The sequence below is a fragment of the Sus scrofa genome, chromosome 7, assembly GCF_000003025.6.
Source record: "Sus scrofa isolate TJ Tabasco breed Duroc chromosome 7, Sscrofa11.1, whole genome shotgun sequence".
NCBI lineage: Eukaryota > Metazoa > Chordata > Mammalia > Artiodactyla > Suidae > Sus > Sus scrofa.
Genome location: NC_010449.5, coordinates 36,256,797 through 36,318,328, shown reverse-complemented (window position 1 = coordinate 36,318,328; position 61,532 = coordinate 36,256,797). Strand labels below are relative to the sequence as shown.

At 46.9% G+C, this 61,532-nt stretch overlaps 1 long non-coding RNA gene across 1 annotated transcript; it reads left to right on the top strand.

Moving 5' to 3' along the window:
* On the top strand, positions 6,222-50,757 carry LOC106504407. Its single transcript, XR_001297853.2, has 3 exons — positions 6,222-6,406; positions 17,465-17,648; positions 50,089-50,757. It is a non-coding gene; the product is annotated as an uncharacterized LOC106504407 (long non-coding RNA).

Below are 61,532 nucleotides of genomic sequence, written 5' to 3'. Positions count from 1 at the left end.
ATTTGTTAACCACTGCGCCACGATGGGAACTCCAAGAAGGGTCACTCTTTGTGGGGTGGGGTTTATCAAGCCAAACTCACAGGAGAATGGGGGATGCACTGAGCTGAGCTAAGATGCTGTCAGCACAGGTACAGCATTTGGTCCGGCACAGAACATGAGCACCGTAAGCAGTTGTTGTTGCTGGAATTTTGTTCAGTGATTTCAATTCTTTCCTCCATTTTAACCAAGTCCTTCCACTGCTCCTGACCACTGATTTCTTCTTCCCTTCTCTTGGTTAGCTGCCATCCAGGAATGCTCACAGGACCCTCCTGTTGTGTGAGGTCATCCGAAGCCTCCCTGGGCACCTGTGTTGACCAGTGCTGACCTTCCTGAGAGAGAAGGACTCTTGGGAGGATGGTGGGCTCATCATCCCTGGAGCCTGGAGTGAGGGCTTGAGAAGGAGGCACATCCCCAGCCCTTGCCCTACCACAAGCAGAAGGACTCTATTCTCCCAGCTTTATTGAGAAATAACTGACGTACGTCCCTGTGCAAGTTTAAGGCATACAGCGTGATGGTTCCATTTACATATATTATGAAATCATGACCACAATAGATATAGCTAACACCTACCATTTCGAATAGATATGAGAAACAGAAAAGGAAAAAGGGAAAAAAACAAAAATTCTCCTTGTGATATGAGTTCTTAGGAACCTTTTAACAACTTTCCTGTCTACCATGCAGCAGTGCTAATTCTAGTCGTCATGTTGTATGTTATGGCCCTAGTACTTATTTATGTTTTAACAAGTTTGTACCTTTTGGTTACCTTTCTTCAGTTCCCTCTCCTCCCATACTCTGCCTCTGGCAACCACAAGTCTGATCTCTTTTTCTATGAGTGTTTTTTGTTTTGTTTTTAGATTCCACATATACGTGAAATCTTACATATTTATCTTTCTCTCTCTGACTTATTTCACTTAGCACAATGCCTTTTTGTCACATATGGTAGGATTTCCTCATTCTTCATGGCTGAATAATATTCCATTGTATATATACATAACACAACTTCTCAACCTCTTCAACCATTGATAGACACTTGGGTTGTTTCCACGTCATTGTTATTGTAAATAACACTGCTATGAACATGGGGGCATGCTTATCTTTCTGAGTTAGTGTTTTTTCCCCTTTCAATATATTCTCAGAAGCAGAATTGCTGGATCACATGTTAGTTCTATCTTTCATTTTTTTGAGGGTCCTCCATTCTGTTTTCCATAGTGGCTGTACCAGTTTACAGTCCCACCAACCGTGCACAAGAGATCCCCTGTCTCCACATCCTCACCAGCTTGTGTATGTCTTTTTGATAATAGCCATGCTAACTGATACCTCATTATGCTTTTAAATTGCCTCTCTCTCATGACTAGTGGCATTGAGCATCTTTTTGTATACCTATTGGTTTTTCCTATCACAGGAAGGACATTTTACCTGATTTCAGTTCAGTAGATTTTGATAAAGAGCCCATTAAGTGTTGGGGAGACCCGGAGACAAAAGAAATACAGACAGGCCATTTGGGCTTCTTATTGCAGTTGAGACACTTTACTGAGGTAGAAAATGCTGACCCTGGGAGCTGTCTATATTCACTTTCTCCAATCCTCTCTTCCCAGCGCAGCCAGTACTGACGAAGAATCAACTCATCCATTTGCCAGACTGAGGGCTTCTAGGGATGCAGGACTTTCAGAGCTAAAACTGGGCAAATCCCGGGAAAACTGGATGAGTTGCTCACTTTCGTCATATGTATCACTACTCCAAGTGAGCTGAGCTGGGGCAGGTGTGTCTTAGACTTTTCTGCCTCTCGTTTCTCAACCCCCTTCCCACATACCTCCTCACCCACAGGAAGGCAAAATTCTCACCTTTATTTAGTTTTTTCTTCTTCTTCTTTTTTTTTTCTTTTGAGGGTCACGTCTGGGGCCTATGGAGGTTCCCAGGCTAGGGGTTGAATTGGTGCTGGCCTACACCACAGCCACAGGGACGTGGGATCCGAGCCACATCTGTAATCTACACCAAAGCTTGCGGCAATGCCAGATCCTTAACCCAATGATCGAGGCCAGGGATTGAACCCACATCCTCATGTTGAGTTCTTAACCTGATGAGCCACATTGGGAATTCCTCACACTTTTAATAGCTGAGATCGGTGGAGAAGGGCTCGTGCCTCTGACACCACCTTGTGGGGCACACACGGTTCTCCTCACACAAAGGGAGGATCTGATCTTTGCAGGGAGATGTCTGGCCTCCTTGGAGGCTGAGGGGGAGCAGGGATTTTCCCAGTGCAGGGGAAAAGGGCTCCAGTCTGAGAGGCTCTGGTTTTGAATCCTGGGGCCATCATGTCCTGGCAGGGTAACCCTGAGCACGTTGCTTCAGGGCCTGCATTGTACAACTCCAGGGGGTGGGGAAGCAGTGTCTGGGCCTCAACAGACTCCAGGTACCACACACACAAGACACAATGCTTGTGGGGTTGTTTTTTAGCCTTGGGTAAGGTGATGGAACAGAATCACTTTATCGCAGAGTCCATTTCCTGACCTTCTATCAAGAGAAGATAAGGAGTTCCCGTTGTGACTCAGTGGCTAACGAATCCGACCAGGAACCGTGAAGTTTTGGGTTCGATCCCTGGCCTTGCTCAGTGGGTTAAGGATCCAGTGTTGCTGTGAGCTGTGGTGTAGGTTGCAGACATGACTCGCATCCCACATTGCTGTGGCTCTGGGGTAGGCCGGCGGCTACAGCTCCGATTAGGCCTGGGAACCTCCATATGCCACAGGTGTGGCCATAAAAGGACAAAAGACAAAAAAAAAAAAAAAAAAAGAAAGAAAAGAAACCTACCAGAATCCATGAAGATGTCAGTTCAATTCCTGGCCTCTCCCACTGGGTTAAGGATCTGGCATTGCCACAAGCTGCCGTGTAGGTTGCAGATGCAGCTCTGATCTGGCGTTGCTGTGGCTGTGGTGTCGGCCTCAGCTGTAGCTCCGATTCCAGGAACTTCCATATGCCACAGGTGGGGCTGTAAAAAGAAAAAGAAGAGAGATGATAAGGCCCAGTTCATGGGGTTGCAGAGAGAATTTGAAAAGATAATGTCTTTGTAGGTGTTTGATAAATATTACCTCTTGCTTCCCTTCCCTTCAGGCCCCATGTGAGCAGTATGGTGCAGGACAGTGGTGAAGACTGTGGGCTTTGGTCCCAGATTGCTAGGGTTCGAGCTGTGTGATGCTGCACATGTTAATCAACATTTCTGGGCCCCCTATTTTGTGGCATAAAATGAAGACAACAGTAGTACCTGCCTCATGAGGCTGGGCCACTGGTTGGATTTCATAAGATACGGCAGGTACAGCACATCGGCAGCGTCTGCTCCTAGAAAGGCCAGGGCGATCGAGCATGACCCTGCTCTCCGCAAAAGCCGGTCTTCCGTCTTTCTCTCTTGGCTTTGGTCTTCTGCCTCAGGGCTCTCAGATCAAGCCTCTCCCACCGAGGCGCCCACCTGGCAGGATTTTACTGAAGGTTTAAAAGGAGACCAGGCCCTCGCAGGAGGCCACGGGAGCACAGGCCAGGAGGACCCGCCCTGGCCTCAGGGTTCTCAAAGCTGAGCTGAAGGGCAGCATGGGGGAGCTCCTCAGAGCACGGGGGTGCCGGGAGGGGGTTCCTTGAAGGGAGATGCCCTTCTGCTAGAGGGAGGCAGGGGGACCTCAACGTGGTCAGAGCTCCTGTGCTAAGCAGAAACTCCACAAAGCCTTGCTCACTCCCTCCTCCTCCAATGGAGTTTCTGAGCCAGAGCAGCCCAGGCCAGCTGGAGACTCAGATGCCCTATGACTTTTAAGGAATTATATGTCTAGAGTCCTGGGAGGCTGAGGCCAGATGGTGGGGGTGAAAGCTGCAGTTCTGAATAATATAGGTCAGTGGGTTCTCAGCCGTGGCCGCACGGTAAAGGCTTTTGGCAGAACCAGAGGGGTTTTTTTTGGTCTTTTTAGGGCTGCACCCGAGGCAGATGGAGGTTCCCAGGCTAGGGGTTGAATCAGAACCCATGGCTGCTGGCCTACACCACAGCCACAGCAACGCCAGATCCGAGCCTCGTCTGAGACCTACACCACAGCTCACAGCAACGCTGATCCCGGGATCGAACCTGCGTCCTCATGGATACTAGTTGGATTCATTCCTGCGGAGCCGCAATGGGAACTCCAGCATTGATTTTTTTTTTTTTTTTTTGAGGAATCCATGCCATTTCTATTGTGGGGGTGAGGAGTGTCCCACAGTCTGATCTCTGATTGTTTCATCTGATGGAATTCAGGTGAAACCCTTGGGTGAGAACACTGCATGGGTGGGTGGGCTTCCCACTGTAGCGTGAGTTGGTCCTGCTCTTAGTCATGCTTAGTTGAGCCTTTGGTCGAGTGGTGTCCACCACCGTTCTCCCTTGTGCCTTTCTAATTAGTAAGTAATCCTAGAGGATTACACTTTGATTGTATGCCTTCCCCACCAACCTCTTACCCACCTGGAAGCCTACACTGATGACCCTGGGTGGAGCATATGAGCGCACTGTAATAGAGTAAATGGTAATTTTCCTAATTCTCTCATTCCTTTTACTTCATTCACAGACTTTCTTTCTTCTATAGAGTTTCTCCCCTCTTTTGAATATTACTATGAACTCGACCTAACAAAAAAAAAATCCAATATCTCATAATTCATTACAAATATTAAAGCTCAAATTGTCCCAAATTTGGCCAGTGGGAGCCCCTTCAGGTTGGTTCTTCTGTTCCTTTGACATGTCTTAAATTAGAATTTAAGCACTTTCTTGATTTTTAGTATAACCTGATATTCTAGTCTCACCCTGTACTTTCTCTGCTGCAGAATTGAATTAGTCATTTCTCCAAGGAGTCCTGCCTGGTTCCTTTTAATGGGGAATGGTATTTAAAAACCAAGATCTGGGGACTTGCTATGCTCATTATTGTTGGCGCATTGTTATTTCTTGGCCTTTTCAGAGGACAGAGCTAGAAATGCTCTTTTATTTTATTTTTTAAACAAATCTTGAATTCACTTTGATATTTCCAATCAAATCCAACACCACGGGCTCTTTCTCCTGTTCCCACATTCTGTATTGATGTTTCCTCTCTCTCACAGTGAGAACCTGCTTCTCAGCAGTGTCAATAATTTACACTAATATTTACTAATTTTCTTTATCCTAAAATGCACATAAAGTCATTTTAGAATTACTGCCGCAGAAATACTACCAACAACAAACCTACTAAATCAGGTTTGAAGATTCTGTGCAGATCTTTTTCTCTTTGGAATATATAAGAAAACACATACACTAAGGGTGTATAGTCAACATTACCTGAATTATGGGTTTTTTTTTCTATATGACTTAATCCAGAGTTAGTTGATTGAATTTTATTTTTGGAACATATAAAACAGTTGAATGACTGAAAAATCAAAAATACATAAAAAGGAATAAATGCAGAGAAATGTCATCCTTACCACTTCCACCACACTTCTACCCATTTCCGGCAGATAACTATTTCCATTAGATTTTCATTTACTCTTCCTGGCATTGTTGTTTTTAAATAGCATTGATCCAGCTGAAGAAGAAAAGGAAGCTTTAGCTAAAGCACTAAGTGAATCTCTATGGTCTAGATTAAAAGAGAATAGTACAAAAGTGGGAGGAAAATAGTAGTTGGAAATGGGGGGACACATAAGGGAGAAGCTGAGAACTAGGGGCATCACTGAGGCTAGAGTCTCAAGCATTCAGAGCTAAAGATAACTGCCTGGGGGCTGTGAGAATTAACAAATGTCTTTTCTATCAAAGGAAGCCTGGGTTACCCCATTTCGTTTCAGCTTTGTCTGAGACACCCTCCTCTGCCCCCCCCTTCCCCTCTTCTCCCAGTAACAATTTGTTTCAAATTAGCCAACCGAGAAGAACGTGCGCCCTGACCTGACCAGTGGGAAGGGGACAGATGTCCCGCCTGCGTTAGGGATGCATGGGAGGGGGGTCCCTTCTTTGCGGGCGCCTTTTGAGGACTTGCCCCCTCCTGTAGCCGTAAAGAGCCTTGGCGGGATCTCCCCGTGTTTGTGTGTCTCACTCTCCCACACTGATGATCCGAGCTGAGGTCGCTTTCCCCCAACAGGGCCAACCTTGCAGGAAGAACGTGCTTCCTGAGGTCCGGTCACGTGGGCCTCCTCGCGAAGGGATGGAGGAGGGCGATTTCATGAGCCCGCCCTTAAAAATAAAATCAAGGAAGACGGGAAGGCTGAGCCAAGGCTGGGTGACAGAGGACGTTTTAGTCAGGCTCTTACGGAGGGAGATGGCAAGGAATACAGGAGGAGGAACAGCTGGCGGCAAAAGAAGCAGCAGGCTGGGTCCCCAAAACCGCTGTCCTGGGATTCAGCAGTGGCCATGGAGGTAAGGTTTGTGTGAAAGAGTCCTCGGGGCCCCCTGAATGACACAGGGGGAGGCTGAATCCAGCAGCATGTCCCCATCTCTAAGAACCCCGAGTCTGATGCCTTGAATGAGCTACGAGCTATGAACTCCATAAAGAATCTTATTTATCTCTGTTGAGCATGCAACGAGCAAGGGCCAGTGTTGCTTAGAGAAAATGATTTACTGTTTAGGGCTGAAGACAAAGTGAGGGCAGTGCCGCTTAATTACTTTTACCTCCTTCTTCGCCAGGGAGGAAAGTGGTCTTCCAGCTGGAAAGGGTGAGGAAAGCATTGCAAAGAGGGGGCTGAAGTCAAGGACAGGGGCAGAGGCCGGACAGCCAGGCCCAGCAACGGTAATGAACTCGGGGCTCTGAGCCTGGTGAATTATGTCCTGTGGTCCTGGAGGGACTTGACAAGTGATTTCAGAGGCACTGTCGTTAATCTTTGATAAATTATAGAGGAGGAGATTTGTGATCAAAGACAAGGGATGGGCATATGTGCTCTTGACATTCAGAAGATGGAAAAGAGTAGATTTTGGAAGTTACAGCGTGGGGGCTGAGATGGTCTCACCAGCAGGATTATGAGGTATGTGTGTGTTTGCCTTCAGGAGAGCTTTTTTTTTTTTTTTTTCAATTAAAAAAATTAAAAGCAGTTGATTTACAATGTTGTGCCAATTTCTGCTGTACAGCAAAGGGACCCAGTCATATACACACACACACACACACATATATATATTCTTTTTTATATTATCTTCCATCATGGTTTATCCTAGGAGATTGGATTATAGTTCCCTGTGCTATACAGTAGGACTTTGTTTGTCCATTCGAAATATAATAATTTTCATTTACTAACCCCTAACTCCCAGTCCATCCCTCTCCCTCCCCCCTCCCTCTTGGCAACCATAAGTCTGTTCTCTCTGTCTATCCGTCTGTTTCTGTTTTGTAGATAGGTTCATTTGTACCAGATTTTAGATTCCACATATAAGGGATATCATGAGATATTTGTCTTTCTCTTTCTGGCTTACTTCACTTAGTATAAGAATCTCTGGTTGCATCCATGTTGCTGTGAATGGCATTATTTCGTTCTTTTTCACGGCTGAGTAGTATTCCATTTTACAGGACAGTTGGTTTTGAGTCCTAGCTCTGGTCCTGGATTAAGGCAGGCCTGGGGCAGAAATTTGGAAGTTATGTTTTCACTTTTAGGTGGTCTGGAGAGGGTCAAGCCAAGGGGAAGGTGGACACTTTAGGGTTTTTCTCACTGGGCTCCTTTTCGGTGATACCTGACTCACCTCTGTGGACCTCCAGAGGCCATATTTGTCTCAGTTTGGTTCTACAGAAGTAGACTCTGAGATGAGGGTTTGTGTGAAAGTGTTAGGAAGTGTTGCCAGGAAAAAAATCAGTAAGTAGGTGAGGAAGTGGCTGGGGAGAAGGCCATACAAGACCAAGTCTAAAGGGTACCTTAAATGGGGTAGGTGTCACTTTGGAGTTGTCTTTATTGGGGAGGAGGCATCAGTATGTTTATTCCTCAAACTGTCACTCAGTGATTAAGGGGTGCCCAGGAGGATGTGAATTCTTGTCCTCTGATAGGTTGGCTGGCTGACTCAGGTGGCTGCACCCTGGGGGCTGGTCAAAGCCTCTGAGGGGATGTGGGTGGGGCACTGACAGCCTTCACACACTGCCCTGGCCACAGCCCTGGCCCAACTGGCTGAGCCTGAGGAGAGTACCCTATTCAAGGTCGACCAAGTCCAGCCAATGAGGTTCCTGCTCCTGGGAAATTGGAACAGAGGCTGAGATCCACGGAGTGGAGACTGGGCTCTGTGTGGCAGCCACGCTGCACTGCGTGGGCTCCAGGGACATGTATCATGTTGTGTGACTGCTTGGCGCCTGTTGGATCCTGTTCTAACTCTTTTTTTTTTTTTTTTTTTGTCTTTTGTCTTTTTTTTGTTGTTGTTGTTGTTGTTGCTATTTCTTAGGCCGCTCCCGCGGCATATGGAGGTTCCCAGGCTAGGGGTTGAATCGGAGCTGTAGCCACCGGCCTATGCCAGAGCCACAGCAACGCAGGATCCGAGCCGCGTCTGCAACCTACACCACAGCTCACGGCAACGCCGGATCGTTAACCCACTGAGCAAGGGCAGGGACCGAACCCACAACCTCATGGTTCCTAGTCGGATTCGTTAACCACTGCGCCACGACAGGAACTCCGCTGTTCTAATTCTTGCTGGAGTTCCCAAGGCAGAACTGGGAGAACTGGCATTTTTAGCATCCCTTGTGGTGGCGACCAGGCTGGTGCAGTCAGGAGAACCTACATGAGACTTGCATTTGGAAGCAAAGCTCTGGATGAGGTATCATTTTTCTGGTGCTGCTGACAGCCTAGGCATCTCGATTTGGGGCTGCAAGGTCACATTCCTAAGGAGGAGGTGGCAACAGGACTGTTCAGTAGTTGAGTTCCTGGCATGCCGTGTCCAACTGCCTCCTTTTTGAGAGAGCCATTAAGAGGGACAGATCTGGGGAATGTTGTGGGAAGAGGGTCTTTGGAGTCCAGAGAGGTGTTTGAGCAGGTCTCCTGGCCATTGCAGTGAACAGATGTCTGGAATGTGAGGGACTAACCACTGTCTCCACCACATCAAAGGAAAAGGTAACTGATGTGTCGGTGCTGGCTGGAAAGAGGTCTCTAGTGGCAAATCACAGGGATCTGCCTTAGCTATGGCCACTCAACATTGTTATCAATGATTTGGATGAAAATATCGATGGTGCACTTCTGTCTGCTGTGGATGACACGGAGCCGAGAGGGCTGGAAAATGCATCAGGTCACAGAATCAGCTTTCAGGGTGATCTTGATATCCTGGAAAACTAGTATGAAAATAAAACTTAAGGAGTTCCCACGGTGGCTCAGTGGTAACAAACCTGACTAGTGTCCATGATGATGTGGGTTTGATCCCTGGCCTCGCTCAGTGGGTTAAGGACCCTGTGTTCTGTGGCTGTAGCATAGGCTTATAGCTGTAGCTGCAATTCAACCCCTAGCCTGGCAACTTCCATATGCTGAGGGTGTGGCACTAAAAAAAAAAAACAAAAAACAAACACAACTTAATAGAATATGTATCAGTTCTACCTTGAGTTAAGAAAAAAAAAAAAACATGCCAGTGGATAGAGAAAAACACTTTGGAAGGAGAGGGTAGAAGTGTTCTTCTTTCTATATTTATACCCCACTTATTCCACAAAGGTTGTTAAGGGGCTTAGAAAAACAGGTGAAATGGAGAAGAGTTAAAACAGTGGATAGAATTGAGGCAGAATTAAAAGTAGAAAAATACTAACAGCACAGTTAAGGCAAAGTCCCAGACATGCAGAAACCCAGTTCTGCAGATGTTGCAAAGGGTGCCCCGAGCTCCCCTGTGGCTGAAGCAAAGAGGGAAAGTTGACCTAATTTGAGATTTTTCTGGTATACATAAAAGACAAATTAATCATTTCTCCAGTAGAATCACTGCTTTACTTTACTGTGAGACTTGAAAGAAAGTTCTTCTCTGGGTTCTTATGAAAAGATCACCTTGTGAGGCAGGGGATGAAGTCCTCAAAAGGCAGGATATCGAAGCAAATTCCGTGAAAGTAGTTCTACTTGGAGCCAGAAAAATGTGGTCTAAACACTAACGCTGAATTGGGGTGGAATGTGGTCTATCTTGAACTCAGTGTTTAAAAAATTTTCCTTGTTGTTGCTCCCTTAAAGAAACGATTTCACCCCATTTCATTTCTGGCTCTCCTACATATTTTTTTTTTTTTTTCTCTTTAAGGCCACACCTGTGCACATGCAAGTTCCCAGGCTAGGGATGGAATCAGAGCTGCAGCTGCCAGTCTACGCCAGAGCCACAGCAATGCAGGATCCAAGCAGCATCTGTGATGTACACCACAGCTCATGGCAACACCGGATCCTTAAACCACTAAGCAAGGCCAAGGGAACAAACCTGAATCCTCATGGATATTAGTCGGTTCTTAACCCATTGCCTCACAAGGCAATTACTATCCTACACAAATTAAATACTAAGTGATAGTGCACTACTGGGGAGAGCTGAACTTTAGAGAATCACAAAACTTTGAAATATCTAAGTGTTTTGGTCTCCCCATTCTAAGGACCAATTTTCACCCCTTTGGGGGGCCCTACTCTCCCCAAGAATGCATGGGATGGAGGAAGGCATGTTCTCTGGAAGTTCTTAATAATAATTGCTCAAGGGACATGTTTCTCTGTTTGGTGAATTTCTCCTCTTGGTGTAATTTTTTTTTTTTAACCAACCTGATTTAATGTGGTATAATTAGAAAGTGGCTTTATTTATTTATTTTATCCACTTTTTTTTTTTTAAAGAAATGTTTATTAGAGACAATTTCTTTCTTTATTTCTGTTTTCTTTTCTTTTTTTCTTTTCTTTTCTTTTTTTTTTTGTCTTTTTAGGGCCAAACCCACAGCATATGGAATTTCCCAGGCTAGAGGTCAAATTGGAGCTGTAGATGCTGGTCTACACCACAGCCAGAGTGACACCAGATCCAAGCTGGGTCTGCAACCTACACTACAGCTAATGGCATCGACGGATCCTTAACCCACTGAGTGAGGCCAGGGATCAAACTTGTGTCCTCATGGATACTAGTCAGGTTTGTTACCTCTGAGCCATGGTAAGAACTCCTCTCTGCCTCTTGTTTTCAAACTTTCTCTTGCAGTTTCCGTCTTCATCTTTTGATGTCATCTCAGGCAGAGCCTACAGCTTTGGGGCCACTTTCAGTTATAACAGCTAGTCTTATGTTTCGACTCTCTTTCAAGCATTGAAAGGTCCAGCCAAGGCTAAATCAAAACTTCAGTCTCATGCTCAACTCAAGACTTCTCTCCTCCCCAATCCTCAGCTCATGCCTAAGCTGGGGACCTGCTTGGGGAGGGGACGATAGTCTGCTTTTTATCACTCTCTCTGCCACCTTCTGGGCTTCTCCTCTGCCACCTGAGGTTTGGTTTTTTTTTCTTTTTTTTTGGTTTTGGCCATGGCAATTTCCAGGGTTGGGGATTGAACCCACACCAAAGCAGTGACAACACAGGAGCTTTAATCTGCTGAGCCACCAGGAAACTCCTGAGCTTCCCCTCTGGGTGGAGGACTCGTCATAGTCCTGGGGGAGAAATACATTCTGCAGAGCCCACGTGGCCGGTTGTGATGACAAATGATCAGAGGAGAGCTGCCCCCGTCCTCTCTGCACCTGTGCCCCGCAGGCCATGCCAGCCAGCCTCCCACTTGCGAGCATCCTCATCCTTGCCCTCCAGGCTCTGGAACAGGGAAGCTGGCAGCTGCTTCTTGCTCCCAAGTCCTATCTAGTGGGAGCACTGTGTCAGCCTGCTGGTTTCTGGGGCTCAGCCAGCTCCCAGCTGGCCATTGGACTGACTTACTCTCTCTGCTTTGAAGACCTCCCAGCCTCCAAGCTGTTCTGGATCTCTTGCTGCTCCCTCCCTTCCTTCATGGGGCGTGGGGAACATGCCAGCCTTGTTCGCTACTAGGATGACAGCTCCCTGCTCTTAGAAATGCCCCTAGTTCAGGGAATTCTTTCTGAACACCTCGTCTCCTTTTGGGGTGCTGGAGGTGAGGGTGGCAGGACTGCATGGAGACCCTTTGAATAAGTCCTGCAGGTGTGTTCAGATCACTTCCTCTTTAGGATGTGGGTGCACATATGCCTACTGTCCTCCACTTCGGGGTGTTAGCATTAGTTCCAAGTGCAGGACATGTCCCGTTCAATACTCCATTAAGTGGTCAGCTTCCTCTTTGGCTGTGCTCGCTCCCTGGGTGGGACATGCTTGCCAAGGCACATGCATCCCTGGCTCAGGACAGCCCCCTCCCAGGGGCCCCCAGATAAAGAGCAGCAGCCACTACTGAGGGATTGCTCCCAACCCTGTCTTCCCAGTTTCCCAGGAAGAGTTTCTCATCACTCCCTTTCTGCTGCTATCAAGGTTAATTTCCTACCTGGGTTTTCCCGAGTTGCTGTGCATACCAAGTTAGTTAGGAACAAAATACTGGAGGAATTCAGAGGCTTTTACTCTCCAGTGCCCTCTAAGGGGGGGATGGATATTGGACCAGCCCAGCTCTTGCCCACCTCACCTGCCCACATGGTGATGGGTGAGGAGGACCGGAGGAAGGTAAAACTGGTAACGCCTAAAAGAGAATGAGAGAGGGAGTTCCCGTTGTGGCTCAGCAGAAACGCACCCTACTAGTATCCATGAGGATGTAGGTTCGATCCCTGGCCTTGCTCAGTGGGTTAAGGATACAGCATTGCCCCAAGCTGTGGTGTAGGTCTCAGATGCCACTAGGATCTGGTATTGCAGTGACTGTGGTATAGACTGGCGGCTGTAGCTCCGATTTGATCCCCTAACCTGGGAACTTCCATATGCCACACCCTTGGCCCTAAAAAGCAAAATAAATAAATAAATAAATAATTTTTTTTAAAAAATCAAAGAATGAGAGAGGCCTGGGGAAAGAATCCCAATTTCTTCAATAAAGTCTTACATTATTGCTCAGGGCCTTGAGAGCCAGACTCCTCCTCCTCCTTGTCTTTCTTTTCTTCTTCTTTTTTAGATCAGGAACCTCTAAAGTTCTAAAGATGGATGAACAAGAAGGTCTCATTTGGTTACTGTGCTGTTTAGTTTGGAGTTAAGCTAGAACTAGCCAGCCTGCTCCAATCTGGCATTTCTGAAGCATGAAGTGTCATGTTCTGCCCACTTGGCTGCAGACGCTGTGCCCTTTTCTAGGCACTGGGTGGTTTCTGAACCACACTAAGCAGCAGGGCCTTAGAACCTCCAGCCTTGATTTCCTAGAAAAGAGCCTCAGCCGGGTGCCATGTCTGAATTCTACGTGGGCCATCGGGAGCGTAAGGACCTTCCCTCCCGGGGAGACTGCGGCTGTGTAGCGGGAAAGCCTAGGTAAGGAGGACTCCACCACACATTAGCCCTGTGGGAGGCGCCTTAGTCAGGTCAGCTAAATTTTGCCGGAATCACCCTACACATCTCAGCGGTTTACAGCAGAACCTTCTTTCTCACCCATGCTACAAGCCTATTGGCATCCCGCTGGCACCCCGCTGGCACTCCATCATGTGTCCTCTCAAGGACCACGGCTCTTGGATACAGTGCTTTCTAGAATACCAATGGTCATCACGACAGCGGGGGAAAGAGAAGCCAAAAAGCCACGTCCTAGCTCTTAAAACTTTACCTCAAGTGACATGCGTGACTTCTGCTCACCTTTCAAGGGCCACAAGTCATAGCATCACATCCATGTACCACAGAGTAGAGGTGTGTATTTCTCCCACAGAGAGGGGCCCTGACTATTTGGGACAATAATACAGTCTTTGATGGAAAGCAACCAATTCTGCCTAAAACAGCAGTCGTATGCTGTTTGAAGTCTGACAAAAAATGACGGTCAGAAAAGATCTGAAGGAAGCTGCCATGTGGGGAATTGTATTTTCTCCCCTGAAATGATTTCATGCTTGTTGGAGCCATCATATTCGGAAATCCTTTTGCTGTCCTCAAATATTGATAAGTAGGACCTGTTTAGTCACATAGCTATTAGCCGCATCACTCCAGAACGCCCTGGCATACGCCTAGTGGTGGGCTGAATTTTCTCCCAATTCCTATCTCTGATCCCCCACCTTTTTTCCCACTTCCTTTCTTCTCTGAGCTCCAAAACCCTGTGACTCCTCCGTGGTCACCTAAGATTTTCATACTCCTTTCTCAAGAGACTGGTAATTTCTACTTATGGGATTTTCGTGCTATTGGTCCAGTAGAGCAAGGGGGTCTTAGGAAGTCTTTCCGTCTGAGGAGCTGAATTTCCACCACAGATGTGATTCACTGAGAGAGATTAGCATTTTTTCTGTTCTTCATCATTACTGAAACATTTTTGATATTCAATCATCCGGCCAGAAAAGCAATGACTAAAAATCACAGCTATTAAAGCAGGTTAGGGGAGTTCCCATTGTGGCTCAGTGGGTTAAGACCCTATATAATAGTGTCCATGAGGATGCAGGTTCAATCCCTGGACTCAATCATTGGGTTTAGGATCTGGTGTTGCTGCAAGCTGTCGAGCAGGTTGCAACTGCAGCTCTGATTGGACTCCTAGCCCAGGAACTTCTATATGCTGTAGGTGTGGTTGTAAAAAGAAAAAAAGAAGAAAAAAAAAGTGCTTTGAAGAAAGAAATACCTGAGGTCTATTTGGTACTTTATTACTGTTCTTTGGGCCAGTCCCGGCTCACTCTTACTCTGTATGCCTAGATCATATCCCCAAGTGTCTGTCCTACTCCTGGAGGGGGAGGCAGTACCCTCTCTTGTGGCTCTGGGATGTGTCACCAGCAGCCATCAGAAACCTTTCCTTGAGGGAGGTTTTTCTGTTTCCTTGAAGGGATGTTTCTGGGCCACAGCCACAGGCAGCCTGTCACCCACCTGGCAGGGAGAGCGCATGAAAAAGGCAGCCTTATTCACTTTTTTTTTTTTTTTTTTCTTTTTGCCTCCTTATCAACTGGGACAGTTTGTTTTTCCCTCTGACTCCTGGATACAGAATTTCAGGACTGAAAAGGGGCCCCCCTGCTGTTTCCTTCAAGAGACAAAATACAAAGAGTGTAGCTACTGACAGAGCATCATTACATTTCAGTGCGAAGAATATTTATAATTGTGTTTTCCAATCAGACGTTTTCCCAGCCAGTTTATTTACCCTGTTTTTGATTTTGAGGCCCATTTCCTACTTTGTTTTGTTTTGTTTTACTGGCCTTAGCGGTGTCTTTTGTGAGCGGGTAATTTGCTCTCTGGTCTCTTAGCAACCAGGAACTTTTCCAGCTGAATCAGACCTTGGAGTTGCAAAGTTTATAATGAACCTGCTGAAGGACAGTATCTCTCCCAGAGCCAACAATTTTAAACCAATGTTTGAACAAGAAAATTAACCGGGGTTTCCGGATACCTACGCTCTTAAAGGCAACGTCAGACGAAACACGCGTCCCTGGGTCCTGGGCCCAGCTGGCCCAGTTTTTGTCCTCTGCTGTGGCACCAGCCACTTCCGCTTCTCTGCTCCTGGGCTGCTGTGAAGCAGAGGGAGCCTGCCCGGAGAGGGAAGGACCGTGCCCTCCCTGGAGGAGGTTGAGTTGGAGGTCCAGGAGTGGCGGGATCACGTGTCTCCATCAGTTTCACTCCCTGCAGGTTGATTTCGTGCCCACAGTGGGGTGAGGGCGCTGGCTGGGAAATGCAGGGAGAGCTCTCAGGCTAGTGAAAGACATCAATAAATCACTTCCTATCCAGAGCTTAGTCTGACGTGTGAGATCTAAACAAGGACGACTGGAGGACGGAGGAGAACTTGGCCAGGGGAGTGGGGTGAAAGCTTGTGCCAGTGACCGCCCTGGAGGCAGGATGGAGAGTGGGTGAGGAGGCGGGGCCACCTCCCTCCACCTTCAGCAAGGATGCGGGGTGTCACACCCTCCTGGCATAGCTCACTCGGGGGCAGGGAGCCCCAAGCTCAGTTATTAGCCAGTGTGAGTGTTGACTAATGCTTGGAGTTACCTACGGCTGTGTGAAAATAACACCCCAAAGCTTAAGGATCCAAAACACCGCTGTTTTATCGTGCTCTCAGATTCTGTGGGTCAGGAGGTACAAGAGGGCAGGGCATGGCTCTTCTTTGCTCCTTGGTGTCTGGGGCTTCAGGCGAGAACTTGAATGGTGGAGGTGTCTTCAACCGCTGGGGTCTGGACCACTTCGAATCCAGTTTCTTCACTCATAAGTCTGGCAGCTGGGCTGGGCTGGCTAATATCTGCGTGTGGCCTCTTTGGCAGGGAGCTCTCAGGATCGTTGGATTGGAGGCTCGAGGCTCAGGGTTCTAAGAGCAAGTAAAGTGTCTCCGAGCGGGAGGCAGAATTGCATGGTCTTTTGCGTCCTTGTCTCGGGAAGCTACGTGGCTTTGCTTCCATACCCCCTATGGCTACAGCATCAAGGAGCCACCCAGATGAAGAGCAGGAGACATAGACCCAACTTTCAACAGAAAGAGGTTCAAAATATTTGCAGTCATGCTGAACTCACCATACAAGGAGCCAGGGGTCCTGACTTCTTGTCTGACTCTGCCTCTCACTTGCTGTGTGACCTTGGGTTAGCTGCTTCTCCTCTCTGAGCTCTGGCTTCTTCATCTATTCAGTGAGGGGTCACCAGGTTTATTTCAAGTTCCTTCTCAGGAGCAGCAGCATGGCAAATGCTCTTTATTACCTATTGGTTCCAAGTAGGCTTATTATTTTTCTTTTTTTCTTTTTAGGGCCGCACCTGGGCATGTGGAAGTTCCCAGGCTAGGGGTTGAATGAGAGTTGCAACTGCTGGCCTACACCACAGCCATAGCAATGCGGGATCCGAGCTGCATCTGAGATCTATGCTGCAGCTTGCAGCAATGTCCCAGATCCTTAACCCACTGAGCGAGGCCAGGGATTGAACCTGCATCCTCACTGACGTGATGTGGTTCTTAACCTGCTGAGCCACAATGGGAGCTCCCCAAGTGAGCTGAATTTTAACTATAGGAATGGACCTCCAGTTGAATCATGTGCATAACTGGGTAGATATGCTTGTTAGAATTTTCATGCTATTGGAAACTTGAGGGAACCTGGCCTAGCACCCTCTCTAAACTGAGGTTTAGAGAGGCTGAAGTCCAGGAATAATATAATGATGGACATTAACTGAGAAATAGAACCTGGGCCCCTGACTCAGTCATCCTGGATGCTTTCTGCTTACCTTATTTTTTATTTTTATATTTTTTTTCTTTAAGGCTGCACCTGTAACATATGGAATTTCGTGGGCTAGGAGCTGAACTGGAGCTATGGTTGGAGCCTATGCCACAGTCACAGCAATGCCAGATCCGAACTCATCTGTGACCTACTCTGCAGCTTGTGGCAAGGTTGTATCCTTAACCCACTGAATGAGGCCAGGGATCAAACCCGAATCCTCATGGACACCATGTCAGGTTCTTAACCCGTTGAGCTACAATGGGAACTTCTATTTATTTATTTATTTTTGGCTGTGTCATGCAGTGCCTGGATGTGGGATCTCAGTTTCTGGACTGAACCTGGGCTGCAGTGGTGAAAGCTTGAATCCTAACCACTAGACCACCAGGGAACTCCCTCCATTTAACTTGTTATATTTGGAATCACGTGTGGAATTTCATCTAAACATCCCCTTCAGGAAGACATCTCATACCGAAACTGAAGGATATCTGTAAGTAACCATCCAGAAATTTTTCACTGTGTCCGACCTGAGAGGTTGTTAATTGGGCTTGACGGTTTGTCAGCCCGATCTGTGCTGGTTGCTTGGCCCCCCCACTGGAGGCCCAGGACTGGAGCAGGATAACAGGGGACTTGGGAGGCAGGTTGAGAAGAGGTGAGTTTGCTTCTGCTTTGGAATCTACTTTTTTTTCATAGCAGCCATATTCAGAAATGGTTCTTGTGCATATATAATAAGGTGATTGAGTTAAATAATAAATGACAAGCGAGGCCACGGGAGGTGGGGAAGCAAAGGCAAGGAGGAAGGAGTCTGGTTTCAGCTTAAATTGGAAAGGACATTGAGCTGCTGAGGAAGGAGATGGGAGGGCAGAGAGGCCCATGGTAACAGGAACAAAAAAAGAACTGGCAGAAAGAGCCACGTGGCTCCTTACAGCCCAGGAAGGCTGAGGGAACGGGGACAAATTCAGTGTGGAAATATAACAGGACACCAGTGTTTAAAAGTGGGGGGAGCCTGGAGTCACATTTAGTGCTGGGGAATAAAGTGGAAAAAAAAGATAAGAGAGTAGGCCAGGAAGCATTGAATCTTCATGATGAATGGGCTTTTCCATCACAAACATGGCCTTAGAGCCAACCAGCCAAGGCTGCTTTTGTCCCGCTGTTTGGACATTGACTAGGAACAAGGCTCATCTGTGCTTGGCCACCTGCCAGGATGCTGGGAGGATGGAGGAAAGGAAACACCGAGGGAGCCAGCTGGATTTTTGGAAAGGGCTTGACCTCCCTATTTCACCCACCCTGTTCTCCACGCATGCGTCCCAGGCACCCCCCTCTCACCTGTGGCCTCCTGTTCTCACCACTTACAATTCACGTGAGATCTGCCTCCATTCTCACCCCCTTATTTATTTATTTATTTATTTTTATGGCCGCACCCCTGGCATTTGGAAGTTCCCAAACCAGGGATTGAATCCGAGCTGTAGCCACAACCTACATCACAGCTATAGCAACGCCAGATTTCGCACATTGCGGGGCTGGGGATTGAACCCATGCCCAAGCTACGGCTTGAGCCTCTGTACTCATATTCTTTTTTTTTTTTTTTTGTCTTTTTGCCATTTCTTTGGGCCGCTCCCGCGGCATATGGAGGTTCCCAGGCTAGGGGTCGAATCGGAGCTGTAGCCGCCGGCCTACCCCAGAGCCACAGCAACGTGGGATCTGAGCCGCGTCTGCCACCTACACCACAGCTCACGGAAACGCCGGATCGTCAACCCACTGAGCAAGGGCAGGGATCGAACCCGCAACCTCATGGTTCCTAGTCGGATTTGTTAACCACTGTGCCACGACAGGAACTCCTGTACTCGTATTCTTAACCCACTCCTGACTCCTCATTTTTATCCTCTCTCATTTCACTTACAAATCCCTTTATTTGTGCTTCTGACAGCTCATCCCTCTGACAGTCTAAGCCTTTATGAGATTAAACTCTCAAGACACTAAACCTGAGGGGTCTAGGAATTTGACATCCCTTAAGCTGGGCATTTCAGCCTTTTCTTTTCATGAATATACAGAAAATGGTATTTGCACCGCCCTTTAGGGTCGAGGGCTCCAGCCTGATCCAGGCCCTGCCTCACCACCTCATGGGCCGAGGTATCCAGGCAAAGCTGAAATCCCTTCTCAGACTCTGTTTTGGAGGCTCTGCACAGGACGCTAGGATTTTGCGCACTCCCCTTCCAACAGGCTTTTCCTGTAGAATTGTGTGCTGTCCCTTTGCCCTTTGGCTGTCTCAACAAATGACATCTGTTCCAGGGCCATGAAGACCTCATTCTTCTCCTGGCATCTAAGGTAGCGGCGACATGGGATAGCTTGGTGGCGGTGCTGTTCACAGCAGGGCTGGCTCGTTTTCCTTGGTCTGGAAGAAAGCAGCTGCGGTGTTCAAATCCTCTTGGGGGCGGGGAAACCATCATGTTACAGAGTCACTGTGCTTGGGGCTGAAAGGGAGACAAAAGGGAGTTTCCTGCAGTTCTTGCTTTTTGAACTTTTATTCGAGTAGCAGGAATGAGAGACGAGTGAGCCTGGCAGGTTGGTCACGGAGGCTGGGAAGGTGAGACCTGTAAGAGAGGTTCACGGCCCCCGGGGATTGAAAGGAGGCAGAGGGTCTGGCCAGCTGCAGGGAATCCTGCGACATTCCACCCAAGTCATGTCCGTTCAGATGAGCCTGAGGGAGGGGCAGGAGTTCCCCAGGAGTAGAGGGGGCTGGCAGAGCCCACCCCAGGGCCCTGAGGATCATGCGCGAAAGGACAGAGGGGCAGAAACAAACCATGTAAGTCGGGAAGTGTCAAGAGTGTGTGGACAGTCAGGGATTGAGCAGAGATGTCAGTCGGAGGCTGTTCCTGTAGGGCCTTGATTGGGTGAAGCGTGGCCTGAGATGAAGAGGCCACAGGGAACCACTTGTTTGAACTCTCCTTCTGGCCCCAGGGGAGTCCAGGGTGCTGGCTGTGAGAAAACAAGGTAGATAAGGACAGATCTGGAGGACGCAGGGACCGGGGCTTGCAGAAGCACACGAGGAACCCAGACTGATCGCTCACGGATGCATCAATTCAAAGAGACGCAGGCAAGAGGCGGAGTCCGGGTTGAAGATGAAAGTCTGAAAGCTGTGATGTCAGATTAGATTCTGCACAGAGGAGTTCCTGCCTTGGGGCGACGGGATCAGTGGCATCTTTGGAGCTCTGGGACGCAGGTTGGATCCCCGGCCCGGCACAGTAGGTTAAGATCCGGCGTTGTCGTAGCTGTGGCTTAGGTTGCCACCGTGGCTCGGATCTGTTCCCTGGCCTGGGAACTCCAGGTGCCGAGGGGTGGCAAAAAAAAAAAAAAAAAAAAAAATTCTGCACAGAGGCAGGGAAGCACCTGGGAGCACCCTTGAGGGGCTTGGGCAGAGTCGCAGCTCTTTTTGGAGGGCCTGGTAGATGTCAGCATCAGTGGGGAAGGAGGGATTAAGGGCCCTGAGCCAGCTCAGATGCTACCGATACCTGAGAAAGGGACTTAGGTGACCAGAGCCGTGGACGTCTAGAAGCTCTAGCTGGAATCGGCAGGCAGGGGTTGGGAGAGGCAGCCCACGACGGGCTCGGAGCTTGCCTGCATGTCCCACCGAGCGTTCCAGGTTCAAGGTTTATCTGCCTGCTAAGACTAAACAGTTCTGTAGCTAGTCACACTGGTAACTACTAGGTCAAGGTGACCACAGTGTGACGATGGTATAACTACTCCCTCCCTGGGAGGAAAGAAAAGGAACGGGCTCTCTGCTTCTTGTTGCTTCTGGGGCCATTGGCTTTGGGTTCTTTTCCTATGATGCAAACCACTGTGTGTGCAGGTGCCATGTGGTCCCACAGCATTGTCCCTGTGGAACCTGAAGGCACGGGGAACCTGTGGAAATATGCTGTGTGTTGTACTATGAGTAATATAGTAATAATACATGAGATATACTCACACATATAGTAATATGTATGTAAGATACATATATATATTTTTGTTACTCCTAGTACATCTATATATACTCATATATATAGTAACATAGTTACATATATAGTAACATGTAAGATACATATACAGTACACACATTACTATATTAACATATGCATATTAACATTAATAACATGTAACACATGTAACACAATAATATGTTGTTATTAACATATAGTAACACATGTAAGAGACATATATATTACTACATTACTCCTAGTACATATATAAATACTTACAGTACCATATATCTAGTCCTATATCTATATAGTGTCTGAGTCCTATATACATGTGACTAATATATAGTAACACATATAGTAACATGTAAGATACATATATACTACTATATATAGTAATAGAGTAATATATAAGATACATAATACATAGTAATATACATGTATCTTACATACATATAAAATACAAATATTGCTACATTAACATACACATGTTATTAAGATATTAATATTAACATAATAATAACATGTAACACATGTATGTTATTACCATTAATATGTTATTGTTAACATATTAACATATAGTAACATATGTAAGAGACATATATATTACTATATTATTCCTAGTACATATATAAATAACTTATAGTACCATATATATACTCATATATCTGTATAGTGTCTGAGCCCTACACCTGACCTATTGAATCATAATTTCAAGAGGTGGGGGCCTGAGCGTCGGGTTTTTTTTTTTTTAAAACCCCAGTTGACTCTAATGTTCAGCCAGGGCTGCACATGCTGAACTAAACCAAAACGGGGTCATCCCTGGGGGTGGGCCCTTTGCTGCCTGATGCTCGAGGCTCTCTGAACAAGGCAGAGGAATGAATGGCTCTGGGTAACTAGCCAATAGCGGTTACCACAGGGAATATTATAGTAGTTTGAAAAATAAATGAAAGTCTTGAGGAGGAGAGGGGTTAGAATGACAGGGAGGAATGGCTCTGAGAGGCTTTGAGGGTAGAAATAACCATCCTTGGTGACTGATTTGATGCGGAAAGAAAGGGGGGGAGAGGAGTGGATGATGGCCTCGGGGCTCCGGGGTTTCTAGGGAGCCAGGAGGAGAATTAGGAAAACCTACAGGAGCAGGCTCAGAGGGAATGAAATTCGTAGTTCCAATTAAAATGTGATGAGCTGGAAACACCTATGGGGTCCTGGTGGGAGAGATCTAGTGGGCAGCTGAATGTGACTGAGGCCAGAGACACGTGATTAAGAGATGATGGTTGGAGCTGCCACTGTGGTGCAGTGGGTTAAGAATCAGACTGCAGCATTGCAGGTCGTGGTGGATTTGCGGGTTCAATCCCCAGCCTGGCACAGTGGGTTGCCACAGCTGTGTCTTGGGTCACAGCTGTGGCTTGGATTCAGTCCCTGGCCTTGGAATTTCTGAATGCCATGGGACAGAGAGAGAGAGAGAGAGAGAGAGAGAGAGAGAGAGAGAAAAGATGGTTGAAGGAGGCCAGAATCAGAGCAATGGTCTACCTGTGCAGGTACCTCACTCCCACCCCCATAGCCTGTCACTGCATTTTTGCCCGCAGGCCTGAGCACCCCTGACCTGCGCTATTTCAGCAGAACATGCCTGGACTCCCTGCCTCTAGTCTCACTCACTTCCAGCAATCCATTTGCTATGCAACTTTCAGAATGATCTTCCTAAGATAGAACGAGGGTCATTTTACTCCATTTCTTAAAGCTCATTCACCAATTTCCAACATCATGATGAGGTTCTCAGCCTTGGCCACACATTGGAATGACTTAAGGAATGTTTAACAAACTTTGGGTCTGGGCCACCCTGCCACCACCTCTCTGATTTTCTAATTTCATTTCTCTGGGATGGGGCCTGAGATTGATTGATTGGTTGATTTCGTCTTTTTAGGGCTGTACCCATGGCATATGGAATTTCCCAGGCTAGGGGTCAAATTGGAGCTGCAGCTGCCTATGCCACAGCCACGGCAACACCAGATCCGAGCTGCATTTGTGACCTACACTACAGCTCATGACAATGCTGGATACTTACCCACTGAGCAAGGCCAGGGATTGAACCACATACTCATGGATGCTAGTCAGGTTTGTTCCTGCTGAGCCACAATGGGAACTCCTATTTTATTTTATTATTGTAGTGCCACATATGCAGCATATGGAAGCTCCCAGACCAGGGATTGAATCTGAGCCACAGCTGTGACCTGCACTGTAGCTGTGGCAACACCGAATATTTTAACCCACTGCACCAGGCCAGGGGTTGAACCTGCACCTCCACAGCGACCTGAGCTGCTGCAGCCAGATTCTTAACCCACTGCACCACAGAGGGAACTCCCTGAGCACTGATATTTTTTGAATGCTCTTCCAGTGATTCCACTATGTGGGCAGAGTGGAAACTGCTGTCCCACAGGAAGAAATCCAAACTCCTGTTCATGGCGGGCAGGCCTCTCCCTGCAAAGCTCTTGCTTATCTCCCCTGATTTATCTCCCTCTGCTTAGTCCCTGAGCTCAAGCTGTCTCATCCCCTGCCATTCCCTGAACACTCCATGCAGTTTCATGCTTCTGCAACTTCACACCTGCTCTTGGTCTGCTCTCAGGGAGCCCTTTCTGCGTGTTGGCTACTTGGATATCTTTATTCCAGGCTCACTCAGCCTAAGCCTCATCTCCATCTGGAAGGCTTCTCGGGCCTTCCAAGGTGGAGAGACTGCTTTCTCTTGGGCGCCCCCACCTGGCCTCGTTCCTCCATTACAGCACTTATAGCTGATGGGACAGATAGCTGTGGTTATTCATCTCCTGGACCTTGCTCACTCCCTGTGGGACTTTGGGCAAGTTGCTTCAGCCCTGCGGGACATCGCCTTAGCTGTAAAAGAGATAATGACACCCACTGCATGAGTTTGATTTGAATTAAATGATTCTCTACATATGCTTCACATGGGACCCTTATTATCATCTGACCCTCTGCCTCTAGACCAGCACCACCCAGTAGAAATACAACCCAAGCCACAAAAGTGAGCCACATATGCAATTTTAAATTTTCTTAGTCACATTAAAAATGGTAAAAAGAGGAGTTCCTGTTGTGGCTCAGCGGAAAGGAATCTGTCTAGCATCCATGAGGACGCAGGTGTGGCCGCGGCCTCGCTCTGTGGGTTAAGGATCCAGCATTGCCATGAGCTGTAGTGTAGGTCACAGACATGGCTGGATCCCGAGTTGCTGTGGCTGTGGTGTAGGCTGGCGGCTACAGCTCTGATTCAACCCCTAGCCTGGGAACCTCCATATGCCAAGGGTGGGGCCCTCAAAAGATAAAAAAATAAAAATGTAAAGAAATAAAAGTAATTTCAATAGTACATTCTCTTTAACTCAATACCCCCAATACTATCTTTTCATATGCCTTTGAGACCCACTGTTGTTTTAGAGTAATAGCACATCTTATTTCAGACTAACCATATAACCATATTTCAAGTGCTCAGTAGCCGTAGGTGGCCTATAGCTATTGTCCTGGACAGTACCGGCCTAGATTCAAGAGATTATATAAATTTTTGAGGATAAATGTCTGACTTTTGACATTTATCAATGATGCACCGTGTCTGATTTTTCTCTGCATTGCTCAGTGCTTGGCACAGAGTGGTGTTTGATAAATGTTTATGAAATATTGAGCTAAGTCAGGTCATTGGGCAGGTTGCCAAGGGCAGTAATTGATAAACAATCACGAGTATAACGACAGGCTAGGGAAACCAAGCAGTGACCAAAGTGAGTCACTGCCTTGTGCTGACAGAGCCAGGGTGAAGGAGCATGACCCATTTCTGCAGCAAGTCTGGGGTTAAAAGCCTGAAATGAGAAAGGTTCAGATCTTGGTCTTGATGCTGTGGACACTAGTATTTGTGTTCCCTTCAAATTAGCGGCAACTGACTTTACCCAGTGATACAATGCCTGGTCTTTTTGGGGGTAGAATCCTGGACCACTATAAGAAAATCACTTCACTCCAGAAACCTCCCCCGCCAGGCTGAATTCCAGTGAATGGTTATCGAAATGCATTTCTGTTTGAGTCCTGTTTCCACCATCAATGAGCTGTGTGATATTGGACAACTTACTTAACCTCTAACTTCTCAGCATGTCAGCTTCTGCCATCTGTGAAATGCAGAGAATAACAATAGCATCACTTCATAGGGTTACCTTGAGGACATCAGGTACTGTGACCATGAGTTGAAGATACCATATGCCTCTGACACGGCTCCTAATTATCCCTGCCTCCTGGTGTCACTCTTATTATCCCCTCCCTTTGAGCATGTATGGGACCCAGTGACTTGATTCTACCCAATAGAATATGGCAAAGTGATGGGACGTCCTTCCCACTGTTAGGGGACCATTGTCTGAAACTGCCCACCATGGCCAGGCGTGATAATAGCCACTTGCATGAGCTGTCCTTCCTTGAGAAGGAACTCGGCGCTGCCCTGAAGGCTAACCAGGAGGATTTGGGAGAGGCCGGTATAAGGGAGGAGACAACCAAGCTCCCAGGATCCTTGGCACCAGAATCCCTCTTGGCTGAGAGGTGTGTGCGCCACTAAGAAGGACCCTGAGCCAGACCAATTATGGGCCAAGCAAGATGATTGGCCAGAGAACTGGGTTGGGCCAAGCAGGATGATTGGTCAGGAAAAAACCCATTGCCTGTGTGGTTGAGCAGTTCTCCTGGGTTCCCTTACCTTGCTGCTCCCTTCCTGCGTGCCCCTTCCCCATAAAGTGTTTTGCTTTGTCAGTACATGTGTCTTCTCAGACAACTCATTCTCAGGAGCCTGGAAGAGGTCTCCCTTCCTGCAACACCACCATGAGATTACGTAAGGCTGTGACTTCCATCTTGCTAACACTGTCTCTTGCCCTCTCTCTTCTCACTCTTGTGGAAAGTAACATAATGTCTTGCCTATCAAAAGAAATCTTGGCTACTCCATTTTGCTCCAGTTTCGGCTGAAACACCCTCCTGCGACCTCCATCCTCTTTCCCTCTTCTGCCAGGAACAATTTGTTTCAAATTAGCCAACCGGGAAGAATGTGTGCCCTGACCTGACCCGACAGGTACATCGTCTGTGTTAGGGATGAACAGGGAGGGTCTTTTCTTCCTCGCATGCGCTTTTTGAATACCTGCGCCCTTTTGCAGAAGTAAAGAGCCTTGTTGAGATCGCCCCATGTTCAGGTGTCTCATTTTCCGACACTGATGGTCTGAGCCATGTCCCCAACACTCTGATGAAGCCAGCTGCCGTGTCATGAGCTGCTCTATAGAAGTGCACGTGCTAAGGACTGTGGAGCTTCATGAGGAATGGTATCCAAAAGCTCAAGCAGAAGTAAGTCTTGACAACAACCAAGTGAGTGAGCTTGGAAGTGGGTCCTTCTGGTCGAGCCTTGAGATGAGTCTGTGGGCTTATGAGAACCAGCAGACCCAGTCGAATTGAGCCTGTGATAGGGATGGAGTAGGACAGTCACACAGGTAGTTGTCCAAGGCCCAGTAGGGGACCGCAGATAGAGAGGGAAACCTAGGGGACTTTGGGAGAAAATTCCCGAAGTTACTAATTGCTCAAGAGAGCCATCAGAACAAAGCAGCCTTGCTTAACTATAAAAGCATAAATAAAAGCATGAGATGCCTCAGGTCATTAAGTGAAAGATAAAATGAGGCCTGCATTCAAGTTCAGCAAGCTAATGACCCTTAGGACCAAGGACCGGAATTTAAAGGAAAGACGACTTTCCCCAGTAGGAAAGTAGGAGACTCTCATTATACGGAAACCTGAGATGGTTCGACATATTTTAGCAGATGTTACTGAGGCAGAATATTAACGCAGGTCATTGGTGGAGGAGCGTGGGCTTCGGTGCCTTCTTTGCTGTGGCCATTGATTAATGTTTGTGGGCTTTGGTGCCTTCTTCGCTGTGGCCATTGATTAATGTTTGTGGCTGAAGGGCTCCAGGGAGTAACATCCCCACAGGCCTTGTTTACTCTAGGGAGTGCGCCTACGCCCAGAGGGACATTCATCCCGAATCCCCTGTGACTCAGTTTATGGGGAGAGAAGGGCAAAGAAACTATGAGACTTATAGGACGTTTCCACCCCTGAGACCCTATTGGACAAGGACTGATATAGGTAATTGAACAAGGCCACTGGGAGAAAACCACATCTTTCTGGCCCTTCCGTTGGTACCCATGCCCATCTTTAAGGAATAAAAACCCTTATAGGACTATAGCCAAAGGGGCTCTTCTCCCCCCGCCTCCCAGGAGCCCTGGGAGCCATTTGCTTTTCTCTAATAAAGATTTTGCTTGCTTACTGCCTGTGTGTTCATGGAGTTCATTCTTCCACTGCCATGAACAAGAACCCGGATTCCGGTATCATCTTTGTGGTATCATTACCACCCTTCTGCTATTTGAATTGAAAGGCCAGGGGAAAGAAAATCCCTCTCTTGGAAGAGGTGACTCCCCAAATCACTCACGAGAAGCAGTCTTGATGCAAACAGCAAGAGGATTTTTATTCCAAGCGCGCTGGGGCCCACAGTCGTACACCACGCAGGGGTAGAGGACTGCGGCGGCGAGTGCGGAGTCAAGATAGTTTTTATGGGATTCACAACAAAGCCTGGGGTTCACAGCAAAGCCCGCGCTTCATAAACCAATCATTTCAAAATATCACAAACCAATCATTTGCGAACCCGTGCTTCGTGGACCAATTAGTTTTAATTTGTTCTGGAGTTACGTGTTTGGGCTTGTTCCTGGGAGGGGGAGACATAATGTCGCCAAGGTATGTTTACCAGGATTTTCAACATTTTATGGCATAGCCGATCTTACTGGGGTCGGTTTAGCGATTAACTTCCCCTCCTTTCATCTTATGCAAGCAGCTTTACAGAAGCCAAACAATCAGTTAGGGACCCTTTTCCCTGTTATCTCAAGCAGTTTCCAAGAAGTTTCGTGCCTAGAGGCACGTACTCAGGTGCCTATTTTCTCTTTCTTTTTCTTTTCTCCTCCACTTAGTTTTGTACAGAACAGAAAGCAAGCCCTAAAACAGCAAGAAGTATGGTCTTTTACCTATAGGGAACAGGGTCCAAAATTCGAGGGCATTTAGAGCTTTTTATTAACTTCCTGGGTTCTGGGGGGGGGGTCAGGTTGCATTTTCATCCTTTCAGAATAAGCATCATGACAGGCCTAGTTTGACCTCATAGGGTCGAATACTCTCTTACCGGATATGAAGGAGGAGCTGGTCATCTAAGCCTGATATCTACCTGAAGAAAGAGGAAGAAGAAGGTCTTTTTCCCTCCCACTTTCCTTGGATGATAAAAATGTAGCCCACCTAATATTTGGGGCAGAGCCTCCTTGTGCCTGCCTGCTTGCATCTCTCACAAGCGTCCTATGTTAATAAATCTATTTTTTGCCTATCACTTTGTCTCTTGCTAAATTCCTTCATGTGCTGAGACTCAAAGAACCTGACATGGAGTGAATGATTCTAATTTAAAAAACCACAGGTTCGGGTCCCAATCTGGCTTCCGGCTAGGTTCAAGTCATAAGGGTCGTCAATTTCACCTGGACCCACAGACACTGTGAGCCTATAAATGTGGTTTAATTTGCTGAGTCTTGTTACACAGAAATGGATCACTAATACCTGCATGCAACTGTTTGACACAGCATCTAGAACATAGAAGTCGCTCAGTAAATATAAATATTACCCTTAGCAGTGGTATTGGGAAATTCTGCCAGTGGGAAGGGGGTCTTGTCCTATAAGAGAAAATCTCTAAGCTAGGCAGCCTATCAATAGCCTATGAAACTGAGCAGGGCCCTGTGGGACTCCTGGGCACAAAAGCCTTTCTGTGTGTCCATCCCCCGACTTCTTCTTTTTAGGAAATAGGCTTCTTTCAGCCTCCAGGATCTTCCCTGAGTTCCAAAGAGCAGGTTCAAACAGTTGTGAATGAGAGAAGGGAGGGGATGCAGAGATAAGGGAAGGGAGAAACAATAATGCAGGCTTGGGGCAGGGTCCTGGTTCCCCCTCAAGGGATCTCCCGAGCAGAACAATGGAAGATGTTAACTACTCCATGAAGCATTCTTCATTCTAGAAAAGTCACAGCGTGATTTCTAGGACTGGCAGAACCTGTCCTGGGAAGACCAGCTTCAAAGAAGAATGCAAGCTTGCATCTACCCGGATCCTTATCTGTGTCCCCCCCAAACTATGAGACCACCTTCTATTCTCTCCCCAAAGAGGGCACAGTCTTTATGGCCATTAGTCTGCTGTGGCTGCTTTTGCCTGGCCAAACAGTTAAAAGCTACTCCTCTCTCCTTTGGCCAAAACTCTGTCTCTGTGCTTCTATTTGGCACTGATGGACCGAGGCCGAGTTTTGGCCACACTTTTATGAGTAGCCAGGATTAAATCAAACTTGCTTAAGTGGAATTGTATACATACTTTACTTTATTCTGCACCCATGGCATATGGAGGGTCCCAGGCCAGGGGTCAAATCAGAGCTACGGCTGCTGGCCTACACCATGGCCACAGCAACGCAGGATCCGAGCCGTGTATGCGACCTACGCCAGAGCTCAGGGCAAGGCCGGATCCTTAACCCACTGAGCAAGGCCAGGAATTGAACCCACATCCTTGTGGATCCTAGTTGGGTTCATTAACCATTGAGCCCCGAAGGGAACTCCCGTATTTTAAATTACAGTTCATGGCTTTGCACTGGAGTCAGCGTTTGCCTATTCACTCCAGGCGTGGTTTCCACCCCATCCCATTGCACCCCCCTTCCAACCAGTGCCAATATATTCACACTGTGAGGATGCAAATGGGACCTTTTCCTGGGTCGGGGAATCACAGCTGACTTGGGGTCAAACACAGCAACAGGCTTGAGAATAAAGTAAAATCAGCCAACAGGTCAGAGTAGTGTTTTGTCCTCCCCAACCCCTGTTTTTTATCAGAACTTGGTTGTCTTCAGAGAAAAACGAGAAGAATCTATGCATAATGGAGTTCAGCATCTGCGATGGTGAAGCCTAATCAATTGTGAAATAGAATCGATCCCAATGTGCCTTGTGTGGGAAACAAACGCGTTAGCTAAAGGGGGGTGGTTTGTTTTTGGTCTCGAGGAAGGGAACCCTAAGGAGCTGTGATTTGTCAGTGTTTTTCCAGTGAGATCTAGAGCAAGGGGGCCCATCTGGCTGACAGAAACATCCGCTCAGCTCGACAGACGGGCCCCAGAGGTGCTGGGCGCATCCGGCAGTCATAACTCACCGACTCAAGCCATTACGATCATCCTGCGGCTCGCCGGCCTGAAGTCTTGCTTACCACGCAGCCTTCTGATGAGAAGAACTCATTGCTCTTGTACGCTGGCCTCCCACCAGTGGACTTGAGGTTCTGGTTTTCTCGGAAGTAATGCTTTTCTCTGGAACTAATGAACCGCTTTTTTTTTTTTTTTTCCTTTTTAGGGCCACACCTGTGGCATATGGAGGTTCCCAGGCTAGGGGTGGAATTGGAGCTGCTGCTGCCAGCCTATGCCACAGCCACGGCAATGCCAGATCTGAGCTGCATCTGCGAGTTACACCACAGCTCACAGCAACGCTGGATCCTTAACCACTGAGCGAGGCCAGGGATCGAGCCCGCAACCTCAGGGATACTAGCTGGGTTTGTTACCTCTGAGCCACAACAGAAACTCCTGGAAATAATGAACTGATACTCTGGCTTATTCATCTATCTCTTGAAAGCTTGCTCAGCCTGGGTCAGCCTCTGACCTCTAGGGCACGGACCAAATAGAGCTGCTGCCTCTCAAAGTGGAGAGCAAATGCCTGGGGCCCAGGCACCTCCTGTATTTCCTCCATCTTCTATCCCTCCTTCCTTTTTTTTTTTTTTTTTTCTTTCACTTTCTCTTTCTTCACCAAAGATAACCTTCAGTTACGCTGGCCACAGTGGGGAACTTTTAACCTAGATAAGCTTATCCATTTATAAGGTGTTCCAGAAAAAAAGGGGGGGGAGGGGTCCCTGAATTTCCCCAAAACAACAGAATGCATTTTTTTCTTTTTAGAGCTGCACCCGAGGTATATGGACGTTCCTGGGATAGGGGTAGAATCAGATTTTTAGCTGCTGGCCTACGCCACAGTTGCAGCAACATTGGATCCGAGCTGCATCTGTGACCTATGCTGTAGCTTGTGGCAACACCTGATCCTTAACCCACTGAGGGAGGACAGGGGTTGAACCCGCATCCTCATGGATACTAGTCGGGGTCTTAACCCGCTGAACCACAGCAGGAACTCCCTGGGATGCATTTTTTTTTTATTATTATTGGTAGGCAAAAGTGTCTAAGAAACTAAATGAATCAAAAAATTGGCCCTTTAAAGATTCTTTATAAAAGGCAGATGAATCTAAAAAGACGTGTACACTAACTTTACTCTGACAGCGAGCACCATCCCTTTACCCTGCTCTCTAGATATTCAGAACCTACAAACTTTTTCACTCTGAAGGTGAGTGAACAGATGAGAGGTTAAACAAATGCCTTTTAAAGTGAGGCGCTTCGCTGAACCCAGAATGCCAGATATAACCACCTTTTCTCCACGGTCAGAGGCTGAACTTAGGTCCACCACTAAAGGTTTTTCAAACTCCAAAGAGAATCCTCAAAGATTTTATGAGGAATTTAGAATTCTAATTGGAGCTTATGATCCGGGACTCCCAGGTCTCTACCAATTTATTCATATGGTATTAGGATGTGGCGATGCCTCATATTGGATGGTGGCAGCCAAATGGGAAGATCCTGAAACGATATTAAAGACCCGTATAATAATCGCCCTGCCAGTGACGGCCCAATATGGGCTAGAAAAATAGCCCAGGACTGGAGTTTCCACTGTGGCTCAGAGGGTTAAGAACCTGACTAATATCCATGAGGATGTGGGTTCAATCCCTGACCTCGCTCCGTGGGTTAAGGGTCCAATATTGCCAAGGTATTATGTAGGTCGCAGATGAGGTTCAGATCCAGCGTTGCTGTGGCTGTGGTGTAGGCTGGCAGCTGCAGCTCCAATTCGACCCCTAGCCTGGGAACCTCCATATGCTGCGGGTGCGGCCCTAAAAAGAAAAAAATGCATTCCATTGTTTTGGGGAAATTCGGGACCCCTCTTCTTTTTTTCCTGAAACAACTTATAAATGAATAAGCTTATCTAGGTTAAAAGTTCAATCTTGCAGACAAATATCTTGCAGACAAAAAAAGGATGAACTAGTCTTAGACTGTAAGACAAGTTTGGAAATTTTTTTTTGTGAAATGTTCTAGGCTTTCCTTATCAAATTTGGACACAGAAAATGCCCTGACATCCTTAATGTTGAGTGGGCTCTGGCCCCAAATAAGTAGCCTTTTAAAGAGATATAAGCTGGGGTTCCCATTGTGGTGCAGTGGAAACAAATCCTATGAGGAACCATGATGTTGCAGGTTCAATCCCTGGCCTCACTCAGTGGGTTAAGGATCTGGCGTTGCTGTGAGCTGGGGTGTAGGTTGCAGTTGCCAGCCTCTCACTGAGCATGTTGGAAAATCTGCGTAGCAAGAAAGAATTCAAAAAGCCAATAAACATTCGGCTCTGCAGTTGTAACCGTTCCAAGAGCTGAGAGGACCTTCACAGACGCTTTTCAAGCCAGAACCTAGAGGAATTCTAGGAAGCCAGCCCAGAATTCTGCACCCTGAAATGTCTGCCTTCATTGCAGACAAACAGAGCACTGGAAAAAAGCACACCCCCTGCTGAACCCATCCTTTAAGGGACCTCCACCTACTAATTCAGACTGTTTTTCCCTGGAGGGAAGTCTTAAAAAATTTGATTACTGAAATAATCTTGAGCATTGATGGGGCTCTAAGGGATCTGCCGATAAATTGCTCCCCATGATATCTCTAAATGAGCAAAGGGAAACTAAGATAAAAATAATGGAGAATCCTGTACAGTATGGGCGAATAGTGGAGCCCCTTTGGATTAAACCCCCGTTCCATAAAACAGCAAGTCCTTTGAAAAGTAAAGAGAATATTTCCGTAGTGGGGGTTTCTTACAAAAGTCAAAGTATACCTGTATCTAAACCAGTCTTGGAGTTCCCCGGTGGCCTAATGGTTAAGGATCTGGCGTTGTGAGTGCTGTGGCTCAGATGGGATGTTATAAGACTGGGATAGCACTCCCACTTTAAACCAAGTCATGTGAGTAACGTGAAGAAATTGGGCCTGGAAAAGAGAAGAATTGGGAGGAATTTAATAACTGTGTTTCATTATTTAAAGCACCATCATATAGTCCCCAAAAGGAAACAGATAAGAAAGACATTTTAGTAATTTAAGGAAGAATTTCTTTCTTTTTTTTTTTTTTTTTTGTCTTTTGTCTTTTGTCCTTTTTAGGGCCGCACCCCTGGCATATGGAGGTTCCCAGCCTAGGGGTCTAATCAGAGCTGTAGCCGCCGGCCTACACCACAGCCACAGCAATGCCAGATCTGAGCCACCTCTGTGACCTACATCATAGCTCATGGCAACACCGGATCCTTAACCCACTGAGCGAGGCCAGGGATCAAACCCACAACCTCATGGTTTCTTGTTGGATTTGTTTCCATTGAACCATGATGGGAACTCCAAGATTTGCTTTCTAAATTGTGGGGTCATATAAAATTTAATTCAGAGGGAAAATGATCATGGAATTTCTTGATCCTCCTGAACCTGAGCTGCTCTGCTCTCTGCAAAGAGGAATTGATGAAAGTGAGACCCTAGCATATGAAAACCCAGTCTCTCAGAGGTTCCTAAATGCCAATGGGCTTCTTCTTCAATTGATAGAAGCAAAATTAAGAATGTTGAATGCATAAAAATCCAAATGGATCTTTCCAGACTCCAGCCTAAATTGCCTCGCTATCCACGGAAACAAGAAGGTACAACTAGAAGTTGCCAGTCCATGACCCAGAAGCTACCAATTGTCAAAGACTTAATCAAGCAAGTCCCTGGAACACTCTGATCTTACCTATGACAAAACTAAATGGATGAGCTGGGAGACTGGTCCAGGATCGAAGTGCAATGAAGAAAATTGTGGTACCAAGTTTCCCTATAGGTTCCAATCCCAATACTTTGTTCTCTGATGTGCCTACAGACTCAAAATGACTCAAGTGGTGGATTTCTGCTCTGCTTTCTTTAGTGTTCCAGTTGACAAGGAGAATCAATATTTATTTGTTTTCCCTTGGAAAAACCAACAATATACCTGGCCTGTAATGCTACAAGGGTTACCTGAAGCACTATCCTATTTTTCATGGATTTTACATCAGGACTTGGCAAACTTACAGTTCCCTAAGGACTCTACACTCATTCAATATGTAGATGACTTATTGCTGAGCCCTGAGAGGCAGGACTCAGAAGTAGATGTGATTTATCTTTTACAGCTATTAGCTTATAAAGGCCATAAGACCTTCACGGAAAAACTCTAATTTTCAAAAAAAAGAAAGGTCCACCTCCTAGAACATGATTTGACTGCAGAAGGCATTTCCCTCTCATCCTAAAAAAGAAAGACCATCCCGAACTTCCCCAGTCCTACAACAAAACAACAGTTAAGGAGTTACCTTGGATTTGTAGGCTAGTGTAGATCCTGAGTTCCAAAATTTTCTCTGATTGTAACTCCCCTGTAGGAACTTACAAGGACTCAATTCCAGAGCCTTTACCCTGGGAAGATAATCATGCACAAGGCTTTAGCCAAGTCAGATTAGCCTTGCAACAAACTCCAGGCCCAGGGTTCCCAAAATACACTCAACCTTTCACCTTATTTTCCGCAAGCGTGATAACGAGGCTCCAGGAATTCTTGCACAGGAACGTGGAGGCAATCAGACCTATTGCTTAGTGTGGTTTACAGTTAGACTCTAGCCAGAGCATACCCAAACTGCTTGAAAGCAGTAGCTGCAGCAGCTAAATTGGTGGAAGCCTCAGCTGAATCAGTTATTAGGATATGACTTATATTTACAAGTACCTTGTTCTGTTGAGTCTATTAAATTCTGATCTGACCCAACATTTTTCAGCAAACAGACTCACATCTTATGAGATCCTTCTCCTTTCACCAGCTAACCTTCATCTTAAGTGCTGCACCTCGCTCTACCCTGTTGCCCTTGCCTGATGATGGTATAGATCACTGTAACCGTAGCGACGTGGTGTCTTGAGTATTGACCCCTAGCATTGACTTATAGGACATTCTATTAGAAAACCCAGATCTGATACTCTTCATTGATGCTAAGAATGCAGAAAGGAAATATCAGACAAGATTGGCTGCAACAGCTCAATATGAACTATTGGAAAGGGGAATCCTTCACCAGTTTAAGTCTGCTCAACCAGCAAAACTATATGTCCTCACTTGGGCTTGTCAGCTATGCAGAGGAAAGTCAGTAAATGTTGATAAAAATAGCAGGTCTTCTTTGGGGTGGTCCATGACTTTGGTATGCTGTAGACACAGAGAAGTCTCCTCACTTCTAATGGGACTCCATTCAAAAACGGGCCCCAAGTATATGAACTTCTCTCTGCCATTCTATTGCCTAACTGAATGGCAGTTATTAAAATGGAAGCTCATACTGGAAAAATAAAACCTAAGTATTAGGAAAATGCTCTAGCAGACTTCCTTGCTAAACAGCCAGCACAAACTATAATTAATTGATATCAAATTATAGATATCAAACAATGCTGTCTATAATTGATATCAAAGACAAAATCAGGCACCCTAGTTGCAGCAACAATATTGGGACCAATGAGGGTGCAAATTCAATATTAAATAAAGACTCATCAAGGGCCCAGATGGCCACCTGGTTCTTAAAACTGTTCTGAAAACACTATCACTAAAAGCTTTATATTCTGCAATGCATCATGGCACAGATAAAATGATCCAAATTATGAAAAAGTATGGGTGGGGTGACTGCTTCAAGGTTACAAAATTGTTTATGACCAATATCTGATTTGTCAAGCCCATAACCTGGGAAAGACCATTAAGGTATTAGATAGAATATTCCCACTACCTGCTGGGTCATTTGAACACTTACAAACAGATTTCATTCAATTTTCTCCTGCAGTGGGTTACCAATATGTTCCTGTAATTGTTTGTATGTTCTCAGGATGGATTGATGCCTTCCTGAGCAGAAAGGCTGATGCCACAACCATAGCTAAGAAACTTTTAGAAAATATACTTCCTTTATAGGATATCCCCAGAGAAATCTCTAGTGATAAGGGAACTCATTTCACTGGACAAATAATTAAGCAGTTTAATAAGGTACCACTGACATGATGGCATTACCCTTGTCTTAACCATCTGAAGTCATCTGGTAAAGTCAGGTGGACAAATGGTAACTTAAAACGAAAGCTATTGAAACTAATGGAATTAACTGGACTACCAAAGCCATAGTCCTGTAATAATAACAGGAAGACCTATGCCTTTGATGATAGAACCACATGTGTCTCCTCTACTCATAAATTCTGATATGAGTCAATATTGTAAAGCTCTAGCGCATTATGCCAAAGTGTATTTCCACCAGGTAAAGGATGCTTTCTGTGATGCTCTGGCTGATGGTTGAACTTTCTACAACTTAGAGCCTGGACAGTGGGTCTTTGGGAAATGACACCTAGAAAAGACGGCCCTTGAACCTCATTGGAAGGGACTATTCCAGGTTGTCTTCAGTACCCAGGTGGGAGCAAACCTTCAGGGACTTGCACCTTGGGCCTATATCTCCCAACTGGAAAGGGCTTCTCTAGACTCTTGGAATTGCATACCTGCTGGAGATCTAAAGTTAAGATTGACCAGGGAGATTCCTCCCCAGAAGCAGATGACATCTTGAGATGGACAGCTCAAGATGATGGAGCAAGAAACCTTTACCTCTTCTGCCTATTGGCTACTGGCTTTTTCTCTCTGTTACTATGTGGGAACATTACAGCACTATAATTAGGATTTCATAAACAATAGATGCTGTTGTTGTCATGCTAAACCAAAATCAGTACATGGAGGAAGAGACCTCTTAGTTCACACTCTAAGTAATTTCACCAGAAGATCAAAGGCCACAGTGTGCTTAAATTTTTCCATATTTTCCTTTCATAAAGTTTAAATACTAAATCTTCATACCTCCATTCCTTGTCTCAACTTAACCCCAAACTGGGAAGGGAAAACAAAATCTATTGAAAAAATATATGTATGGCACTGCAGAGCAGTGTAAGTGGTAAATCAGATCATTTGTAGGATTGCTGTCAGGCCCATATATTTAGGTGGTTTTTCAGTATGTAATAACACATATTTGAGTTAGGATTGAATGATGCTAAGACTTCCATACCAATGAATGGATCCGTGAGTATAATATTCATGAGGAAGCCCTGTGGACATTATTCCTTTCTATGTGGGGGGGTTGGCAATGGTTTCTATGCCCGGACAACTCATCGTCTTGACAGCTAGAGGGTAAAAGGACAATGAGCTCTCGCTATATTTACTGCTCCATTGTCCTTTCACAATACCTCCGAAACTCAATATTGGTCTACTTTCTTGAACTTAAACTATCAACTAAAAAGGTTACTAGATGTTAACCCCTCTGGATAGGCATCATTTGGACCATCCCTTCTTCCTTGGTTTGGAGTTAGTACAGATGAACATATGACCAGAAACTCATCCTTAACTCTGGCAACCATTGAGGAGTCTACTGCTAAGGCCATGGCTGCACAACAAAAGTCCTCAGGTTCTTTTGCTAAGGTGATTTTAGATAATAGAATTGCTTTAGATTCCTTGTTGGCTGAACAAGGAAGAGTCTGTGCCATAACACATACCTCCTGCTGTACCTGGATCAGCACCTCTGATATTGCAGGAACTCAAACACAAGAAATTAACACATAAGGTACTTGGCTAACACAGGTTGCTACCTCATCAGATACATTCTTTGATTTATTTGATGCCATAACCAACCGGTTATGTTCATGGGAGCCCCTGGCTAAGGAATGTACTTCAGTCCCTTGGTATTATCATCTTAATAGTCATCATTATCATCTCCCTGGTGTGCTGTGCTCCCTAAAAGATTCTAAATGTATGTTTGCAGCCATCAGCAGCATATCAGATGGTCTCACTGCGCGTGGAGAAAGAGAAAAAAGATGAACAACTGGATAAACAGCTAAAGCAATTCTTCCACCTGTCTCACATCATAGCCTATGAGTTTCATAATGAGAGGAGCGCATTTAACTCAGATGGTGGCTGAGAGGGGTACTAAGACCAAATCTCTCATATATGAGAGGATGACCAAAAGAGGGAATGGGTAAATTAATTAAAAAAAGAGTCCATTAGACTGAGGTGGCTCTAATGCTTTGGCATCTACCTAAGCAAACTAATATCTAAGCTTGTAAAAACCTTGAGATTATGAAAGGGAAACCCAGAGAGAACCAATCACAAACAGCCAACTAGGATTTAAGCTCTTGGCTATCAATAATTTCCTTATTTGCTTCGCCTTTTCTCTTTATTGAGTTTTTTTTCCTCCCAGCTCCCTTAGACAGAGTACTTCTAATCACCTCTAGTTTGGTGCTGCCTGATTTGAATTGGTTTTTGCTCAGATAAGTTCCTAAAGTTTTAATATGCCTCAGTTTATATCTTTTTTTCCCCCCTTTTGAGGGCTGCACCCAAAATTTCCAGGCTTCCACGTGGGAATTTGACCTATAGGGGTCAAATTGGAACTGCAGCTCCCAGCCACAGCCACAGCAATGCCAGATCTGAGCCTCATCTACAACCTACACCACATGTCACAGCAACACTGGATCTTTAATCCACTGAGTGAGGCCAGGGATGTCCTCATGGATCCTAGTTGGATTCGATACCACTGAGCCCCAGTGGGAACTCCTCAGAATATATCTTAACACAGGTCTGAGATGGGCGCTGGTGAAGGATGATTCAGAGACACCAACCTTACCCCAGGGCACTTACTGGCATGGCAGGTAGGCTGGGACAGCAACGGGCAACTTCAAAGCATCTTTTGACCAGGTGCTGGCTTACTGTGGGGGCTGGGGTCTTTCGGGATATTAGAGTCTCATTGTTTCCCATTTTCTCATTGCCACAAGGGTCGCTGTTCAGATCCAAGGGCTTGGAGGATGAGGGTCCAGGAAGTTTGTGGGGGAGGGGGGCCTGAGAGAGGGGCAAGACCAGGCTTCCCTTGGGTGATGAGGGCTAGACATCCCTTTCCATACCAGTCAGTTGATAATATGCTCAGCGATGAGGTCTTCTCTCTTGGTTTCTGGCCATTGCTGCTCTGATGGGCCTCCTGAGGAGGCAGGCGGGTGTGTTGGTGAGGATTCAGAACCACATGATCCTGATGGGTCTGTGTCAACACTGGGACTGACAGTGGTTTGATGGCTGAGGCTGGCAGTGCCCAGGGAGATTTGATGTCATTACCAAGATTGAATGAAGAGGTATGATTTTCTCCTTAAAGTCACAGGAAGGAAGCCATACGCCTCATAGTCTCTCCCAGGGGCTTTGGGCCCCCTCCCCTTAACCTCCCACTGAGGGGTGTGCTGCCTGCACCTGCTCCCCTGAGACCTCTGTCACATCCGACTCTTCTATTTTGTCAAATGCTTGAATGCTATGTCTTTGCTAATAGGGCTTGCGTTTTAAAACAATTTTAAAAAACAGATTAATTTCTTTTCGAATTATAAGTGTCAGGAACAGGCAGTGCGTTGACATGCATAACATTCAAAAGGTATTCTAGGGCGTGGGAAAAACGTCTCTACCACCCCTCTCCCCAACCACCTGGTTCTTCTCCCCACTGCAATTGGTGTTAACCAGTTTCTTGTGAGACAGTAAGATCTTTACATAAAAGAGATCAGGATTTATACAATTTATATCCATCCAACAGGTTTTTTGTTTTTTGTTCTTGGTATTTTTAGGGCTGCACCTGCATCATACAGAGTTCCTGGGCTAGGGGTTGAAGTGGAGCTAGAGCTGCCATCCACAACCACAGCCACAGCAACTCGATGTCCGAGCCACGTCTGTGATCTATACCACAGCTCATTGGCAACACCAGATCCTTAATCCACTGAGCGAGGCCAGGGATCGAACCTGCGTCCTCATGGATACTAGTTGGGTTCATTACTGCTGAGCCACAATAGGAACTCCTCCATTCAACAGTTCTTTACTGAGCACCAACCAGGTGCCAAGCACTGAAGATACAAAGACCAATGGGAATGGTCTCAGCCCCTGAGACCTCACTGTCCAGCAGGGGAGCTGCCAGATCAGCCAGCAATTACAATCTGGTTTTAGTAAAGGAGAGATACAAATATTCGCAAGGTGCAGCGTTAGCACCAAAGGGTGGAGAGAGGAAAATAATTTAGCAGAGGGGCTAGAAAAGGGTCCATAACCCACCTTTTGAGCTGTTCACAGCTGCTAGGTTGGGGAATTACATTTATTTATTTTGTTTGTCTTTTGTCTTTTTAGGGCTGCACCCGTAGCATATGGAAGTGCCCAGGCTAGGGGTTGAATCATAGCTACAGCTGCCGGCCTACACCATAACCACGGCAATGCTAGATCTGAGCCTCATCTGTGACCTACACCACAGTTCACGGCAACGCAGGATCCTTAACCCACTGAGCAAGGCCAGGGATCGAACCCACAACCTCATGGTTCCTAGTCAAATTCGTTTCTGCTGCACCACGACAGGAACTCCAGGTTGGTGTATTGTAGAATTCACTTCTTTCTTGGTCAATTATTTTTGGATTCTCTTAGCCTGGTCTCACAGAATGGAGGTCTGTACTGGATCATCTGCCAACTTTTTTTTTTAAACAGCTGTATTGAGATAGGCTTCACATACCATAAAATTCACCATTTAAAGTGTACAATTCAGAGTTCCTGTCATGGCTCAGCAGAAACAAATCCAACTAGGAACCATGAGGTTGCGGGTTCGATCCCTGGCCTCACCCAGTGGGTTAAGGATCTGGTGTTGCCGTGAGCTGTGGTGTAGGTTGCAGAGGTGGCTCGGATCTGGCGTTGCTGTGGCTGTGGTGTAGTCCTGTGGGTACAGCTCTGATTAGACCCCTAGCCTGAGAACCTCCATATGCTGTGAGTGCGGCCCTAAAAAAAGACAAAAGACAAAAAAAAAGTGTACAATTCAATATCTTTTCATATGTTCATAGAGTTGTATATTAACACCACAATCAATTTTAGAACATTTTTATTATCCCAAAGGGAACCCTCATATCTCTTAGCTGTTTCCCACCAATCTCCCCACGCCCCCAGCCCCTGGCAGTGACTCATCTATTTTCTGTCTCTGTAGATTTGTCTATTCCAGACATTTCGTTGAAATGGAATCATACCGAATGTGGCCTTTTGTGTCTGGCTTCTGTCATTTGACATAATGTTCTCAAGGTTCACCCATGTTGCACTTCACCTCTTTTTATGGCTGATTAATTCTCCACTGTGTGACCACATGCATTTGGTTTGTCCATTCATCAGTTGACAACATTTGGGTACTTTCCATGGTTTGACTATTTTGATCAGACCTGCTATAAAAATTCATGTTCAAGTTTTTGTTTGAAAACTTGTCTTGTTTTTCTTTTCTCTTTTTCCTTTTTATAGCTGTACCTGTGGCATATGGATGTTCCCAGGCCAGGCGTCCAATCAGAGCTGCAGCCGCCAGCCTACACCCCAGCCACAGCAGCTCTAGATCCGAGCCGTATCTGCGACCTACACGGCAGCTTGCAGCAACACTGGATCCTTAATCCCCTGAGCAAAGCCATGGCTCCAACCTGCATCCTCATAGAGACTGTTGGGTTCTTAAACTGCGGAGCCACAGTAGGAACGCCTGAAAACTTGTCTTTAATTCCTTTGAGTGCGTACCTGGGAGCGGAATTGCTGAGTCATGGGCTAATTCTATATTTAACATATTAAGGCATCATCACATCGTTTTCTACAGTGGCAGCACAGTTTTACGTTTCCACCAGCAGTGTACAAAGATTCCAGTTTCTCTTCTTTTTGATGTTAGAATTGAAATTTCCCCCAAGATGCTCCTTCTGGAATCACCCACCTAGCCCCTTACTCTGCTGCCTTGTGCACTCGTGATCCTCCTGAATCACCCAGGCCTCAGCCCTTCCTTGTCTGGTAGCAGCCTGGACAGAATTCCTAAACTGTGTGTATCTTTTGTGTATCTTTAAACTTCTTCTTCTTTTTTTTGGCTGCACCCAAGGCATGCAGAACTTCCTGGGGCCAGGGATCAAACCTGAGCCACCACAGTGACAACTGCTGAGTCCTTAACTATTAGGCCACCAGGAAACTCTCATCTTTAAACTTTAAATGTTTTGCCCACAGGTCACCAAGCCAGTACTCACTTCTGGAGCGCAAAAGGAAAGGGCTTAGGAAGCAGAGAGAGGAAGCTGGGGTCTATTCAGTAGCTGTATTGAGCTTCTTTTTTTGACCCCAGAGCAGTGACTGGTAGCTCCTTTCTCTTGCCGCCCCTCCCACCCCTACTCAAGGGTAGACAGAGCCCACTCTGAGTGAGTCCAGTGGGCAGGAGGGTGTGAACCAAGGAGCCAAGGACAGGGACAGGCAAGTAGAAGGTTGAGGACTTTATAATCATCCAAGGTCAAGCCAGGACAGACGTGGAGGCCCCGCAGTGTCTGGAGGGGCCAAGAATGTGCTGCCCTGTGGTCAGCAGTGAGCCAGGAGCCTGGAGCCAGGAAGGAGCAAGGTCAGGCCATGGTCCACATGGCAGAGGGAGGCTGGCAGCCAGTCCTTACTGGGCAGTCCCAGCAGAGGATGTCACAGAGACTGTTGGCTCTGGACTCTGAGACTTGATTTACCATCAGGCTGTGGGCTGCTGGGCTTGGGGATGCAGAGGTGATCCAGATGTTGTGAAGGAAGATTCTTGTTGCTCCTGGCAGGGGCAGAGGGAGGAACTTGGGGTGCTGGGGACCAGGAAGTGTGACACATGGGGAGAAGGGTTGTCCCCAAGAGACCCCACTTTATATGCCTGTAACCTGCAGGCAGTCAGCCCCCAGGTGTGCTCTGTGGTGACCCAACAAAGCCTTGAGCCACAGAGAAATGGGCAACCCAGTGGCTCTGGCCAGCCTGGCCTTTGGGAAGCCACTAGATACAGGTTGACACCAACGTGCATACCCCCTCTGTGGATGACGGTAACTGACAACTCTTCGTGCCAGGTACTGTTCTAGGCACTTATGGGTGTCGATCTGTTTAGTCCTCAGCAATCTACGAGGTGATAGGTTTTTTTCTTTCTTTTTAGGCCACAACTGCAGCTGCATATGGAGGTTCCAGGGCTGGGGGTCAAATCAGAGCTGCAGCTGCTGGCCTACCCTACAGCCACAGCAATGCTGGATCTGAGCCACATCTGTGACCTATGCTGCAGCTTGTGGCAATGCCTGATCCTTAATCCACTGAGAGAGGCCAGAGATCAAACCCACATCCTCATGGACACTAAGCCACAACGGGAAATCTGATCTTTTTTTTAAAAAAAAATTTTATGGCCACACCTGTGGCATATGGAAAATCCCGGGCCAGGGATGGAATCCGAGCCACAGGTGCAGCAATGCCAGATCCTTTAACCCACTGTGCTGGGCCGGGGATTGAATGTGCGCCTCTGCAGTGATCCAAGCTGCTGCAGTGGGATTCTCAACCCACTGAGTGAGGCCAGGTATCGAACCTGCATCCTTATGGATACTAGTCGGGTTTGTTACCCCTGAGCCACAGCTGGAACTCTGAGCTCTCTTCTTTTGTGCTAGTCTGCAGATGAGAAAACTGAGGCTCAGAAATGCCAGAGTGAGGGTTTGAACCTAGAGAGTCTGGTTCCAGAGTCTGCTCCTCACCACTAGGCCGCACTATTGTCTCTTAAACACTGTTTCCGCCTCTGCCTCCCTCCCCCACCCCCAAGGTCCTGAGGACCCAGAGCCCATGTCTCACAGATTCAGGTGGGACTGCTTCTCCTCCAGTGTTCAGTCCAGCAGCCCTCTCTGCTGCCCCCCACTCAGCTCTTCCAGCTTCCCTCCATTTTCCCTGTCTGAGGTTACAAGATTTAGCAAAAAACGAAACAAACAAAAAATACCCAACTAACAAACAGAACCCACAAAACCCCTAAGAACCAGAACACCCACTAACTGTTCCACTTCGGAGAGGCAATGAGTAATTTTGCAGTGTAAGTGTGTCCCGACATGCGCAGACGGTGTGCTTATATTTGAGATCTATTTATCCTACACGATTATTTGTTGCCTCTCTGAAATCCACATAAAATTGGCAGGAGTTCCTGTCCATGGCACAGCGAAAACAAATCCGACTAGGAACCATGAGGCCTTGCTCAGTGGGTTAAGGATCTGGCGTTGCCATGAGCTGTGGTGTAGGTCACAGACGCAGCTCAGATCCTGAGTGGCTGTGGCTGTAGTGTAGGCTGGCAGCTGTAGATCCGATTGGACCCCTAGCCTGGGAACCTCCATGTGCCACGGGTGCAGCCCTAAAAACCAAAAAACCAACCAACCAAACAACAGCAACAAATACAATTGGCAGTCCTGTGTTTTATCTGGCAACCCTATTGATAGGTTCCTGGGAGGATGGAGACAGACCCCCCCCCCATCTGCCAAATGTGGCTCTTCACCTTGGAGACCTACTGCCGACATGGGTACAGCTGGCACAGATCCACACCCTTTCTCAGAATGTGGACGCTCAAGTTGGGCATCAGGAAACAATGGCCTATGAAAAAACAACAGCCTGCAAAAATGAACCGCCTACAGGGATTAACTGCCCTCTGTCAGGGGCCTTGACCCCCTACCTGTCCCTTGACCTTCCCCTCCCCCTTCTTCATTTTTCCTGCCACAAGTTCCCACCATGAACTCCAACCACAGAGTCTCACCACAAATCCTTTATAAACCTAGCACCTCGTCCCTGTCAGGGCTGGCACCAAATTGAGCTCAGCTATCTCTCTCTGATGCCTGAATAAATGTCTCTTGCTTTACCCACTTGGCCTTGCTCATTCCTTCCTTGGCAACCCTAACACCTATCCCTGTTTTCTGAGCTTTGGACTGGGGTCTATGTAGATGAAGAGTTGCTGCTGTGAATATTCTTTCTTCCAAATAGTTTCCAAACTCTTTCCTTCCTACTGGTCTCAGTAAGACTCTTGGGGGAGCTCACTGTCAGCAAGTCTCTATTAAGACATGTGTTGATTTAATCCTATTTCCAGATTTGAGGCCATAGCCTCACCACTCCCAGAGCAGATGAATGTTTATGAGCCTGTGCCTTTGTGTGTGTGTGTGTGTGTGTGTGTGTGTGTGTGTGTGTGTGTGTATGTGTCTTTTTTAAGGGCTGCACCGGTGGCATATGGAAGTTCCCAGGCTGAGGATGAATCAGAGCTGCAGCTGCTGGCCTATGCCACAGCCACAGCAACGCAGGATCCGAGTCGCATCTGTGATCTACACCCCAGCTGATGGCAATGCTCGTTCCCTAACCCAATGAGCGAGGCCAGGGATCGAACCCACATTGTCATGGATACTAGTCTGGTTTGTTACCACTGAGCCACAATGGGAACTCCTAAGAGCCTGTGCTTTAAAGCCACACCACAGATTTTTAAGTGATTCTAAGTATGTCCTGTCTACTGCTCCCTCCCTCTTCTTCCCATCAGGCCTCTCTAATTGCTTCCTTTTATTTTTATTTTTTATTTTATTTTATTTTTTGCTTTTTTACATCTGCACATGTGGCATATGGAAGTTTCCAGGCTAGGGGCTGAATCGGGGCTGCAGCTGCCCACCTATGCCACAGCCACAGCTACTCGGGATCTGAGCTGTGTCTGTGACCCACACCACAGCTCACAGCAATGCTGGCTCCTTAACCCACTGAGTGAGGCCAGGAATCAAACCCATATCCCTCATGGATACTAGTCAGGTTCGTTACCGCTGAGCCATGAAGGAAACTCCTAATTGCTCCCCTTTAAAAGAGAATTTGCAGATTAGCTTTTTCTGCGTTTCCTTTAGGAAGAGCCGTGCCAACTTTCCACCGAGTTCTTATTTCTTAAGTGTCCTGTGATCTCTCCTACAGATTCTATCAACATGTGTGCAACAGAAGGCAGACCCATTGCTCTCTGGTTCCAGGCTCCTTGGTGGGCAGTTTTGCAGGTGGGGAGGGACTATGACCTTCACCTAGACTTCTAGGACCCAAGGCCTTTTTTAATAAAAAATCTTTTTAGGGCCGCACCGGCAGCATATGGAAGTTCTCAAGTTAGGGGTTGAATGGGAGCTGAAGCCACTGGCCTACACCTCAGCCACAGCAATGCAGGATCCCAGCCTTGTCTGCAAACTACACCACAGCTCATGGCAACGCCAGATCCTTAACCCACCAAGCAAAGCCAGGGATCAGACCTGTGTTCTCATGGATGCTAGTCAGATTCGTTTCTGCTGAGGTATTTATTTATTTATTTTAGGGCCTCATCCACAGCATATGGAAGTTCCCAGTCGAATCAGAGCGCCAGATCCTTAATCCATTGATCAGGGTCAGGGATTGAATCCAAGTCCTCATGTGTACTAGTCAGGTTCAAATAACAGTCTAGACCTATTAATGTAAAAGTCCTCAGGGAGTTCCTGTCATGGCACAGTGGTTAACGAATCCGACTAGGAACCATGAGGTTGCAGGTTCGATCCCTGGCCTCGCTCAGTGGGTTAAGGGTCTGGCGTTGCTGTGAGCTGTGGTGTGGGTCACAGATGTGGCTCAGATCCCGTGTTGCTGTGGCTCTGGCATAGGCTGGTGGCTACAAGCTCTGATTAGACCCCTAGCCTGGGAACTTCCATATGCCGTGGGAACAGCTCAAGAAAATGCAAAAGATAAATAAATAAATAAATAAATAAATTAATTAATTAATTAAAAAGTCCTTGGAACTCCCTCAAGGACTTTTATATTAATAATAGGTCGTGCATTTTGGCCAACATTTCTGCAATGACCCCCTTCAGAGTTCTTGGATGGATACCATTTGGTCAGCAGGATTTATTTACATCAAATTTTTCAATTAGGTCTAGAACACCTCATCAGTTTACCACTGTGGTTTTTATCTAACACCCATGTCTTGTCTGCTTTAATAGACAATTTGAGGGCTGGAAAACTCCCTTCTGTCCCTTCCCATCTGCTAGCAGATGGTTATTAGGGTTGATTATAGGCTAGGTCCTATAATAGATGCTGGAGGAAGCAACGATGCAGAAGATATGTTCTCTGCCATCAAAGAGCTCTCACTCTGGTAGGGAAGATGACTGAGTTAGAAGTGCCTTCAGCGGCAAGTAACAGAAAAGTTACCTAAAAGGAGATTAAACAAATAAGAGTTTTATTAATCATAAATAGGAGTTCCCGTCATGGCTCAGTGGAAATGAATCTGACTAGCATCCATGAAGACACAGGTTCCATCCTGGCCTCGCTCGGTGGGTTAAGGATCTGGCATTGCCATGAGCTGGGGTGTAAGTCACAGACGCGGCTCAGATCTGATGTTGCTGTGGCTGCGGTGTAGGCCGGCAGCTACAGCTCCGATCCACCCATAGCCTGGGAACCTCCCTATGCCACGGGTCTGACCCTAAAAAGACAAAGCAAAACAAACCCCTCCCCCCCAAAAAAAAATCATAAATAGTCTAGTTATCGAAAGCCTTGTTGGGAGAATGCAGGTCAGGAGAGGGTGTGGACGTTCGGCATTTAGACGATACAAGGAATATATCAAGATCGGGACCGGGCACGGGTGGGGGAAGGGTGGGATTTAAGAAAAATATGAAAGGATGTGTCAGTAGGATTTGGGACCTGATGAGTTGGTTTGGGAAGAGAGGAAGAAGTGCAAGAGGCCGAAGATTTCCAGCAGGTCTAGGTCTGTTATCAGGAACAGCAGATGAGGCCCCAGTGAACCCGTTGTGGTTTATTTGCTTGGTTTTCTTTTTTTTTTTTTTTTTTTTTTTACCATTTCTTGGGCTGCTCTCTCGGCACATGGAGGTTCCCAGGCTCGGGGTCCAATCGGAGCTGTAGCCGCCAGCCTATGCCAGAGCCACAGCAACGCGGGATCCGAGCCGCGTCTGCGACCTACACCACAGCTCACAGCAACACCGGATCGTTAACCCACTGAGCAGGGGCAGGGATCGAACCCGCAACCTTCTGGTTTCTAGTCGGATTCGTTAACCACTGCGCCACGACGGGAACTCCTATTTGCTTGGTTTTTGAGCAACCACATTAGGCTGTAGGGCAGCTTAGTGGGAAGTGGCTCTAGGGTTTCAACTCAGGGGTGGGTCCAAGAGATCGTGGGAGAGTTGAGGAAAGGACTCCTGTGGAGGTGAAAATTTGTAGGTGCTAGCTGGGTACAGGGAGAAATCGGGGTGGGCGAGAGCAGGGGGAAATGAAGGAGCCTTGGAGCAGGTGCCGAGTGGAATCAGGAAGAGGAAGGGGAGTTGGTGGAGCCGCCGGCCAGGACAGGTGAGGGGCTGAGGACCTAGAAGAGGAGGAGGTTTCAAGCAGGAGGGAATGGCAGACACAGGCGCCTTCCTTTGCAAGGTGAAGAATTCAAATCCAGGAGTTCCTGTTGTGGCTCAATGGTAACGAACCTGACTAGGACCCATGAGGACTCAGGTTCGATCCCTGGGCCCTGATCAGTGGGTTAAGGATCTGGGGCTCCGATTTGACTGGGAACGTCCATGTGCTGTGGATGAGGCCCTAAAAAATAAAAAAGAATTCAGGAGTTCCCTTTGTGGCTCAGTGGTTAACAAACCCGACTAGGATCCACGAGGATTCGGGTTTGATCCCCGGCCTCTCTCAGTGGGTTAGGGACCCGATGTTGCTGTGGCTATGGTGTAGGCCAGCAGCTACCCATGCATCAAGGGTATTATAATAATAATAAGAAGAAGATTCAAATCCTTTTTCTAGGTCTTTGTCATTTCTTTCTTTCTTTCCTTCTTTCTTTCTTTCTTTCTTTCTTTCTTTCTTTCTTTCTTTCTTTCTTTCTTTCTTTCTTTCTTTCTTTCTTTCTTTCATCCATGACATGGAAGTTCCTGGGCCCGAGATTGGATCTGAGCCACAGTTGTGACCTACACTGCAGCTGTGGCAGTGCTGGATCCTTTAACCCACTGCACCAGGTAGGGGATTGAACCTGAGCCTCCATAGCAACCCGAGCTGCTGCAGTCAGGTTCTTAACCTACTGTGCCACAGTGGGAACTCCTCCTTGTCATTTCTGAGTCATTTCTGATTACCGTGTGATAATCAAATTCCCCTCTCCCCCACTCTAGTTTTTACCCTTGGAATGCTTGTTTTTTCCTTAGGAGTCAAGGGTGATCTCACAAGTTGCTCTCCCAATACATTTTGACCCAAGTTAATTCTGATTTTCATCTGCCTGTCACAGTGCGTGAGCTCCCTGATTTCCTTAGGAATATGTCTCAATTTTCAGATTTTTTTTTTTTTAAAAGAAGACAAGACGTCTTATGTGGCTTGCTAGTGAAGTAGTTCTGTTAACATTTGCTTGCTTTGTAAGGTTTTCTCTCTCTCTCTCTTTTTGTTTTAAGGGCTGCATCCGTGGCAAATGGAAGTTCCCAGGCTAGGAGTCGAATCGGAGCTGTAACTGCCCGCCTGTGCCACAGCCACAGCAACGCTGGATCCAAGACACATCTATGGTCTATGCTGCAGCTTGCAGCAACACTGGATCCTTAACCCACTGAGTGAGGCCGGGATCGAACCCGCGTCCTCCTGGAGACTAGTTGGGTTCTTTACTGGTGAGCCACAACAGGAACTCCCTTTTTTGCTTCTAGTTAAATATTTGCCCTGGGCTTACTGAGAGATGCTGGTGAGTACTCTTCAGGATTTCTGAGGCCTTTTTTCTTCTTTCTATTCTTAGCCCATTCTTGTATTTTCCTCATTCCTATGTCAAAGCCCTAGGTATCCTATTATGGATTTCTTTTCTCTCAGATTGTGGGAGTTAATTTTGTGTGATACCGTTAACAACAACTAACATTTGTACAGTGCTTTTATAACTTACAAAGCATGTCACATACATTTTCTTATTTTATCTTCACAGAAATTCTGCCAAGTATCATCCGTACAATTGTCCTTATTTTCCAAACGAAGCCTTGGAAGACTTGGCTGCTAATAAATGGAGTCAGGGTGACTTCGGATTTTTGACTTCTTTCTTTTTTTATAATAATACTGCAAACAGGGGGAAAATCCAATGCATGACCATTTGAGGAAAATTTGGAAAATCGAGGAGACAATAAAGATAGAAATATCTATTAGCCCACCTAGTCCAGGAAGTGCTACTGTCAAAACCTGTGGTAGTTCTCTTGCTGGTCACAGTTCTATGGATTGGTGAGGACAAGATATGATTAGAAACTAACTACATGGCAGTGTTGGAGTCTGATTTTTAAGTGTAACAGATTGTGAGCATTTTCCCATGCCAGTCAACCCTTTCAAAGTCTATTTTAGCCTGTGGATATATTGTAATTTATGTAACAATTCCCCTCTTGCGGGACCTTGAAGATGCTTCCATTTTGGGTGTGGGACAAAGACGCTTTTTAATGGACAACTCCATACACTAAGCACTCGTCTGTGTTCTAAGCTTAAAGGAGGAAGGGCTGATTAAAGAGCCTATTATTCAACTGCATCCCACAGACGTACAGCTTTTATTCCAACAAGAAGTACGCGTTTGCGTCTTTTCATACCACACCTTTGCTAGCGTTGAATACTGTAGTTTAAACTCATTATGAAGATTGTGAATGAAGGAGCTCCCATTGTGACTCAGCAGGTTAAGGACCTGACACTGCCTCTGAGGATGTAGGTTTGATCCCTGGCCTCACTCAGTGGGCTAAGGATCTAGCGTCGCCACAAATTTCAGTGTAGGTCGCAGATGTGGCTCAGATCCATTGCTGTGGCTGTGGTATAGGCTGCAGCTGCAGCTCTGATTTGACCCCCTGGCCCAGGAACTTCCCTGTGCCACAGGTGTGGCCGTGAAAAGAAAAGAAAAAAAGGATTATGGATGAAAAACAAAATCTCATTGCTTTGTTTTATATTTCTTCAATTGCTTATGAGACAGAACGATGCCATCTTAGAGGCTTGGAAGAAGTTAAACTCCTTCTGGCCTTAAATCTAGCTGGGCTGAGTGCTCACAGACGCACCGACAAAGAGTATCCAATAACAAACCCCAAACACCTCAAACGCTGTTGACAGGATTAAAGAAGCAAGAGGACTGGGTGAGGGGGGAGGATGTGATGGAACTGGAGCCAATGCACGTCTCTCATGATTCTTGTTCCTTAGGAAGATGCCAGGGGGGTGAGCAGGCCAGTTCATTATAACTGTATTTACTGCATTGATTTCTGTTGCTCTGATGAGGAATACTCCTAACAGGAGATGCAAATTGCCTTGGGCCATACAAATCCTGCTGGCACAGCCCTGGCATGCTCAGACCAGAGCAACTGGTGTGGCCATTCCTCCTATGAATAGGTGTCTCCAAATAGAACAGGAGAAGCATCCAGGGCCATAGGATGGGGTGATTCAGCGCTGTGGTCTTGACCTCAAGAATCTCCACTGGTGAGGATCCCAACTTCCCAATCCATGGTCACAAATGGTTACCTCTACCAACAGGCTGCTGTGAGTCAGACAGCTGGCTCCACCACTCACCTTAAGCAAGATACTTAAACTCTGTAGCCTCGGTTTCCTCATCGGTGAAATGGGGATAAATGCAGGAGTTCCTGTTGTGGTTCAGTGGAAATGAGTCTGACTAGCATCCATGGGACGCAGGTTTGATCCCTGGCATTGCTCAGAGGGTTAAGGATCTGGTGTTGCCATGAGCTGTGGTGTAGGTCACAGATGCGGCTTGGATCAAGCATTACTGTGGCTGTGGTGTAGGTCAGCAGCTACAGCTCCAATTGGACCCCTAGCCTGGGAACCTCCATATGCCACGGGTGTGGCCCTAAAAAGACAAAAAAAAAAAAAAAAGACAAAAATAAAATAAAACAAAAGCAGTACTTAGAAAATTACTATGAAGAATAAATGAGTTACTCTAGGTAAAGCACCTAGAAAAGCAACTGGTTCATGGTAAAGTGCTGTAGAAATATTGGCATATTGGCTCTAGGTGTTTCCATAGTGGCTCAGTGGGTTGCAAACCTGACTAGTACCCATGAGGATGCAGATTCATTCCCTGGCCTCAGTGGGTGAAGGATCTGCATTTGCAGACTTCTTCTTTTTTAAGCAGTTTCAGGGGCTTTTACCTGCAGCATCTCACACCTGGTCATGGAGGTAGAATGACATGTCTGTGCAGGTGCACGCCCATCTCATCTATTCAAAGCAAACAAGTTCGTAAAAGCTCACTTTGAACCTTCTGATGTCTAAATGGCGCGTGCTACGTGTTAATGCAGTTAAAGATTTAAATCCCCTTAATTTGAAAATGTTGCTATCCCCCGCATGTGCTGTTTTGGTTAAATACACTCACCTCCATATCTCCCAACCCCTCAGTGCAAAGCGTTTTAATTTTTGCAAGTCTCCTGTGCCATTTCAAATTTTTTTTTTTTTTATTTTGTCTTTTTGCTATTTCTTGGGCCGCTCCTGCGGCAAATGGAGGTTCCCAGGCTAGGGGTCTAATTGGAGCTGTAGCTGCCGGCCTACGCCAGAGCCACAGCAACGTGGGATCTGAGCCGTGTCTGCAACCTAACCACAGCTCACGGCAACACCAGATCGTTAACCCACTGAGCAAGGGCAGGGACCAAACCCGCAACCTCATGGTTCCTAGTCGGATTCGTTAACCACTGCGCCACGACGGGAACTCCTCAAACTTTTTTTTTAGGTCACCATCAGAGGTACTTGGCTTAATGAAAAAATGTATTTGTGAAGTGATCCCTGAGGGGTAATGGTTTTTATTGGCATTAGGTAAGGTTTCTAAGCGGCCTTTCTTTTTTTGGGCCACACCCAAGGCATATGGAAGCTCCCAGGCTAGGGGCTGAATTGGAGCTGAAGCTGCTGGCCTACACTACAGCCACAGCAACATGGGATCTGAGCCGCATCTGCAACCTATACTGCAGCCATAGCAACGCCAGATCCTTAACCCACTGAGCGAGGCCAGGGATCGAACCTGTGTCCTCATGGATACTAGTCTGGTTTGTTACTGCTGAGCCACAATGGGAAATCCTGGGTGGCCTTTCTTTAATTTCTTAATTTATCACTCATGATCCTAGCACCTACTATGTGGGGAAGGAGAAGTTCTAGAAGAGCTAGAAGGAAAAGGTGGGAAAGTTTGGGGTACAGAGATGAAGGGGCCACAGCCTAGTGAAGACAGAACAGCAGAGCGTACAGATCAATCACATCTAGAAGAGAGGACAGTGAAGGGTGGGTACCATAGGGTAGGTAAGAGCTGGGATGCTTTCGGCTGCAAATATCAGAAACCTGAGTAAGAGCAGATTAAATTAGGAGCTTTAACTTAATAGGATGGCTGGAGGAAGGCTCTCATAGTGTGTTATTCCTACCCAGTTTGTCCAGGACTGTGGTTTAACCTGCCCTGCTCTGCTTGTGTCTGTGATGTCTCATGGCCTCAAAATGGCTGCTGCATCACATCCTTTTAAGGTAGCATCCTGAACAGATAGGAAGGGGAAAGGACTACTCCTCAAAGTGCTTTCCTTTATCCTACTCTCAAAAGATTGCCCAGCCTGAGGAGTCCAGATCAAACGTCCACTTTGGGGTCCATATCAAATGACCAGATGTCCCCTGGCTCATCCCATGAATCTAGCCCACCTCCCTTTGGTAGCAGCTGGATCGCTCTACCTTGTCTCAACACTCACATAGTGGTTTGCATAACTACTTGGACTTGCAAGCAGATCTTGTTGGTCCTCTTTAAAGACTCAGGAAACCAACTATCATGAACATAATGGAATCTTCCTCTGGTGAATGAAATTCTCAGGGTGACTTTGAGCCCTCATTCTGGAAACCTGTTCCTATGGTCTATCTGGGACTGGAGGTTGGGAGGATCACAGATGAGAAATTGTTACAGCTGGAATCTGGAGTTTCTGGATAAGAAAAATCTTTTCTTGGAGTTTCCATTGCGGCTCAGCAGGTTATGAAACTGACATAGTGTCCGTGAAGATACAGGTTTGATCCCTGGCCTCAGTCAGTGGGTTAAAGATCTGACATTACCGTAAGCTTCAGCCTAGGTCCCAGATGTGGCTCGAATCTGGCTTTGCTGTGCCTGTGGTGTAAGCCAGCAGCTGCAGCTCTGATTTGACCTCTAGCCTGGGAACTTCCATATGCTGCAGATGCATCCACAAAAAGAAAAAAGAAAGAAAGAAAAGAACCATCTCTTTTTTATGCACAAAGAGATTGACTACGGTTCACGAGGTTTAGGAGGCTTCCCCAAAGATATCCACCTGCATCAGAATCCAGGACACAGCATACTTTGTACATTTAGATTAAAAATTAAGTGCCAGAACTTTTCTTATGATTAGCCTGGTTTTCCCAAATAAAACCTGGTGGGAAAATTTACTAACCAAATGTTCTGGCCACATGGTGCGTGATCTTTAATGTATGTTCGTACTCCTCAGATGTTTGTGACACACTTTTGTGTAATAGCTTAAGTTTCTGGAGCCTCTTCTCTGACACTTTCTTCTTTCACAGTGCCCAGCAACTTGCCAAGTACATAATACGTGCTCAGTAAAGAATGATCGAATTAAATTATACCCGCACCCACGTGCACCGTCCCTCTTCCATATTGCTCACTAATGGACTGTGGTGACATGCTTTAATTAAAAGACTGAGATTAAAAATGGAGCCCTGAGGAGTAAACATGATAATATATAATGGAGGGGATAATTCACCAGCTTCCAACCACCGAAGTTTAATTAAGACTCCTGTGGTACCACTTAATGTCATTGGATACTCACCGCTGGGGGGTGGGGTGGCCAGACCCCTGCAGGGAACAGAAAGGGAGAAAAGGACACTCAACCTTCTATAAATAGTCTCCTTGGCCTAAAATCTCACTCACTAGGTATTTCCGGTCCAGAATTTCCTTTTTCTCCAGAGCCTGACTTTGAATGCGCAACCGGCACCACACTATTCTTCCAACAGAAATTGCTCTAATTTCTTCTTTCTTTATTGGTATATAGTTATCCCTATTCATCCATCTACCCTCCATTTGTCCATCTGCCCATTCACCCATGCATCCACCCACCCACCCATCCATCCATCCATCCATCATCTACCCATCTGTCCATCTATCCATCTGGCTTGCTTTGAGAATCTTTTGTCCATCCATCCATCTGGCTTGCTTTGAGAATCTTTTTTTTTTTTTTTTTTTTTTCTGTGCCAGGCATTGTTTAAAGGTAAGATCTGACACAAGTTGGCTCTCCACTGTCTCATCTCCTACCACTTTCTCCTTCCCTCTGCTGAGGGTCACAGCAGCCTTCTTGTTATCCCTTAAGCAATCAAGCCAAGAATTCCCATTGTGGCTCAGGGGAAGCAAACCCAGCGCGTATCCATGAGGATGTGGATTAGATCCCTGGCCTGGCTTGGTGGGTGAAGGATCTGGCGCTGTCGTGAGCTGTGGTGTAGGTCAAAGTCAAGGCTTGGATCCTGCATTGCTGCGGCTGTGGTGGAGGGCAGCAGCTGCAGCTCTGATTCCACCATTAGCCTGGGAACCTCCATATGTCACGGGTGCAACCCTAAAACCAAAACCAAAACCAAAAAACAAATCAAGCTAGTTCCTGCTCCAAAGCCTTAGCCCAGATGTTCTCTCTGACGAATACCCTTCTGCCAGATTCTTGAATGACCCATTCCTTTATTTCATTCAGGCTTTTGCTCAAATGTCCCCAAGGGCAGCTTCACCTCCCATTGCAGTGACTCCATTATCCTGCTTTATTTTTCCTTGGACCACTCACTCACTGTTACTTGGAAATATGGCGTTTACTTGTTTATCATCTGCCTCCACTGCTAAAATGCAAGCTCCTTGAGGACAACAATTTTCTCTATCTTTGGTGCTGTATCACAAGCACCTAAAAGAGGGCCTGACACACAGTGGCTGTTTAATGAATACTTAATACTACTCAGCCATAAAAAAGAATGAAATTTTGCCATTTGGGGCAACATGGATGGATTTGGAGGGCATTATGCTAAGTGAAATAAACAGGGAAAGACAAATACTGTCCAATATGTGGACTCTGAAAAATACAACAAATGAGTGAATAAAACAAAAAAGAAGCAGACTCTCAAATATAGAGACCAAACTAGCGGTTGCCGCTGGGGAGAGGGTGTGGGGGAGGGGCGAGATAGATGCAGGGGGAGAAAGGGTTGCTATGGGATTATATGAACCACGTGTGTCTGAAACTTTTGAAAATTATAAAGCACTACAGAATTTAAGTAAGCTTTCAGAAAAAAATACTTGTTTAGTGACTGCACATCTATGGCCTTAATTTTGCCTTTGAACAATTTATATTTGGAGAGAGAGAAAAGATTAGTCTAAGCAGATAAATAAAACAAAGGTGGATTGTGGTAAAAGCTAGGTAAGTGGTTTCGGACCATCAGAGGACAGACAGGATGATCTCGTTGACTTGGAAAGAGGGGGTCTCAGGGGGCTGGGGGTGTTTAGACAAGGGCGGCGTAGCTGACACCAGGGCTACCCCATCCGCTTCCCCCTGTCCCCTCCCCACCCCCAGGTTCACCTGCATCTGGGGTAACAGTGGCCATGCGCACTGGCTCCCCGACGCACATGCCCAGGTCCAGGTCTCTGGGTTTTTCTGCTCAGCCTGGGTGCACAGTGACCCCGAGGGGCCGGAGACCAAAGCACTGGGGAGAGAGAGTGAATGCGTATTTCCGCCTTCCTGTTCAGCGCCCATGTCTCCTGGTGGGAGTGAGCGCAGGTTCCCAGAGCAGTAAGCCCTCATTAGCACCCCCTCCTCCACCACTTCCCCTCCCCCTCACTTGGCCGTCTTGGGATCATCTCTCAGATAAACCTCCAGCACCACGTATGACCTTCTCTCTGGGTCTGCTTTCAGGAAGCCAAAACCAAGGCAGGCAGGGTAGGGTAAAGGCATTTCCGATACCAGAGAAAAAGTCACTAACCCAGCTGTTCCCTGTGGTCCAACACTCCAGCCGTCTGCTGGCATCATTGTCCTTGATCCCTCGAGGTGAGGTCGGGGGTGGGGTGGGGTGGGTGCCACAGAATGTAGGGAAAAGGCGAGGGTCTGGGCATCAAGGGTCCTGGGCTCTCTTGGATCTGCTACTGCCGTGCTGTGTGCCCTTGGTCAAGTCTCTTTCCCTCTCTGGACCGTTGTCAAGTCATCGGCTTGATGAGGTGGTTGGGCGGTTTAATCTGGAAGCCTCCTTCTTCCTCTGAGACTCCATAACAGCCTTGCGGTTTGCTTGCCTTCATCCCCCCTCCGCCTCCACTCATCCCTGTCTGCACCTGCCTCTTTGTCTCTCTTTTAAAGTCCTTATGCCAGGCCAGTGGGGGTGGGGGGTGGGGTGGGCGGTGCTGGCTGGTAAGATCGCCTGAGTTAGTTGTCTCTGGTAATGGTAGGTGAGGCTTGATCCGGGCAGCGTTCAGTGGGAACCTGGAGAGCATCGTTTTCTCTATGTCTGCCGTGTCATTATTGTTGATGATGATGACATCCATCTACCTCATCTGACCCGTGAGTGCTTAACGGAGAAAAATGCTTTTGTCACTGTGAGTAGATATAAAGTGTGACCACTCAATCAGGGTGACACCCCCAGACGGGCCAGTTCCTTTCCTTCCCCCGCACTCTGACTGCTCGTTGGCAATCCTGCCCTTCTTCAAATGACGCTGTTTATTTTTTTTATTGATGTTTCAGCACTCTGACAAATACATTTTTCCACGAAGAGAAACATAATTAACTTAAGTCATTTATATTAATCACAAGGGGGGAAAATCATGCAAAACAAGGGTAATTTTGTATTGAACAAGGCACGTTCTCTAATGAATATAGATGATGCTGATTTATGTGTTTATACAAAAAGCATCAGTGGGGAAAAAGAAAGCCATCACCAAACCCTACCCCACGCCCCCCCAAAAGCTGAAAAAAGAAATACTTCAATGATGCTTCCTGGTTTGGTGGCATCCTGCCCACAGATTGAAAAATAAAATGACTTTTCAAGTGTTTATGGAGCTTGAACGGTAGGAGAAATTCGTTCCCAGAGTGGGTGTCTTCTGCAGGAATCCCACGCAAGCTGTAACTACTGATTCCTGCAGACTTTGCGCTGATGGGGCTGGGTCTGCATCCGTGGGATGATGGGGACAGTTTCCCGTGGTAGCACTGGGACAGGTCACTGCAGGGGGCAGTCAGCAGGGACCTGGTCACTGGGCAGATTCCTCAGCTGTGTCGGACAACAGAGGTGGCTCATTTGATGGGAAAGTTGCAGTTGGAACAAATTCCCCACCTTGAATAAGAGCATAATGCCTCCCATTTCTGTAAAGCAATTGCCCGGGGCTCACAGATACCAAGGGAATGGGAGGAGAAAAGGGAAGTGCCACCGGTGTGTCACTAAATCACAGAAGGTTCCAGCCCGAAGTCCATACCCAGCGTGAGACCCGTCCCCTCATTTCCCCGTTGAGGAAATTGAAAACCAGAGAATAACAACAGTTGGCATTTATCCAGCATTCATACGTATCAGGCTTTGTTCTAAGTGTTTTTCGGGTTTTAGTCCTTGCAATCATTTTCGATGAGATAAATGCTTAAATCATTGTCCCCATTTTACAGACGAGGAAACCAAGACTCAGAAAAAGGAGGGCCCCACAGCAAGTGATGGCCCAAACCAGACCCCAGACTTTGATCTTTCAAAACCTCAGCCAGAAGGAGAGGGAAACTGGTCATCCTGTGTGTGTGAAATTAACATGCTTGCTTTAGAGCAAGATTTCAGAAATTTTTTAGAGCTCTCTTCCTTCTCTTTTCTTTTTGTTTTATGCGGTCTATTCCCTTTAGCCATCACTGGCCATAAATATCCCAACGGAATCTCAGAGGACTGCGAGCTTGCCTCAGGGATGCAGAGGTGACAGTTTAATGAGCTCTGAGATGGTATTCCAGGGGGAATCCGGGCTGGGGTTTCGGGGTGGAGGCAGGAATGTGTGAAGGCAGAGGAACCAGTGCCTGGGGTTCCCAGAAGAAGAGAGAGAGGCCCCCTGCCTTGAAGCTGGTCGGGGGCCCCCCACAACACCTCAGCAGCCTCAGTGGATTCTTCTTGTTCTCTCTCCTGGACCCAGACCTTCCAATAGAAGTCCTGGGGGACAGGGGACTCTGGAGCGAGACTATTTGGATTCAACTCCTGTCTCTGCCCTTTGCTGTGTGACCTTAGAGGAGTTCTCTAACCTCTCTGGGTTCAGTGTTCTCTATCTCCAAGGAGATGGCTGAGGATAAATACTCAGATTTAGGACAATGAAGCTTATAGGAGTGTTGGCTATTATTAAAATTATTCTGAAAAGGACCTAAGTCTCATGAGCATCCACCTTATCTATGACATAAGTCTTAAGTGGAGGTCAGGTTTGGCAGGTTTGGCCAGGTGGGAGGGGTTTCTGGCTGGCAGCGAGTCGGGGAGGGGAGGCAGGCTCTGAATCTTCTGGCCTGCTGACCGGCTGCAATTTGTCTCTTGCCTGGTCCGAGGCTCTGTGAACAGGCCGGCGGAGCAGGTGCCAGGACCCCATCCCTCCTCCACCGCCTGGATGGCAGCGCCAGAGAGCACATCCGTCACTGTCTCTGGTGGCATGGATGACTGGGGTGTCATCTTTGACAAATGTCTGTGCCCGCAGGCTCTGCATGGCTGTGGGTACTTAGAGATGCCGAAAACTCACAAACACAGCCAGGCAGCCCCCCATGCCAGAGTACACAGATGAGGACCAGGCTCTGTCTGGAGGGGCGGGGGAGGGGGATCCTTGACCCCCAGTCCTGGGTTCTGCTTCGCTCTTCAAGAAACTCTGGGCAAACCACTTCCTCTCACTGTGCCTGGGCTTCCCCTCCAGGAAGTGAGGAATAAAGTTCCCTGACCTACCCTCGTTGGTGTTGCAGGAACCAGTCTTAGTTTTCATCACATTCTTGGTAATGATAGCAACTAACCCTCATGAAGCACCTGCTTTGGGTCTGGCATTTTGTGCATGCAGGTACTAGCTCACCAAACCCCCCAAATGAGCCCATTTTACAGGTGAGGAAATGGAGATTCAGAAAAACAACTTATCTGGGGTGACTTAGGAACCAGCAGTTGCCAGCTCTAGGCTGGGAGCTGCGACCTTGATCTATAAAGGGCCAGAGAGTTAATGTTTTATGCTTTGCGTGTCATGGCTGGTCTTGGCTGCATTCACTCAGCTCTGCCATTGTTGTTTGAAAGTCAACAAATAAATGAACGTGACTGTGTGCCAATGCAACTTTTTTTTTTTTTTCCTTTTTTTTCTGGCTGCATCGCCGCATATGGAGTTCCTGGGCCAGGGATCAGATCTGAGTCACAGTTGTGACCTCTGCCATAGCCGCAGCAACACCAGCTCCTTAACACACTGTGCTAGGCTGGAGATCGAACCTGCATCCTGGCGCTGCAGTGGTGCTGCTGTTGTGTCACAGTGGGAACTCTACCAGTGCAACTTTACTAACAAAAAACAATTGGCCAGCTGGTTTTGTCTTTGGGGTTCACAGGTCATCTGCCGATCCTGTGAGAAACGGCTGTTTACACCAGGTATGGCATCACCAGGCATCACCAGGTATAGCTGAGAACGTGGGCTGGGGACCCAGACTGCCTGTGTTCCAATCCCAGATGGGCCACGCATTGGTTGTGGGACCCTGGCCAAGTGACTTAATAGCTCCATGCCTCAGTTTCTCCATCTATAGAAGGGGAATAATAATACTGTCTGCTCCATAGGGTTGTTGTGGAAACTCATTTATTAACCCTGTAAAGCTCTTAGAACAGCACTGGGCACATCATGAGCACTGGGTGGGTAACTGTCCCTTGTCATCACAAGCCAAGGAACGTCATTTTCACTACCTGAGAGTCTCATGCTCATTTCCATGGTGAGCTGGGCTGGAGCTCCTGGGTCAGCTCTCCTGGTTCCAGCTTCTTCTTTCTTCCCTCTGCCAACCCAAATCCTCAGTGGGGAAGGTGCCTGCTCTTCATTTGTTCAGCTCTTAACTCCCTAGGGTTTACCATTACTTAACTCCCTACTTCTTACCCTTATAAGGACACCCAGGTTCAGAGAGGGGAAGCAATTTGCTCAAGGTCACACAGCCCTTGGGTGTCAGACTCACTTCTCCTGTTTCCCCCATCCGTGCTCTTTACCGAAGTCAGTAACGTTCTTTCAGAACAGTTCTCCTGGCCTGGTGGAGTGCAAGGCGTCTTCCTGCAGGCCAGCTTATCCAGGAGGGGCTGGCACTCTACTGTCTGGGTCTGGCAAACACAGGTGTGAAGAGCAGAATCTAAGGCCGACTTCCTCTTCTTCAGACACAAGCTTTGGAGACCCTTCTGTCTACCCAGGCACCTGAGCCTGGTTCATCCCCAGCCCAG